This window comes from Brachionichthys hirsutus, chromosome 21, assembly GCF_040956055.1.
Source record: "Brachionichthys hirsutus isolate HB-005 chromosome 21, CSIRO-AGI_Bhir_v1, whole genome shotgun sequence".
NCBI lineage: Eukaryota > Metazoa > Chordata > Actinopteri > Lophiiformes > Brachionichthyidae > Brachionichthys > Brachionichthys hirsutus.
This window is the reverse complement of record NC_090917.1, coordinates 1,696,688-1,766,678: the sequence shown is the minus strand read 5'-3', so window position 1 is coordinate 1,766,678 and position 69,991 is coordinate 1,696,688. Positions and strand designations below refer to the sequence as shown.

Genomic DNA, 69,991 nt, shown 5'->3' with positions numbered 1-69,991 from the left:
TAATAGCGGGGCCACTATTGAATTGATAACTGTCTGCCATAATTTTCTGGATAACTTGTGCAGTGTGAGTGGTAATTACCTTTATTAGACTAGTTTGCAAAGGCAAGCATTGACTAAAGGTATGTCTATGTAACTTTTAAATTGAGAAGTAAGACGAGTTTATTGCTGAGTCTTTTCAAGACATTGTCAGAGAAAAGCTATTGTTGCTTTAGCATTGTCATTGCTAACGTGTTTGCTTTCTGATGTTTGTATTTAGCGTCACATAGTTGCTACTGTAATTCTCTCTCGCCTTAATTGTTCTTGGACTTGGGAAGGGCTTCTTCTTCTCTGCAACATGAACCGTTTTCATTTCTCTGAGGCAATCGACTTACCCGACGCTACCGAATGTCCCAAGCACCTCGTCGCCTTACTCTAGATCATTACTCCCAAGCCGTTTTAATCAAACATGAAAAAGCGATAGCACCTGTTTGATGTCAATATTTAATCGCGGGAAACGATACTCACGATGGGTCCAGTCTGTCAATCCCTCTGTAGTAGCCGATACCATCCGATGTGTTCCTCAGGTGGTGACACCTGCCATCGATCCTCTGAGCGGTCACTTTGTCGCTCATGTCTATTTCCAGTTCGTGCTGGGCAGCTCGGTTCGACCTGCCTCGCCCGGGTCGAATTAGAAACAAAGCATGTAAAGAACCATTAGAAAGAACCGTTTGGTAACCGGGTTTCCGGACTTACGCTAGCTGAGCGATGGCTCTGTCCAGATGTCGCCTCATCCTTTCCTGACTTGACTTGATGACTTCCACTTCCTTGTTGCAGTGTAAATAGAAAGCTTGGATAAACCCACGCATATCCCTTTACGAGCTGGTACGACACGCTTTACATTTACCTTCATGAGACCTTTCTCGACGTGGTCATGGACCAGATCGATGGACATCCGCTTCTCTCTGTGGTACAAACACTCTTGAGACACCTATTGACAAAGTGAGTACAAAGGTTTGGACAGTGGCACTGAGTAAAACGCTCACTGTGACAGACGAGGAACAAACGAGAGCATGAATGATAAAGCTGGACTGCGTGTGAAGATTTCCAGTTTGCATAGAGCAACACTGTCACACCTGCATTCTCCAGTTACCTGGACAAGTCTCTAAGAACACCTTTTGTCACATGACCTCGGCCCAGAAGTCTGGCTGCAGAGGTGACACTCTGGGTGACACAAAACGACCACTAGCATTTCAGCTAACAGATAATGTTGCCAGAATTAAACTGGAAATCCAAATCCAGTTTGTCCTTGTAGAAGTTGAAATATTCAGGTTCAGGTAACGACGACGCTCATATAAGTACAGTCATTCCGCCTCACCTGAAGGGGCCCCTCAGTCTCTGCAAAGGCTCTCTCTAGCCTCCTCTTGACCTCGGCGAGGGCCGATATCTCCGTCACCATGTTATCATCTCATGGCTCAGCTCGGACCTCCAGAAGACGATGTCATTGAGCCGCTCTCCAAGGTTTTTGCTGGTATTCTCCTGGGTTCGCCTGGTCAGCTGCTCCCTGTCCTGGATCAGCCTGATGGTGTCTTTCCTTAGTCTCTCCGCACTTTTCCGGGAAGAGTCGGATTCCTGTAGTTGTTTGGTTGGACTTGTACCAATCCTCAGGAGTGTAGCGGGTGGTCAACACGGTCCTGTTCGAGGGGTAGAACATGGTCTTGGCTCGTACCAGGTCTAAATTGTCTCTGTGCGCCATGGAGAGATTCGGGGGGTGCTGCTGCTTTTATAGAAGCTGTTGGGCCTCCACAGGTTGGCACTGGGGTTCATGGTCATGGGCTGGGTGTTGCGGTAGCTTGATGCCATGGTTGATATGGCAGGAAGGAAGTTGCTGGTCTTTGGCCGAGCATATGTGGCTGTCAGCGTGGATCCAATCAGCTCCATGTATGCCCCCCCCCCCTACCACCACCAAAGGGCTTCGTATTCAAACACAAGCAACAATTTTAAACACTTCACATTAGATAGAAAAGCCAAAATATAAAACAAATGCTTACCAACCTGACCAGAGCTCAACTCGCATTCCGCATTCCCGGAGCCTTTGGTGTCGTGCTACCTCTCAGGTGTGCTTACCTGGAAATGAGCTCAAGAACTCACTAAAGTTGCACTGGCATGCATAATAGATAGACAAGTTTGGAAGTCATTCATTCCGCCAGCCAATGGGCTGGAGGAGCTGGCTTGTCCAAGATGTCTGTTGACAAAGAAGCAGTTGCCGTAGGCAACCGAAACACTCGGCTGGGGACTTTCAGATCTGCTGTTGAGCAGGTGCTTTTACTTACCGCAAAAAAATATATGAGCAGGGCCTTTCGCCAGAGTCTTGGTGCAATTTTAATCTCTATAATTTATTTTTTCTTCTTGGTCTTCTTGGTTTATTTTTCTTCTTGGCCCATGGTCAAATAACAGCAACAAATTTAGAATCCGTTGCCAAAATCATGAATAACTCCGTAGTTAAAAGTCACATTTTTGACAGAAGGTGAGAAATCTGAGCTTCGTCTCCCGAGCAGAGGAGTTCTTGTTCGTTTCCAGGCATCAGATAGCTCACCTGTATGGATTACAATCACCTATTTAAAGATTCATGCCACAGGAAGAGTCCCGACAACCCCCCCCCCCCTCCCTGTAGCACAGAATAATAATCTGTGTTGTGTTACCTCCCTTTGGAAATGAGGATCATTTACTCCAATCTGGTCCAAGCTGGAAACACGATAGCCTTGTTTCCGCTGTATGCTCATATCGGTTCTTTTAAAGTATACATTTAAACTTTTTAACAGTTTTTAACAGTGTTCTGATCTCTTCTTGTCTTAGACACAAGAAGAGATCACTTACAGGTATTATTATCTGCAGCTTATCCCCACCATCATCTTCGTGGCTCCACTTAATCCATAGCATCAGCCTGCAGACGCATCCAAATGTTAACGTGCACTCCTCTGCGAAATCATAACTGCGTGCTCAGTATTGATTGCAATAGCGATTGGCTTGCGGGTTTCTCTCCAGAAACCTCCGCAAAAGGGCAGAGCCGGGCGGCGACTTCAAAGAGGCCGCTCTGCAAGCTCTTTTTTGCGGCTCCTGGTCGGGATACTTTTGTCATAAACAAGGAGGTTTGGATTTAGAATAGAATGTTATGTCGCTGCTCCACCCCTATGGCCTTAGCATCGCTTAACATGGCTCGGTTGGAGAAAGCCCACCCCGCATGCCTCTGCATGCCCTGATCTCAGCTGCTATAAATACACCCTGAAAAAGCATGAAAACGCAGCCCTCGAGTGAAAGTCGTCTCCTGGACAGAGCTGCCGGTGTCTGATGGAGAAGCGCTTCCAAGTAAACAAAGCATCATAAAGTCTTCGTCTTTCTAATTTCAGCTTCAGCTGGGATGAGACCCACAAAGGATGCATGCACAAAAGAAGTGTTGCACCTAAGCCCCCCCCCCCCCCCGTCTGCTATGTCACCTGACTGCACAGGGGGATTGAATTACATCGATCTGTAAGAGAGACCTGTTTCCACATTTATCCTCGTGTCCTTTTTTTCCGCCCCCAACACAAACACTGAACAATGCAACCTGCACGCATTTACGATCAGGAAGCGTCAGGTAGAGACTGCTGCGTACACACGCACACACACACACACACACACACATTCACACATCCTATGGCTGCTTATCAGGAAGGAATACGCAAGAGGGCGAGGCCAGAAGTGTTTTCTAAACATCCTCATCCATGAAAACGCGCCTCCGTCTTTCCCCCCCTCAAGTCCCTGGCGTTTCTACTCCTTCGCCCCCCCCCCCCCCCTCACCCATTCCACCCACGGGTCAAGCTTCCTGCTCCAACCCGCCATCAATGTCGCTCCGAGGCTTCCTCTCTGTTAAGTTTATACTCTCAGCGGGTAAACCAGACGCCCGGCTTTCTGTCTAGCTCTAAATGTCTGTTTGGAAGGCAGGAGGAACACGGGAGAGGAAATCAATCATTAAACCTGATTGGTGCAAATCATTGGAGCCTTCGTCGCTGATGCACGACGCTTCCTCTCTTCTGGTATCGGCACCTTCACCTTTCGAGTTACTCTGCTTATCTCTGAGGCTTTTTTACCCCCCCAGCAGTACCAGGTAGTGTGTTGACAGAACTTGACCGCGTGCTTTTGATAAAATCTGAAAACAGTTTCTTGCCTTTGTGCGTGTTCCTCTGGGGGGGGGGGGGGGGGGGGTTCCATGGTAACTCGCTGTGCTTGACCGTGTTCAACTTTAGTAGAAGGGCATCTGGAGGCATAGAGTGCTCTGCAGGCTCTAAAGCGAATGGATAATTGATTTGGATATTCAGACAGAGGAAGTAGAGAGGGAGACGAGCAGGCAGGCGGCAGATGATGCATGTTATCTGGTCTAAAGGGATTATCCGTGACCCGGCACTGGGGTTGGCATTTCCATCCACGCAATGACTCAGATTCTTACTGTTGCCCCCCCCCCCCCCCCCCCCCCCGCACACCATACAGCCTTTGTCTGAAATCTCCTGTTACCATGGCGAAAGATGCGTTTATAGTATTTCTTTCCAGTGTGGACGATTTAATTCTACCTCCAATCGCCCTGCAGGAAACAGCAATCAGATGGAGGTGTGTACAGCATGTGTGGTGGCCAGTCCTCATGGGGGGGGGGGGGGGGCAAAGTGGATTCTGGTCACCCCCCCCCCCCCCCCCACCACAATGTGATCAAGGCTCCCAGTCGTTAACTTCCAGAGTGGGACGAGGGGCCATGAATGCAGGGCTTTGTCCGGGCCGCGGTCATCACATTCCACTGGAGCCACTGTGTGGCGTGCAGCAGAGCGGAGGAGAGGCCGGGCCAGGGCAGGACACGGGAGGCCTGCAGAGGAAACAGTCCACGAGCGCTGCCTGTTTCTGCAGTCAGAAATCAGGGTCATATCAAGGACTGCTTCCGTGCCGTCGATGCACTTTCCATTTTTCTTAACGGCCCTTTTTTGCAAGCTCGAGCGATTCCAAAATTCCAAAAGGTGACGTACGTTGGAGCTGTCGGTCCTTGCAGAACAGCGCCCCTGCTGGTCAGACCAGGGTACTGCAACACCAGCTTGTAGCTCAGCTGCAACTAAACCTTTTCTCTCTCTCTCACACACACACACACACACCTCCACCCCAAATTAGGGAAAATGCAGCTTGTGCTTGTCATAGGCGAGACAGGATGTGAGTGGTAGAAACTTCAAATGGTTGCGCAGTGACTCACAATCATGCAAGTAACGGTCAGAGGAATATCTGGAGCCTTAGTCGCGAGGGAAGGACGATGCATTCCTCACGTTAACGCCACTTCGGAGTGACGGCGTGGAGATGAGGCATGTTCGACATGTGGCCGCCCGATGCGCAAAACTTGCACCGAGGATCACAGTCAATGAGACGAGAATGAAGGGCACGAGGACGCTAGCGTCTCCGCCTCAAAACCTATGATTTCCTTCAGTTTTCCCGCTTTCATTCTCAACGCTCTAGCGCCGCTTTTCCACATCCCTCCATCGTCGTTCCCTTTTAATCACTTTGCGAAATGTTCCGTTGGCTGAGACTCTCTCTGTAGCCTTTTTACATCGCTTGTCGTGGTCTGTGTCCTCGCACACAAAGAGGTGTCTGTCCGTGTTTATGGGGAGACTGTGCACAGCTGTACCTTGGCAGCATGGGAACAAGGCTTGGAAGTGGGTCCGGGGCTGCAGAGTCCAAACGGACACTGTTATACTGTAGCCTCCAAGAGGGGAGGGGGCCCTGCCATGTTGAAACTGGAGCAGAACCGCTCTGCTCTTCTTCTTTGACTTAAATGACTGCAGTTTAATTAAAATGATTTGGCGACTCTTTGTGATTGGAAACCACAATCGATCAATCAATCCTCATCCTTCCATTCAACATCTCGTTAGACAAGCGGCTGCTCCGAGCGTAATTTTGCTTTAATCTAGTAAACGTGTCCTTGCGTAGTAACACGAGTTACGCGGCGCTCGTGCGTTTGACACACACACACACACACGGCTGAGGTTACTGCGTTCCGCAGCTCTGCATTCCCGTCGCATGATGCCAAAAGGCCAGAGTGCGTCGAGAGAGGTATCGGATTGATCCGAAGGCATGTTCTCATGTCGGACACGCCCTGCCGCAACGCGACCCTTAAAGCCCCGCTGCCATTTAGCAGCTTCTAATTAGACAGAGAGGAAGAAATGAGTAAAGTCCTGTGGACTTCTTCTGTACGACGCCGTTCTTCCTCGCGTGTTGACTTCTCAAGGTGACCTCTGCAAAAAGCTCTAAGAAAAGCCCGTTTGTGGTTTTGTCAAATTCAGCACATTTTGGCGCCATTGTTCGCCATCTATGGCATGCTCCTGACCATCAGACGCATTTTTGTGCAGAATGTAATAACATTCTCTCTTATTTTGCACACACACACACACCACACACACACACACACACCCAGTCTGAATTCTTGACTTTTCGCTCATTCGGGCCGAACAAAAGTCAAAGGAGGATTCAGATTCGCCACTACAAGGCGGAAAAAGGCATTTGCAACCATGGCTTTTTTGTTCCGACGGCATTTTCCAACCCCTTCGCCCTCCTCCTCCCTCTGAAATGCCGAAGGCATCTGGCGGACAAGTCCTCACAATCTCTTAAATTGTTCTCTTTTTTTGTACAAAATGTTCACCGAAGTAGAAAGGGGCCTTTGTCAGCGCTTTGAGGAGACCGATCCTTCCCGGCATCTCAACTGTGTCGTTACGCGGACGCATCGGGATCGTCTTCATTTTGAGTGACAAAATGTTTGTCTTTTCCATCTTTCTGGTCGTCGGCTCGTCTCGTTGGTGTGACTTTCCTTAACTTGGAACTCGCGAGAGCAGAAATTGAGACGGGCATGCAAACAAACAGAGGTCACATGGTTCCCAATTTGGTCACGACACAGAGAGCTGAGTCTCAGTGGAATCCCATGTGTGGGGGGGGGGGGGGGGGGGGGGACGGACCTCTCCGGGCCTCCGTCAAATCCCCAACCTCGCATTTCACTTCGGCCCTGAGATTGTGATGACGTTTCAGTCAGGTGTATGTGCTACGTGAGGGGGGGGGGGGGCTGAGATGGTTGTTCGCATGGTTTTACGACGGCCTGCAGCAGCTGGGAATGTGCATTAACCTCAATGGGAGGAGGTCAAAAGCGAGATCAGACCTTCTGCGCTGCAGCAACGTCCACCAGGCCACAGCGGATAATGCTGATGCTCGTTCTTTCTGTTTTCTCGGTTTTACTTTCAGCCTAAATGTGCTCTTTGTGGGGGGGGGGCTTTGATGTGTGGACTGTCTAGAATGTACTTGGAACACCGTTTCAGCATCTTTTTTAGTGTGGAACGTTTTGGGGTGACCACCCAAGGCCTCTGACCACACTGTGCGTTACCTCCAACCACAGGGAAGTGGAGGAAGACCTACCGACCTCCCGTGCTACTGCCTCATTCCTCTCGCTCTTCCTCCTCCTCACCCATCACGTGCCCACATAGTGGGCCGCCGAGGACAGTGGGACACAGCTGCACTCGGACTGGATTTCACCCTCTTCGGTAAAGCGCTTCGCTCCCTCTCCTGGACAGCTGCAGTTGACGGGCCGATGGCGACGCCTGCGTCCATTCAGAGGCTGCGCAGACTCGACGCACCGGAGTCATAAGAGGCGATGGCCCTCGATAAGCACGCAGCCACGCCTCTGCCAATTCCACGGATTCACCCTGCTGTTTAAATAGACGCGGCGGTTCCCAACAGAAGCCGAGACGTTCAGCAACATGCTTAATCACCTGGTGGCAAACATCAGCAGGAGCCGTTCCAGGATGCGTTTTCATTTTCTTTCATCCAAATGAAAAAATTATATTAATTAGCATTGAATGATTTTGGCTCCCACATCTGAATTCTGTAGAATCTGCTCGTGTCACATGTTCTGGGCTCGTGCAAACGGTTTCCACGCTGGAATCCAAGCTGCTCTTGTTTGCAGTGGACACAATTGTCCCGACTGTTCCCGTGGGTCTGTGCACGTGAACGCAGTCACGGTGGCTGCACAGGAAATGGATCACATAGTCTTGTCCTTAGAAGGTCTGCAAGTTGGAGAACTGCCGCATGAATGTTTGCAAGCTCAAAGGAGGTGCAGCTGGCTGTGCTATTTATTTGGTGCTATTTATTTGAGCGCCAAGCCTTGCTACTGTGGAAAAGGACATATAGGCGAGGATTCCCCACTGGGAGGGGGGGGGGGGTGTAAACCCAGCCAGTCCTGGTGATGGAGCATGGGATTACTGCCCAGATGTGACAGGGATCTGTGGTTTGGGAGTTTCTGTCCGGAGAACTGTGGTAGAACTTGAAATGAATGGAAGCGATGGGAAGAGGAGAGGAAATGAAAGGAGGAAAAGTGAGTCACCGACAAAGTCGGAAGACATGATGGCGTCCGATGGGCTTTATTCTGCTTCATATTGTTCAGCGATGGAAGTTCAATCGGCTCCCGTCGCGATCGGCTTTTCTATTCCGGCCTCGTCATCGTCGTTTGAGTCGAGTTCAAAAGTTGAAAAGGGGGAGAGAGAAAAAGATGCAGAATAAAGAGGACAGTTTGTGTCTTAAACTCTCATTTCCTGGCTCCAAAGCTTTGCAAATTCCTTCGACTGTGCACGTAAAAATGAAGGGGGGGGGGGGCATCCCTGGGTCACATGCGGCTCCGATGCACGAACGGGAAAAAATATTCATTATCCCCGAACTGCAGTGGAAGATGCAGGCGAAGGATTCACCAAAGCAGGATTGGGTCACATTTGTGAGTGGCGTTTGCGATCAGGCGTCTCCACGATGAGCCTCGTCTCGACATCCGGACGTTTATCTGGATGTCTTCAAACAATAAGTTCAACCCAGCGTTTCAGACCGAAGCCGGCGGTCTTGTGTCCAAACCGACGCTTCAGGAATGCCTCAAAGACGGCCGAGATTAATTACGAGTCAGAGACGGACAAAGGTGGAGCGGCTCCATCGGGGCGGATGTCGGACCCGTCTGAGTCAGGGACAGACATCTGGTCAAAAGTAAACACCACTTTGGGGGGGGGAGGGGCGGCGCCGATGATGGAGCGGCGAAGCATCCTTCCAGTCCATTTCCTCTGTGTTTTGTTGTGAAATCCCTCTCGACCCCACCTTCAGATTTTTTCATCCAGAGGGAGAGAATGTGCGGCGACGCCCGATTTCTGGAAATACCTTCTGTCTCGTCTCCACCACTTCTTCCCAGGGCAGAGGTGGAGCACCCGCCCTCCCTCCCTCCCTCCCTCCCTCCCTCCCTCCTCCCGGCCTCCACGTGCGGGAGGAAGCTGACCTTCTCCACCCTGTGAGACGTTGAAAACCAGAGGGTGGGGGTGGGGGGGGGGAGAAGGGTGTCGACCCGGATCCCTGGAATGACAGCAGGAAATGCAAAGGAAATGCAAAGGAAAATGCACAGGAACTGTGTGTGTGTGTGTGTGTGTGTGCTTTTCAATAGTAACAGGCAGGATGTGCAATGCCAATCCCCCCCCCCCCCCCCCCCCCCCCTCTTGGTTTGTGAAGACAAATCTGTGAAGGATGAATCTGTGGATTACAAGGAATACTGGCTCAGACTAAACAGAGGAAGAAATGATTGCAGAGTTCTGAGAAAGATTTTGGCTCTTTTGTTCAAAGGTGCATTTAAGTGACGCTGCATTAAAGGACTCAAGTGTAAGAGCTTGTCCACAAAAACACATGAAACGCGAGAGCAGGCCCGGTGGACCCGATCCATGGATGAAAAGAATGCAGAGAACTCTACAGGCGTCCATTGATCCAGTCATAGCTGTAGAACCCAGGCTGAGAAACATGCTGGGCAGGAACCGCTGGCTCCATCTACTGGTCATAAATAGAACCAGGCTACAGTTAGCTGGTCATGCTACGCCCTGTTCCCCATGTTCTTCCGGATGGTCCCTTCTGTGGTTCCGGTCCAACATCCTCGGGAGGAATAATAATCTGATTTTTTTTTTTTTTTAATTTTACGCACAGATTTGACCATAAATGGAAAAATACATAAGAAAAATAGATTTTTGTGATACAATACAAAAACAACAAGATTGTGATGAATAATGATATTTTAATTTCACAGTTTCATTTGGACGCATTTTAAATTCCACAATCACTCAACAAAACAAAACGAAAAACAGTTTCCAAATTGAAATCAAAATTTTGAATGTTTTTATTACGTGTTTTGTAATTTTAAGACAAACATTGATATTAACTGAATTGCTTAAATAAGTATCCGATGATGAGAATAAAACCATTGCTTTTGGCGACCCAGCGGGGGGGTGGAGTCATTGAGACTCATCCAGCCAATCCCTCGCCCACAGTTTTACAACAATCTTTGATCTCAATGCAGCTATTAATAAATTACAGATCAAAAGACTCGTATCTGTAATTCCTCAATATGAGTGAAATGCCTCCACGGTTCCAGCGGGGCGGTGCTGATCACATGACCTCCCGGATTCTGTCAGCCCCTAAAGATTGGAGTTCCTGCTGGGTGGTGGGCTGCGTTCCTGACGAGGACGCCCCGGTCTCGCCGTCCTCGCCGCCCCGCCTGCAGCGAAGCGCGCGGGGCAACGAGCTGCAGAGCGCTTTCCTGAACATGGAGCTGGAGAAAACGTAAATGATGGGATCCAGGGCCGAGTTCAGGAAGTTCAGCCCCAAAGAGACGATGGTGAGCTGCGTGAAGGTGTAGAAGGCGGCACAGTCCCACGGCCGGTAGGTGCGGATGATCCACACGCCGACCGTCGCCACCGTGGTGGGTAAGAAGCACACCATGAACACGCCCACGATGGCGGCGCACACTCGCATGGCCTTCCGGACCTTTCCCGCCTTCCCCATCTGTCGCTCCTTCAGGAATCTGGAGATCCTGATGGTGCAGAACAGAAGCATGGCCGAAGGGACCACGAACTCCAGCACGGTCAGGATCCGGTGCATGCCGACGAGGATGACGATGGCCCTCAGCGCCTCTTTGTAAGAGGTGAAGAAGAAGCACTGGGTGGCGTTGCCGCTGCCCTTGATGTGGTTGTAGGCCAGCATGGGAACCCGGGGGATGATGACCAGCATCCAGACGAACGCCGACACGAGGGCGGCCTGCCGCTTCGTCATGCGGTTGAACGGGTGGTGGGGGTGAACGACCTGGGGGGGGGGGGGGGGGGTCGCATCATTTGGACAAAGTCGAAAATAAATCCCCGGGAAGGACGCACGCTCGTTTCCTTACCTTGAAGTAGCGGTAGATCGCCACCACGGTCATCAGCGCGATGCTGGCCGAGCGGTTGGAGAACATCAGGAAGAGGTTGATTCGGCACAGTCCGTCTCCAAACACCCAGTGACCCCTGAGCAAGGCATCGATCCTCAGGGGCAGGCTCAGCAGAGCCAGGAAGTCCGCAATAACCAGGTTAAAAAGAAAGAGGTTGTTCGGGTTCCACGTCTTCAGCTTGAAGCAGAAGATCCACAGGGCCACCAGATTTCCCAGGAGTCCCAGTATGACGTCAAGCGTGAGGACCGGGGGGAGGATGACGCCCTCCAGTTGGATGCCGACTGGTGGGCACCCACCGCCGCTTCCACCACCAGGAACGGGAGTCATCAAGTCGGAAACCGGGGTGGTGAAGTTTCCAGTTTGCGCTGACTGCATTTTTTTTCTTTTTTTTTTTAAATGAAAATTGAATTGAATTTGATTATTTTTTCAGTTTGCTGAGAAATGTCGAAATCCTTTTTTATTTTTTTATTTTGGTGGAAGGATAAGAGGACGTTTGGGACAAACTGACAAGGTGTATCTAAAAGTTCCTCTTCTTGTCTTCACGTGGAGAAAAAAAAACATCTGCCAAAATGAACAAACACAAATTCAGATGGAAACTTTACGGATTTAGACATTTAAAGCAAACGTTCGGCTCAATACTCACTGAAGTCAGTCCCAGCCGTCCGAACGACTGACGGTCTGCGTGCGTCTCTTATGAGACGGAACCGCCGTCAACTCGGTAAAAGCAGAAGTGAAATCAGAAATCCTGAATGAAGACATCTCTCAGGACAAAGTGTCCCTCGTTTAGCAATAGTTCCGCAAATTCTACTACGGGACACAAGCTCGAATATCAAATTGCCGTCGCCTGATCCAACACGCCCTGGATTGTGTCTGTGAGGACAAGGGTCAAAGGTCGTACCGCTGCCAGTCTAAGCAGTCTATAAACTACGAAGTGTCACATTTCCTCTTGTGTTGGAACGCATCACTGCAGGTCAAAGGAAGGCGTTTAGAAATGTTCCGATGATTGAGAAAGTTTGGAAACCACAAGATGAGGGTTGTTGTTGTCGTTTTTGATGACTCAGCAGTTGTTTTATTTCTCTCTCTCTCTTTCTCTCTCTCTCTCTCATAGAGTTAAAGCCACGGGTTCAAGTTTTATTTTGGAAGGTTTATGTCCTTTGTGTTGCTGTTTTTTGCTTTCTTTTGAAAGTTTATTTACCTGCCTTTTTTTCGACTTTCTGTCTTTGCTGTTGTTATTTATATTTATATTTATCCATATTGTGTGTTTGGGGTTTTGGACTTTATTCTTTCATGTCTTTAAAATGATTAATATTTTTTTATGAGCTGCAGTCGCTTTAAAAATGCATCATGAGTAAAATCTAAATTATGTGCTCATTCAAGGTCTCACTCAGCTGGAGAAAGAAGGAAATGGACATCTTGAAGGTCGTACAGCGCCCTCTGTTGGACAAGTAGGGGATTGACAGCGTGCCTCAAACTATCCTGGGAACCTGCAACATGTTTTCATAGAAGAAATCCAACGGTGACTACAGAAGCTCAACTGATGAGGTAAATGTTTAATACTTATATTAACTCATGATCATACATCGAAATGAAATTCAATAATACAATTAATTAATAGTTTAAAACAAAACTCTAGACATGGAACTAAAAGGCGAATATTTAATAAAGACAAAAACACGTAGACTCCAGAAATAAAAAATGACATATTAGAACAATCACAATTCACTCCCTATTTATTTTGGGGATGGATGAAGTGACTGACCTCCTTCGTGAAAAGGTTACCAGATCTTTCTAAGGGTTAAGAGTTGGAGTTTATTTCCTAATAAAACCTCATCATCCAGTGATGCACAGAATAACTGTAGCATTTTAAGACCCATTGATTGATTCATTTGGACCAGACGGCACGCTTTGCATCATGAAGTGAGGCGAGATCACAGCAGTGCTTAATTCATCAGTAGGACGTTACAGCTCGCTGGCAAACGTCCCAGCTGTGATCCAGCTGTTCGTCCTCCTCCAGACCGAAACAAAGAGGAGACGCGAGCGAAAGCGTCATTTAGAAATCCTCTTAGCCGTCCGCGCAAAATGTGTTTTGCATGCTTATTTGCTGTTTTGTGTAAATGACAAGTCGTTAGGGTGGGATGTTAGTGTCACTGGTGCTCAGGAAACATTTGAAGGCTTTATTACCGGTAACTCTTTATTAACTCTTCTGTTTTTTAGTCTACTCCTTTAAATGTGTTGTGTTTTCTAAACATCTCTGCCCTCCTCATTTCTGTTTAGTGGCTGACTAAGATCATAGATTAATGGTACACTAAAATGTTTCTGAGAGCATTTTAAGTAATGGAATCTTGGTTTTTTATTTGATCACTGCTGCTGAATTCCACAGCCTGATCAAGTTTGTTGAGCCTCATTTCATTAAAAATATATTTCTTAAACTGATTTAAACACCAATATGATCAATAAGAGTAAACACAAGTACCACTAGATGGCGCTAGTCGCTCATTTTTTACCAGGTTCTTCTCCCCTCATTTAATAGTAGTTGTCTGAAATGTAGTTTAAAAACAGCAACAACAAAATATTTAGTAAGAAAATAAGAATTAGGGTTTTTTTTTTGTGAAAAACAAGATTGACCTTTTATTGTTAACTTTTTAAAGCGTTTGTTTTACTGTCAGGCTGGAGGATTCCATACAATCAGCTGATCAGACCCATCTGATGATGTGGACTCTGATAAATAAAGGTTTTGTCTTTCATCCAGAGGCGACGCCGGTAGAATTGTCCGCTCCGTGTGGCTGGAACTCGTCCAGCGGGCCCATCTGGGATTCTTCGGCTCTGCTCCGACGGTCAGATTTCAGGGAGCATGGCCGACTTTGGAAAACCGAACGTGAACTCAGTGATGTAAGGATGATAAAGATGAGGCGGCAGACTTATTGGATGTTAAATGCAAAGCAGCTGAGGCACGGTTACAGATGACCAGCTTTCGGTTTTATTGAAAAATATAGCTGTTATTCCAAGGAGAGAAGAGTGAGGAAGGTAAATATATTATTACAGCGTGAAACCAGAATAAGGAATCGGAACAGACATACAGCCACTGGATAAAAAAAAAGAAACCATTCTACAGCTGAGCCAGATGTTTGTCTGCAATCCTTATCTTTTTTATTTTCCACTCACCAAACCCACTTCTGTCAGGGAGGGGGGGGGGCATGGAAGACTTGCTTTAGCAGACCTGAGGTGAGGCGTATTTGCAAATTCCTTAATGTGGTTTGTTCTGGCTTACTTCAAAGTTTCCCCACAGAGAAACCTGAGACGTGGCAGAAAGTTAAGACAATTACCAAAAATAAAACCCCAGAAAGTATCTTGGAGTAATTTCATATACTTTCCCATCTAATTCCTCTAGATTTGAAATTGGAAAAATGAATTTCCAGGTTGGAAAATTAATTTAAATGCAAAAACAATCAGGTCAGAATGTTATTGTGCTTCACCCGCACTCAATAAAGACTCTTCACTGCAGTCATTGTTGGCACAAATATGTATATATATAAATATATATACACATTACTTGATCAGAATAATAGCAGATATATTTCGGCCTTTTTAAAATGTGCATTCCTCGATGATGATGATAAAGGATTGCAACCACATATTTCACAATGGCTCAAAAAAATACAAGACAAATTTGGCCCATTTTGCATCAAAATATGAACGACTGACTTAAATCATCCTGCTCATCTCCGCAATTCGTGAATACAGAACAAAATTCAACTTCCCGCTATGACGAGGCGATAAAACGGACAGAGTCACGTCCCCGGGATCACGTTCTACTTTCAGCACTTCTCCCAGTCTGGACACGGGTCCAAAGCCTTTACGTAACCCGAGGCGGAATGGCACCGCATCCCCGATCCTACATCCACCCCCACCCCCACCCCCCCCTGCTTCAGCTGGAAATTCAAAGCTCCCCATTTGTCAAACGCTGCAATTATTTTTCGAAGACAAAAAAAAAAAAAAAAAGTCAGACATGAATCACGAATAGTTGCAATAACCCGGGGAAGCCAGAGATCGCACAGCCCACCGGTGTGTCCCTGAACCTGGATCAGTTCCAGCTGGCTGCAAGGAGGGCAATAATTCAGTTTTCAACGAGCAGACGATCAGCTGGTTTCAACATCTGTTCATCCAACGCCAACACCTCGGGTCGAATAAAACTCTGTCTTTACTTCCTTTGCTTTTTCTGGCAAGCCTGAACAAATGTCTAGCGAGGCGGCTTCCGGATCCACTCACGAGTCCCTTTCCTATCGCAGCGACTTGTTCTTAAGCGTCCGTCTTTCTGACCTCGGGGGGGGGGGGGGCGAGCCGTAAACGCACAATTATCCAGATCTCTTCTGCTGCTTGACAAAGAACAAGACGCAGACCAGAACAAGGCTTCTTCTTTTTTACACAATTGGAATTTGTACCAGCAGAAATCCGAGTAGTTTAATAGAGTCGTACTGTGAGCAATAACAGGAAGGGGATGGAGACAGTTTCATGTCTACTAGAGTACAATAATTAAGTGCCGAGCAGCAAGCCCCTACGGAGACGCCGGCTCGCTCTGAAGAAGACAGGAGACGTTAAGACTTGGTGCAAATTAATAATAATCTGTCCCTTTTACGCTCGAATGAATAAATACCACAGCTGTCGGTAAGTTTCAAAAGGCTGAGACCAAAAAAATAATCTGTGGACATAAACATACAAACGGGACAGCCACTTTATCTATTTAGTGTCTAAATTATTCCCAGTAGCAAATGAAGCTACCAATCGGGCCCCGTGCTACGTAGCCGTCCCGAGTTCTGTCCCAGAATCTGTAGTGGACGTCTACTTAAAAGTCTGTGGTCTTGCATTCCTACTTTGTCAATGCGCATTTTGACAAAGACGAGGTTTGGAATGCGGCCGCCCGCCGGTCTCATTTCTGATCTGGAGAGTATAAAAATAATGATTTTTTTTTTTTGTGTTGCAGAAAAAGGTGCAACATGTTGACCAGAAGAATAGTTCAACGGTTCCAGTTTGGGAGCCGGTCTGCTTCCACTCACGTCTCCTCACTACAGCACAGTGAATAAGGCTTAATTGGTTTGATTTAGGATGTTGAACTAAGTGTGCAGAGAAGAAGCGACGAGAAGCTTACAGCTGGCCCCCGCCGCCTCCAACTTCCTCTCCTCTTTCGGAGCTTGGCCTCCGAATGCCTAGTCCTGTGCTCAGCAGCGTCCTTCAAGACCATTCGGTGACCATCAAGTCGGCCTACACGCGAATCTCGTCGTCGTCATCATCCATGAAGGTGAAGTCATCCTCCCCACGTGGCGAGCTGTACTTTGCGCTGTCCGTGTCGCCGTCGTGGGGGTTGTAGTGTGGTTTCTCTTCGACGGCTGAACTGGTGCTGGACACGGAGCAGCTATCCAGGTTGTGGCGGTTGTTCCTGACGTGCAGGTCTGGGGTGTAGGGGTCCACCACGGCCTTCTGTTGGTACATGATGCGAGCTCTCGCAGGAACCTGCCCCTCCACATCGTCGTCGATGTGGGGAATATGAGAGGGCGACTCGTTGCCCCTGCCTTCTTCATAGCCGAGGTCGTCGTCCTCCAAGCCTTTTTTCTCCATCACGCTCAGGATGTCCCCGAGCATTGATGGCCCCAAGTCGATGTTGAAGGACATAATAGACTCCGCGTGCTTCATTCCGCCTCCCTTAGGCACTGACGCCGGTAAATCTGTAAGTTCGCCGAAATTCCGTTCGGTGAACTCTGGATCCAAAGTCGCCATTGCTGCTGCTCCGTTGGCCGGCTTGTTTCCAATCTCAGGCAGCATTTTCATAGGACTTGACGAAACGCTCTTTGTCAAATGGTGCGGTTTGTTTGTATCCTCCTCATTGAGGTAAGGCAAGGATATAGCATTTTTCACATAAGTGGACGAACTGGAAGGTGCCGTCATGTACTCGTACTTGTCCCCGTGGTTTACCGACTGTGTGCGCTTGCTGCTTCTGAAGGTGCGGGACAGCAGGCTTTTTTTGGCGTGAGGAAAGTTATGCTTGGTTTCCGCCTCCCTCGGAGCCTCCCCTGATCGCGAGCTCAGGAATGAAGTGTCCCCAAATGCGTCGCCTCCCCTGCCGATGTGCATCGTGTGTCGGAAATCCCCCAAAGGAGCGCTTATCATCTCTGTGGTCAGGTCGGCCCGAGACCGCCGCTTTGACTGGTTTGAGTTGTTCACCAGTTGCTTAAGAATGGGCATGATGGTAATATGTGAAGTACCGGCCACTGGAACAAAACAAGACTAGGTACTGTAGGAGTCCAGAAGTCCAGAATTCATTCGATTCAATTGTGCAAATATTGTCCAACAAAAGTTAGTTCCAGGTGTTGAATGTGTGCAGCCATTCTAGTCCTCCAAGCTCTGGGTTCATCTTATTGTTGGATCAGCCTGTGAAGAAGAAGAGAGATCATTAAAGGCAAAAGTCTCTGAAGGTTGTTACGTAATGCGTACAAAGTTCCTGGTACAAGGTTTGCTGCACCTTCACCTTACTTCAAATCAAAGATATAACCTGTGAACCGCTGAAGGAAGGTGTCCCTGTGATAGGCTGCTCCCTCATTCAGTGGCGGCGGAAGGGACTTGGCTTGGTAGACTGGAGAGTGGCCGGTTCAAGTCCAAGCGCAGACCACAATATGGAGTGTGAAATGCAACCGCTTTTAAGTAAACTTTCCATTTAGGCCTCTCTGATTGTTACATAACCAGTAAGACGCGGGATAGAGCTGGGACCCAACGCGTTCAAGTTGGCAGGAATAAAAGTACAAAGAACAAAAACAGAGAGGAATGGAAACACTTTCCTCCAGCACATAGAGTTAGAGGATGATTTGGAACGTCCAGATCTACCAAGTTCTGCTGTGACCTTCGTGTTGCCCAGAGATAAAGTATTTCTACCGATGGCATTGGTGGTTTTCTTTCGGATTGAGAATGTCTTTTTGGCCTTGGCGGTGATAATATTTTTGTTATGTCGCTGAAGACTTATCAGCTTTGGCTAAGGGACAGACAAAAGGCTTTTTATGTGAGGAAAAGAAGACTTTCTTTGCTGCTCAGGGTAAGAGTATTTGATTCAGTAAGACAGTAACATGGCAGTACTTGGGCAAAAGTATTAGTAACCCGTGACCCAAGCCTTGAACTCCGACCTTTGAACAAAGCAATAGTGGAAAAGATGTTGGAACGCCCACTCATGAGCATCAACAAGGGCTTCAATTGTTTTAACCAGACGGCAAGCCGAACTTCTTGGTGCGTTCAGATTGGAGCTGGAGCCCATGCTCTCGGCCAATGTGCGTAACCCCGCCGTGAATGAATGGGGGGGGGTCGCTCAACATACGCCGAAGCAACGTCACGCATGAAAACATTTGCATCGAGACAAGAACCCATTCAGTTGAGAAGGCAACTGTAGCACCAGAGTGAACTGAGAGGGGGTTTGACGGAGAATAAAAAGCTGGCGCTGTTCCTTTGTCTGACTCGACTCTCTCTTTCTAAACAGAGATCATCTCCAAAGGCGTTATTGTCTGTCATCAACAGTTTCTTTCAAGACTGCTGCAGTGGGTCCTGCTGGTACTCGAGAGGGAACATTCATGGAGTCACAAGTTTATGAAAAGCTTATTTTCTATGGTGAAGGACTTCTCAGTCAAAGTTCACAACCTCGACTGGAATGGGATATTATAATAGAAGCTGTTGAAAACACATACCCTGAAGTAAATTAGAGAGTTATGGTAAACTGTCGCTCTAGTCCAAGTGGACTAAAAGTCATTAAAACAATTCTGTAGTGTCCACGAGTAGCGTCACATGCAACCAGTCGTACATTCACTTTCACAGACATCCCAACAAGCGATCCTGAATTCCACCAAGCTGCCGAAAGATCTCCGAGATGAATAAAGTCAACAGGAAAGGTGATTTGATCCAAAATACGAGTTCTACCATGATCTCTGGGTGACTGAGAATCCTCACAGACCTGCTGCCTAGCTTTTTTGCATTTCTCTATGGCAACACCGCAGCACATGCCACAACGTCAACTTCCTGTCTCTAAACTAACCAGAGAAAACAACAGATTTTATCCCCTATATGGGGGGGGCAGCTCATTCAGAGGGATTAGCCCTCCATTAAAGCCACATGGAGGGCAATAGGAAAATTGCCTGCCACGGTGATTTAGCTGAAGGGTAAAGCTTTTGATGTGCCGCATCAATTGACCAAAGCATAAAGTACATCAAATATCAAAAGGTGCAAACTGCACACCTTCATTCATTACAGGAAATGGCCCATTTTATGTGTTTTGGTGCCTCTTGGGTGTTTGATGAGGACCAGTCCCCCCCCCGACACGATCATCTACACCCCATTACAGTGACCATGACGAAAGATGAAGTACAACCTGCAGGCAGTCCTGTCATATTTAGCGCTGGCCTTTTATTACCACCCCAGCGATAAATCATGAATAATAACAGCGTCGTGTGCGTCCCACCGCTTCAAAAACACATTCCAGAGACACTCAGGGAAACGAAGCGTGATATCTTTATATTTCACAGATCACGCCTGGATTTATTCTCGATGAAAGAAGATGCCAAACAATATATTTACATATTTGTGCTCATTAAATCCATCGTAGCCACCCAAAAAAAAAAAGCCTTGGCGCTAAAAAAAATAGCCAACCTAAAACACACAGTTGAGTGTTTCTATGCTCCGCGCGCCTGAAGGTAATCAGAACGATGTGCTTCGCGTTACGGCCGCTTCAGTGAAGCCTTTACGTAACCGACCTCGGAGTGTCACGTGACTAAAACCGAGGCGAGCGGCGACGGGGGACATGAATGATTTAAGACGCCCTCGTGTCATCGGCGGATTCTGATGACATCACGCTCATCCGCCTTCAGTCTCGCTCTTGTAATCCTGTGGATACATGGCAGGCAGCTTTCTCTCTCTCTCTCTCTCTCTCTCTCTCTCCAATAAACAAGACTTTGGGATCTGGTTTTATATATTTTCTTTTTTTTCCATTTTAAAGGGAAGACGTTTATTTATGGAGGTAGAGGCATCCAGTTTCAACAAGCCGAGCAAAGTGGAATTATGCAACCCAACATTTATGTAACTTCACACTCAATAAAGGAAAATGCTTCTATACCACAGAAGTGTTAAAGAGTAACACATGGCTCTCACTGCCTTTTTGCTCCAACCTCAAACTTTATATTGTTATGTATTTGTATCGAGTCGTACTTCAACACAGCAGCAGTGAGAACTCCGCCGCCTCGCTGAATAATGCAGGATCTCCACCATTGTCAAACCCAAATTTGTCATCAACACTCATATGGAAATGAGTCCAGAAGCCGGGCAAAAAGCAACGCCTGTGACATTGCAAACTAATTCATCAACGCCATCGCGTGAGAATTAAGCGCTGAAACTTGCACAAAGAAGGTCAAGCAGAACTTAATTTATTCCTTATTTTGAAAAGAGCTTTAGCTTCAGGCCCAAACATGCGATTCTCACGAAGAGGAGGAGGCTAATTGCGGCTAAAATATCATGAACCTGTTTGTTTTTCAGCACCGAAGCTTAAAAAAATAATAATATCATTACATCATAAAAATCCAGAAAGGCATTAATAACAACTCTTGAAATGGGAAGAACACAGAGCCAGAACGGACCATTTTGGAGCTTCACGCGGCTCATTAGCGAAGCCTCCGTCTCACTTTACTGAGCTTTTCCACTTGCCTTAAAGTTTCCCTCCCGTCACATCTACCGAAAATAACTTTACTATTAACTCCAGACGCAAACGCACATAAATACGCATGCAAACGTCCGTGCCTAACCCCCCCTCCCCCCCCTCCCAAGAGAAGAAACTGAAGGCGTTCTAAAAAATTTCCGATACTCTTTTGTTCGTCAGCTGCAGAGGAACCAGTTCCCCCCGTTCAGCTTCATTTCATATCGACTGACGCAGCCCGGGCCGAAGCCCTGCGTGACAATGGGAAGAAATAGCTCGAGCTGATGCAGACAAAAGGAATACGGGCCGAACCCGCTGCCTGTCATGATGTCATGGCGAATCCATTTCACACAGGTGGTGGACATATCAGAGTTACAGCGAGGCCCTGGGATCATCCAAAAAAGAAAGGAGCGTATCGTTTATCTGCAGAAGGCGGGACGACGTGGTGAGCGTGCATTTAAAAAAAAAGAAAAGAAAAAGAAAGAAGGCTTTGGGTGGGTTAGAAGTGCAAACATGTCTGCTGGGGAAAATAAACCGAGCAGGACCGCCACCCAAACTCTACGGGGCTCTTTGTGCGCACGGATGTGTGTTTAAACTCAGCCTCCGGGGGGCCTCGATGTGGCGCATGCAGAAACAAAAAAAGTCTTACTAAATAAAAGCGGCGTGCCCGAGCAGGCCGGTGACCTGCAAACGCTGTCGGAGCAGAACCTCCTTCCGTCTGAATAATAAAAACAAAATCCATCTCCTGCGGCTTCCATTACAACACAGTAACACAATCCGCACGTCGCTAGGTTGAGAGATTCTCTTTTTAATCTACGAGAAGCAGAGGGCAGGCTTTGAACTGAAGTGTGTCCTGCGTGAAGACACAGTGGCGGGACTGTGCTGTACAGTGTGTGTGTGTGTGTGTGAGCAAACGTCGAATGAATCACTGAAAGCCACGCCATCCACGCCTCGGACCGGAGGGCGGGATCTGAGCCAAGTGGTCGGATTAAGCGTCTAAATCAGATGCTGGACGACAAATTAAATCAGAAGTTCTGCTGAGCACATATGAAATTATGAAAAGTTATTGCTCCCGCGAGGATTCCTCTAAAGTAAAGTCCTTCAGGAAAACACACACACACACACACACACACACACCGCCAAGTCAAGAGTGTTTTCAATACGTGATCAATCAACATATAGCACAACCGTAGCTCGCTGTAAAACGCTGCAGTCACGCGTGGGTAATGTTTATCGGACCGATGGCGGCCGGCTTCATGTCAGATGCTAACAGGAATGTAAAACAACGACAGAGACGCTAACCGGCGTGCAACATTTAATCATCGAGTCTGTTCCGGTTCTTGATGGTTTTCCAATCCTGGAAATTAAACTTCACACCAGCCACTCGGTATTGTAGTCGCTGATCTATATAACAAATCCGCGTGGCAAAAAGTCAAAAATCAAAGTGTTTGTACAATCCATTTACCGTCGCCTCCAAGACGACCCGGGGCAGACGGGCGCGTCGGCCCGATGATGGACACGTTCAAAGCAGAAACTGGAACTTGGAGGTTTCCCAACAGAACCGCCCTCACCTCAGGCACAAGAATAATCCAGACTGGTTTTACGACACTCGGCAGGAGTGAGTTAAATACAGGTCTGCGCACACGCCTGGTTATTTGTGGCGGCGATGATATCGCTGCTACTTTTGTGTTAGTTCTTGTTAACTGCTGGATAAAAAAAATAAAAACATCAACTCGATAAAGGGAAAATCGGAGTCGACGCCGGTGCTTTTATTTTGCAGGCGGGGTGAATGCTGTACTTGTCTCTCTGCAGGCAGTTCAAACAGAGGCCTTAAATCTGTCCAGCATCACGGCCCGGGAAACATTTACACGTCCGTCACTCCTGCAGCTTCCTAAACATCGGGAGGCCCTCTAACTCCTCACGGAGCAAAACGTTGTAACAACGGTGATATTTTCCCAAAATACCACAGCTGTCAGTTTGAATCGACTCGCATTCGATAGATTTAGCGACAAATAGCCTTTCAGCTCTGGGTGTGAAATTCCATCTTTGTGTTTTTTTCGGTGTCCTTCAGAAACCACATTTAAACTCCAGCTATGCAGGATTGCTAAGTACTGAAACGCCACTATGAGTTTCATACTCCCGTTTCCCAGAGGCCTCGGGATCGTAACAAAAGAGCAAACGTCAGGATATTGTTTCTGTCGGCCTCCCACGGAGCGCGGGACGAAGGTGGGCGGATTACCGAGGCTGCAAACTATTCGCTCAGGCATTTCCTCGGGCCCGGGACGCGGCGCGAACACGCAGCGAACACGCAGCCAACTGTACGCCGACACACACATGCTTCCAGTTAACTCTCCTCTCGTGCAAATGAGAGTGAAAAGTTGGTCCTCTTCACACGGAACCTTCTCGTAACACGGAACCCAGAGACGCAAGCTAATGGAATACAGACTCCGTGCTAATTCACTAGGAAATTAGCAACCCTCTTCAATAACCAGCGCTTTAATTTAGTGTTTTTATGAGATGTACAGTTAACCCCCCCCGCCCCCCCCTGCCTTAGCCCCCCCACTGCTGCATCCCTGTAATGACCTCAGCGCAGCCGGATCTGGGCGAGGATCCAGACCCCGGAATACTCCAGAGCAAACTGAAACAAGTTTTGTTGCAAAAACAAGGACAGTCAGGGATGACTCCCCCCCCCCCCCCACACACACACACACACACACTCTGCAGCGCTCACAATAGGTCCCGATGGAGACGTATCTATGGAGCGGTTGGACAATAAAGGCGATAGAAAGGCCGGATAAAGCAGCGCTGCTGGCGTGGAGAGAACGAAAAACGGGATCACATTGCAGCTCCCTGGATTATTTCTATTTGATGTCATTCCACGCCTCTAAAATGACTTCATATATCGCTGCAATAAGGGGTCAAAGGTCATTAGCCACACAAAGGCAACACCAACGCCAAGTTCAGGAGTCAACACGTCCTACTTTCATCCCGACTGCTGCTGATGAGCAAGCCGTGATTAAACTAAAGTTAAACTAAGATCTCGCTCAAGGTGGATCTTAGAATCAACGTTACAGAACCGTCAGCGGAGATCTGAAGATCCTTCCTTGAGATGGTTTAGCGTCAACATTCAAAAAAGTTAATAAAAAAAAAAGTGCAGGGAAGTGATCGAAGACTACATTTCAGCATCCCTTGATTTTAATAAAACTTACACACACACAAAAACAAAACAAAACTTCATTACCCCCCCCCCCCCCCCCTCTCACTGGGACGATGGAGGACACGGATGACGTCACCGGCCTCGTTCACGAAGCGCATGATGAGACAGCAAGTGCTGATCGCCTTCGCGGAAACCTAAATTCAAATAAGTCGCGACGTTTGCTTTCACTTCAACCCGAACCTCTCCTCCGAACCTCCTGATCAGAACCGCTCTCAGAACACGCTGGATAATTATTCACTCGCGGAAACTTGGCAGGAAAAGCACAATACGTCACACTCAACGCCGACTCACTCAGACGAGTGTTTACCTTGTTCTGCGTCGACGGGGAACTTCCGGGGTTTTATTCCACTTCAAATGTCCTCAGAGACACAGAAATAATAAAGAATGTCCTTCTCAGCAGGAGACGCGACGGACCAGTCCCCCAGTCCCCGACTTTGGAGCTCCAGCGGCTGTGCGGCGGACAAAGCAGTCCCCCCCCCCCCCCCCCTTCCGGGCCTCCTCCCCGTCCTCCGCGCTCCGCCCAGTTTGCCGGAGAGCACCGCCTCCTGATGATTTAAAGGGCCAGCGCCTCTTTCAAATCGACGCAAAACAAGTCGGTGCTGCGTAGAAGTAGCACAAATAATGAAACGGCTACAGAAAGACAGTTTGGAAAGTTGCGGTAAAATATCAACACTTCGATAACGTTAAAGCAGTCATGTGATAGCCTGGGGTTGTTGTTGGGTTTTTTTGTCTGCAAGGTATCTCAAAATAAATAAATAAAAACATTCATTGTTGCAGCAGATCCTGGTTTGGATGTTGATAATGGATTCTGTGGATCCGTTTTGTTCCATTCACACTTTGTTTTGTGGGCATATATGGCCCAACAGAAGCTGCTCTTTCTCTTCGGCAGCGATTCATGAAGAAAGTTCAGGGATCACTCTCGTTCAGCAAAAAAAATCCTCTTAAAATCCTCAAACCGTCCTCAGCAGGCTCACAAATGAGGCAATTAAATTCAGAGCTTCAAACGCCTTTGAACTACACCTTAAATCTGAATCCTTTAATATTCCACCTGTGGATTACCTTCCTTTTTAAACAGCGACCATCCGCTAACTCTCTCCTGTCATTAAATATCCCGATGGAGAGAGGAAGCGAGGCATAAGGAAATTGATATTTCAGTGAGTGAAATACACCAGGTTATTCTTTTTAGTCTAAGAGAAAGTTCCCATGCCATCAGCAGAAGAGATTAGCACCCTGGATGCACCTGCTCCTATTCCCTGCTGTGTTCCACCCCATCTAATCTTCCCTGGATCAAGTTCAATGTGATCCAATTAGGGCCTAGCACCATCAGACAGCTGAGCATGTGATTCTGCCGTGCAAGAAATTGTCTGTTAGCTCAATTTTCTTATTCCAACATATTGCTTGAACTTTAAATGCACATAAATATCACTCCTAGTACGGTTTAAATGGGACGACTGAGCCCGTTTAATCACCCGAGGAACAGATTAGATGATAACTTTGGTTTACTCATGTGGAAATGGGGAAAAACGCAAAAGTCAAGCAGGGACATTTATAACAGGATTTTAAACACTCGACACTGATCCAATTTGTTGCTGCTGAGTGGCAACAAGGTTAGAAGGAATTTCATCAATTAATGATGCATCAATAGTTCCTGTCTAAGAAAGTATTTACACATAGAGTATCCTAGTTTAATTTGCAAATCTTTGCTCACCTTTGACCCTTAAACCCCCCCCCCACACCCCTGTTCGCAATTGAGCACCAGAACCGCAACATTCAAAAATAATTTATTTCTGAAATGTGCTGTGATCATATGTTCATTCAGGTCCTGCATGATAAGCTTTTGTTGCGTACAATGAAATCACCCTACAAAGAAAAAAAAAAACAGTTAAAAGAATTGACTTTTTCTTTTCTTTTCTTGAGCAATGGAAATTAGGAACACGCCACTGACTCTTCACTATAGCAGTACGAGCGACACCTCGCAGGCGGCTGGATGCCGCCGGCCCTCTGCGGAAATACTCCAGGAAAGTTTACAGTTGCTGCAGGATGATCTCTTTTATGACCAGACGTGTCGTCTCACGCACACGCATCCATGCACGGACGCACACGCGCATGAGCGTTCGGGATGGCACGGTCACGCATGAAGGGTACAGGGTTGATTCCACGAAGAGGGGAAAAAAGTGAGGCAATTAAATGACATCATCACTTTGTGCACTGTTCCGCCATAGCATTCAGTGATGGTGTGGGGGGGGGGGGGGGGGGGGGGGGGGGGCTTACACCAGTAGGGCGAACACAATGGAAAAAAAAGACGGTTTAGCAGAACCAACATCTGAGCCCACGTGTGAAGGTCCCGGATTAGTTCTTCAGTGGATTTTGAAGCGTTTCAGTAGACATATATGCAGAACGGGACGGAGCTGTGTATACACGAACCAGCAAAGGGTGCAAAAAATATAGAAAAACAATGTTTGTCTATGTAAATGTGTTCAAATCCCACAGGATTGAGGGGCGGCTTTCGGCCTTCTATTATGATGCCAAAGTCAAGGTCGCTGTGTGTGTTCAGTAACAACCGGTGACGGATATCATAAATAAGTGCTTCGCGATCAAGGCATCTTTTTATCCACTGCAACAGACTCACAAAAAGACAATTCCACACTCATGATATACACTCATTTCATATATCTGCAGGAATCTGAAATATTGGACTTTGTGTGCTATCGGCCACAGAGCTGTTTCCATGGAAACATACGATTGTTTTTGCCAGTGTCAGCTTTAAAACTCTCCCGGCCGTCACGTTAAAAATTGTTCGATTTGGCATGAATTCCACGTCTATCTTTTGTCTCTTCCTTTTCGCAACCAGTCCCAACACTCTTCCGCACGGTGACGTCAGTCTCAATCAACGCCGACTCTGCAATAATTGATTTTGTCTTCTAGGTACATCTACTACATCTATGTATATATATATATATATATATAGATATATAATCATGTGTTTGAGTGACTTTGCCAAGATTCCTGTGATCTGTACAGACGCAAAGATATTTAAAAGAAATGTAAAAAGAAGAGAGGAGTCATGCAAAATAAAAGTAAAAGTGATGTTGAGGGGAACATCTGATCAACTGGTGAGGAAAAATAAAGTCACATTAAAAAAAAGTGCTCAAAAAGACTCGTAGTTTTGTTTCACATGTCTCCAAATTAATTACGGACAACGTGGAAAGAAAAGTCATTTAAAGAAAGGTGTGAATTACACAATGAGCTGACAGAGCGCCGTTATGTTCGCCTTCACCGCAATTAGGGTCGATATCCCCAAGAAAATTTGATGTCCACTTTCAACATGTTTCACACAAAGGAGGAGAAACCAGCAATCGGGGCCCTCGAGCCAGGGGCTAGGCTGCTGGGGGGCCTGTAGAGGGCGCTGTGCTGGTTGGGAGGGTTGGAGCTCTGCTGAGAGGGTGTGGGAGTCCGGCTACCTTTCGGCCTAAACAGGCTGCCCTGGCCCTGCAGGGGCTGGCCCTGGGCTTGCTGGGGCTGGGGGCTGGGTGAAGTGAGCTGGGGTGGAAGCGGAGGGAGAGGAGGCAGCGGCGGTGGGGCGCAGTGCTCCGGGTCACCTGACTCGGACTCGGTGTAGCTGTACGCCTGTGCCCGGGATATGCCTTTCTGTTGGCGCCGCCAGGAGTTGTAGTAAGTGGGGTCGCTGATGTAATGGTTGACAAAAGAGTGGGTCTTCTGCCGATTCGGGTCGACCTCGTACTCGCTGTCGCTGCCCTGTAAGAGAAAAGCGAGATCGAGAAGAGCCATTGGTTCAAGGAGCGGGCGTGAGATGCATGTGCAGCGTTTCCACGCGGGAGCGGCTAGGAGACATCGAGCCTACAGAAATGCAAATGTACACGAGGTTATTGGACTTTTCCGAGCCAAGCCCTCAACTCTCAATCGTTCCTGTCAAAACAACACACACACATGCAAACGTGCACACGCTAGCATTTACAAGAGAGCGCAGGAACACATGGAAAACCAAAACATGGGCAGAATGTGAAGCGTGCATTGTAAACTGACCATCAACGCAATCTGGTCAATATATGATCAATTTATCATCACGACCTGTTCAAAGAGGATTAGATCGAACTGTATGTGCAGGATCTGTGTGGCAACACCACACCCACAAGACGGGGAGGGGGGGGGGTTGGTTTTGTATTGGACGGCACGCCACAAAACCTACGATGGGAATCTGAGGGAGACGATTGGATGGGGACGATCGGGAGCAACCAGTCACCTATCAGGCTACAAACATTCAAAACAGGCAGCCACAGGAGCCTCACCAAATGCAGAGGAAGTGTATGTAGGCCACCTGTCCCATATGAAAACACCAGCGCCTCCTACGGGTGAACAAAACAATGTGTTTTACAGTGCATCGCTACAGCAAGATGATTCAGATGGACCAGTCATGATGATGATGACACACACACACACACACACACATATAAATATATATATGTGCCAAATACATTTCTTTGCAGATGATGTGAAAGTAAAAAATAATAATAAGGAAGACAGGTCGCGCATTCTCGAACTATACCGGCGGCATCTTTAAAATGATTTCCTGCACGCTCTCATCGCTCAGTCGAAAAACCGTTCACGGGTCTCGTAAGAAAGCGATGCGAACGCGGAATGCTCAATATTCCTAATCGGTAACTAAACTGCCACAAAAACAAGATGCCAATCGGCTGGATTCTTGGCAGCGGTGGGCTGAACCTCAGACGCCTTCGCCAGAATCATCACTGGATCAATTCCCGGGGAGTCTGGAGGTGAAAAAGTAAGGCAACAATGGCCGATTCTTCTCAGAGCGGCGCGCCACAGAGACGGTGATGATGATTGCACCCCTTCACCCCTCATTATCCTGCTGCTCTCATCTCCTTCTCATAGAAACATGGCCGCTTGTGCGGTTCAGCCGAGTTATTTGTTAATGAGGAACCTTCGGTGGACAGTTTGTGATTGGACTCCTAATGCCAGCTCATTACGAGGTAATTGCAGGACCGCAGTGAGAGAATCTCACTCAACGCACGCCATGTGGAATCGCACGTGTGGGATTTTAGTCTGATGATTTACATAAGGGCATGAGACAATAAAGAACTCCAAGCAAGCAGATCCCCCCCCCCCCCCCCCCAAAGCTGAGGCATGCCTAGAGTACAAAGTGGGTCAGTCCTTTGTGCTATACTTATGTATTACTGCTTACTCTACATAACACCACACCCCAGAGGGGGGGTGACTAGACTTTGACTAAAATTTGTCTGTTGTCATTAGAGACAACCCAGTCATAGAGCGAGGAACCAGAGTGGGAGACAAAGGCAGAAAGGGGACACAAGAGGACATAGCGTATCTGATAAAGTGGACGTATGAAGCACGGTGCATGGTGGGCTTGTTGCGTTGCCGAGTCATTGTTAGATTTCTCCAGATACCCCCCCCCCTTGAGGAGCACAATAGTCAATTTATAACTGCTGGTGGAGGCTCCGGGATTAAAGGAAACAGGCAGAACCCAATGTCATCCTGATAGCTCAGCGTTATCTGCTCAATAAAACTTCAAAAGGCATTCCCGAAGTTCTCCGCAGCACCAACGGGCTCTAATACGCCGCCGCCCCCCCCCCGAAACGTGCCATGTGACAGGTGGACTTCATCGTCTCGGGCTGGATGCGTGGGGGGTACCACATTCAGGAAGTAAGACCTGATAAAAGCCGTTTCAGGCTGAGGAATTCACACGAGGGATGCAGCTAGTTGACGGAGCTCCCAAGAGTAAATAATTCCTCGATGAAAGAAATGACTGAAGTTGGCCTGAAAGCAAGGGGCGGGGGATTCAGGACCACTTCCCATCCTAGGCTTTCATCTGACGAGGATCAAAACCAGATTCCCAGACACTCAAGGTGATTCACTCGAAAGTACAGAGAGCCTGGGAGGGACGGCACAGAAGCCCGAAAGAAATGTACGGACAGACCGAGGGGAGGGAACTGGGGAAGGATGAGGGGAGATGGCGTGCAAGCCTGACCAACGAAATGATACAAGTCAAGATGGCAAGAAGGTGATAATTTATTGATTAGACTCGGTTACTGGACAAAAAAGCCGTTTGCCTGACTGAGCATGTAACAAACACCTGACAGTCATCTCTCAGGGCTGGCAGTGTTTGCTTATCACCACAGAAGAAGAGACAGGGCCAAAAGCCCCAACGCAGCTCTCCTCAAGCCGGCACGCTGAACGTTTCCCAATCCATACCAGCACAAAAAATATATATATTTGACAGGGAGGATTTGTTCTCAACAACTCAGATAACAAATGCAGCGGCGTGGATCCAAGGTGGATTGTTTGCATCGACATTCTGCACAGGCCGCCGCCTGATCCGCTGCCAGTGGGCGGCCATTAATCTCTACTTTCACCTTGTGCACTATTAGAACTGCAGCCTTCTTCACGCTGAATGCAAAAGCAAGGGGCGCAACTTGAGCAGCCCGGACCGACAGATGCACAAGTACAAGTACAAACATAAACTACATAAGGTACTTTATGTAGATGTTTTGCATGCAGAATGTAAAGCTAAGCTAAGAGCCGCTGCTGCACCTGTGAGTCTGAGACCTCCGAGGGCTTTTCGGTCAGGCTGCTGCTCTCCGCAGGGATCAGGTCGTTGTACTTTGTGCTGACGTCCTCGTCCGAATAGTTAAGACTGCCTGGGCTGGGTCGGGGAGGAGATCTGAGCAAAAGGAACACAAATGAATCCGGAATCATTTAAGAACAGCAAGTTCTGCTTTCCCTCACATTACGTTGGTGTTTGACGAAGACCAGTTCAAATTGAAAGGGCACATTGTGTCGATTTTGCCGCTGTGATCTGGGGACAAAGTTTTTTTTTTTTTTTTAAAGCTTCATTTAAAGAATTTTCGAACAAAATTAAAGCAAGAGCTGGTAAACAACAAATTATGCAATGACTCCAGGCTTTAATTCTTCCTTTTCGACGAATAGCAGAGACACAGTAGTAAGAGCTTCCTTTCAAGTTCAGCCGCTTCACTGTCTGCAGGCTCGCAGTGCGATGAGAGTCATGGGACGCTCATCAGATGATTGCCTACAGTCTGATTCGCTGTGGGCTGCGGAATGTTAAAGCACAGAGCCCCCCCGACTAAATCGTGAACTCAAGCCTCTTTATGCTGAAGGGGGGGGGGGGGGTCACCAAATAAACGGCAGCCTCGGGCTTTGCTCTGGCAAATACTACAGGAATGGCGGCGTGGATTGAAATGTCATGCGGCGTGCCGCCACGATCAATTATGTCAGTCAGATGCGAGTTTAAAGAGCGAGAGGGATGGGCATGAGCTCGGGGTGCGGGGGGGGGTGCGAAGTGGGATCCGGGTCAAGGGGAGGCGCTGAGAGAAACTGAAGCTGAAAGAGAGGGAGGAAGGAATGAGGGAAAAGAAGGCCAGCGAAAGACACACTACCGGGAAAATCATTTCCTAAAATGGTATGATCGAGTCAGAGGATCTTTGTGTGAATGAAAGAGGAAAAAAAAGCCCCTGGTGTCAAAGCTTCTTCATACTTTCCACTGTCCCCGATCCTGCTAAACAAACACCCGTCTGTTTCTGCTGATTGGTGCTGGTTTGGACGGGACATACCGGGACACACCGACTCCCGTTGAGTTTCCAGGACAGAGCGTCGGCTGTCAGCCGCCGCTTTTCCCTGTTTTACGTATCAAAAACCAGATTTGAATGTTTTCAAATACTGCCCTTTTGTTCAAATCTGAGAGATGCGTCCTCTAAAATGACCTTGAGAGTGACATTGGGCTGCCTGACACGGCTCTGGATGAGATTAGGAACGGGTTTGATCCGTGATCCCAGCATCGAGTGGACGACCATCCTCTCTTTGTAATTCTGAGTCCGGAGATCCAGACCGTGGCATTAATCTATAATCTCGAGCTCAGGCGTGGAGATTATTCTCGAACTCTCGGCCTTTGAGCCGGAGACGTAATAACACCTGCTCTGATCCGTCCCCGAGGCAACTCCACGTGCATGGAAAATACTAATTTATCACAAATCAATAAACCTTCCACCATATGGACACGAGGACTCTTGCACACACACAGTCACACTCAGGAATGCTAATCTCTTTGGGAGCGCCCCCGTCTTCTCCAAATCACACCAGTGAGGGAATTGAGGGAGTGATTTATGTTTATTTTTGTGAAGCACCTTTCTGTGGATCGCCCAGATATTTTCCCAGAAGTCATTTATCTATTTATTTATGTCTCATTTTGACATCAGGCGGACTCGGAGCACCGTCGGCGCGGCTCACCGACCTGGTGTAGATGCCGTTCTTCCTGCAGAAGGAGTTTTTCACAGACAGCCTCCGGTTGTTGAGCTCCAGAGCCGGGAAGCGGCCCTCGTCCAGGCTGACCATGTCTCCGTGGGTCAGAGCGTTACAGTTGGAGCCGTTACCTGGAGAGAGAGAGGGGGAGAGGCCAGTCGGCCAATCAGATCAACACCAGGGAGGAGCAACTGGAACAAAAAAAAAAAAAAATGTGAACTGCATTTCTTCAGTGAAAGACCATTCTCTCTGTCTCGAAGCGGAGCAATGCAATAACTTCATAGATTTCATGATGGGCTGAGTGATGCTGGAGAAAGACAGCGGAGATAAAAAAATAAAAAATAAAAAAAATCTACAAACACACACTCATCCTGGGGGGGGGGGAATACGGCAATGACAGCTCCTTTTTTGGGAGTGAGAAGGAGGCCCTTTGTTTTTCCTGTCAGTCAGAGAGATGGGCAGCGACCTGCAGGGACCTCCTTCCTGCACGGCAGCTAAACAGCGATGAATAAAAGGAAATACCCGCTGATGTCAGCTCCGCACGGAATTAACAAGCATGCCCCCCCCCCCCCCCACTCCGCTTCACGGCCACACGCCGCAGCCGCTCCTTTTATAGCGTTTAAATACTGTGCGCTCACCTGATTCGGACTTCTTGGCATACTTCTTGCTCTGTCCTCTGATGATGAGGATGAAAACCAGCAGGAGGATGAAGATGAGCCCCACTAAAGCCACCACAACCAGGAACCACCACTCTTCATAGAAAGGTGCCACTTTTTGTGCTGGATATAAAACACACAAAGAAAAATGAATTCACGGTTATTGGGTTTCTGTGATATCTGAGAAGCATTCAGAAAAATTCCAATGGAGAAGTCTCTGAAAGCTCACCTGATATGGAAGGAGACGGTAAACTTGGCGAGCCATAGCCGTAGTCGTTCACTCCGATCACCCTGAAGTCGTAGCTGACCCCTTGCCTCAGGATGTCCATGCTGAACGTGTGTGATGTCACTTCCTTCGGGATGTCCTTGATTAAGATGTCCCACAATCCTTCATCTGCAAAGTAGGCGGAGCGTGTGGGTCGAAGGAAAAAACGTTGTTAACGGATAGTTTGATATCAATTTGAATAAGGGAAGAGGGTCAAGGATTAAAACAAGGATTAAAAGGATTAAAACGGTTCCGGCGAGGCACACACACACCTGACGGTCTCGCTTCGATCACATAGCGCGTGATGGGGGCACGGCCTGGGTCCCCGCTGGTCCAGTGGATGGTCAGGGCGGAGCCGTACCGCGTGATGAAGGGTTCTCCAGGAGGTCCAGGGGCGCCTGAAGAAAAGCAATTCAGCATTAAATGGAAAGCATGATTTTAAAATACACACACACACACACGCACGCACACATGCACGTTACCTTCTCCTGGCCCAGTTGTGATGTTAGCCTCCACCTCAGGCCCGTAGATGAAGGTCTTGGCCCGGATCCGGAAGTTGTAGGTGATGCCGTCGGCCAGATCTCTCAGCTTCAGCCACAGGGGGCCACCCCCCCTCACGTCCACCGTCACTGTCTTACTGACGCCTGGGGGGGGTGGGGAGTGAAGACAGTCGACACAGGCCACTGAGGACTCTGGACAGACAGACCACATTCAGAGCAGAGTCTTACAAGGGCCAGGCCATGTGGGATCGCAACACAGGAGTACACGGAAATACACGCAGTACTTTAGAGGCGGGATATTTATTTTGCATCTTGGCGCCATAGCAACAGATCATTTGCAAACATATCGTCTCAGCTGCAGCCGCTTTTCCGCCATGCAGTTAACCCCGCCTACCTAAGCGAGAGGCGGGGCTTTGCTTACCGTCTACCGGCGTGCAGGGCTCATAGACCAGACGGAAGCCCTCAATGATGCCGTTGGGGAAGGCCGGCTCCCCCCAGGACACATTGACGGAGGTGGTGGTCAGCTCACTGAAGTGGATGAACCTGGGAGCACTCGGAGCTGAAAGGAAGGGAAGGCGAGAATATAGCATTCGCACGTCTAAGGGATCTTTGGAGGTTTGACACGCTTGTAAAATGCCGATGTTAAATTCGATGTTAAGAGATCGACGACTCTGGAATAAACCGCAGTAACAAGCAAGAAATGTGCTTAGGAATAATTATCTGGATGACGGATTTACAAAACCTTTGATAGAAATCACCTTCAGATCGTCCCCAGCGGTGGATGAGGAGAATCTTAACATAAACATTGATTTTAACACTTTTTACTTGATACCAGGACATTAAAAAAATTACCAAAATGGGCACAGAAAGGAAAGAAATGAAGAAACAAAGAAGAGGGCAGGAGGATTTCCTGTTTGAGAAGTTGTGTAAACATATTTAAAGTACTTTTCCCGACTAAGCAGGGGAATCAGCAAATGAGTTTTAGAGCGAGTTCGCTGATTGGGAACTGGCGCTCACAAAGCGGCGACGCTAACGCCGTTTGGCACGCTGACAGCAATGATTAGCATCACCATCACAACAAATTATCTCTTCACGGTCGACTCATCCACTTCAAAAAAAAAAAAAAAAAGCCCTCATGGTTCTCTGAGCTAACATCTGCACTTCTGCCAGCACATAAATATGACTAAATGCATCGTTCTCTCGCCTTATTTATCTTTATCCTTCTTTATCGCTCTGCCTTCCGACTGTGTGTCCGTTGCATATAGAGAGATTTGTTCCTATGGCATAAATTGTGCATTGGGAGCGTGTTTGGACGCACCTGCTTGCTGAGTGCGTCCCCTCATGGGTGGGCTGCGGGGCCCGTCCCCGGCGGCATTGAAGGGGGCCACACTGATCATGTAGGTGGTGTAACCAGTCAGGTTCTTCAGCTTCACCCCTCCTTCTGGCATGAAGAGAGTCCGCAGTCGCTCCGTCTCGTTCTTCCGCTGGAATTGCCAAAAGTAAACCTGTGCGGGGCGGGGGGGGAGGCGTGAATCGATGTCAAGGTTTGCCTGCAGACGATGCTCAGGGAATAAAGCTCCTATAAAACTCAGTCCTTTTTCAGACCCCTTTAAGCGGGGGAGGCACTTTCGTTTCATTCCCTGTAAAATGTATTTTTTTTTTAGAGCAGCAAGCTAAACATTTCATTGAAATCCCCTCAGGAAAGCAGCACTAATAAAACTGTAAGGATGCGCCTTTAATGGTGATTAACATCAAACGGATGCATTTTACATCGGCACAAACAGGAGACGCCATTGCTTCCGCAGGGCTCATGAGGCTCATTGCTCGCGGTGCTTGCAGGGGAATTTCGGAATCTGACCTTGTAGCCCTGGATGTCTCCGTTCTGAGCGTCTACAGGAGGAGGGGCCCAGGTCACGTCCAGCTGGGTGGCTGTCGCGGATTGGATCGCCACGTTTTGGGGCGCGGCTGTTGGCACTGTTGGGAACAGATCGCAAGGAAGGACCATAATCGATCAGTTTCCTTCACTTTAGCAATAATGCAGCTTAAAGCAGAAAGCGCTGGGATAAAAAGCGGAAACAGATTGCAACCTGAACGAGCAAACTTCTGGAGGAGCGAGCTTTTACATTCCGGCTTCTCGGGAGACACGTGTTGATTGGAGAAAAAAAAAAAAACAGGAAGCGCGCACTCACCTGCTTCTCCCACAAACACCTCGTGTGGCGGGCTGGTCGGCCCCTCGCCCACGGTGTTGTATACACTCATGCGAATCTCATAGCGCTTGTGTTTGCTCAGCTCTGCAGGGGAAGTAAAGAAACACATTTAATTTGCACTATAACAAGGTTATGCTTTCTTTTAGGTCAGCGCTTGCTACGACTGTGTCGGACTATTCGAGCTTGGTGCAATTTGGAATTTGGAACTGAACTGAAAGTGAACAGAACTTACTGTCTAACTCGTACTGGGTCAGAGTCGAGTCGCTCAGATTCCGGAGGCTGTAAGGAGCTGCGGAGGAGAGGTGGAAATAAAAACGCGAACTGTACAACGGATGTAACAGGAGAGGAAGGTGGAGGAAGAGACAAAAGTATAATAACTGCGCTACCATCATCCAAATCAACGCAATCGGCGGTGATCAGATCTCTGGGTGAGGAACGTAATCACAAAATGAGAGTGCAATTACAGGCCTCGTCGCACGAAGCAGCAGAAACAGAAAACCTAATAACAGCTTTGATCACTAAATCAAAGGCTTGGCTGGGAAGTGTCGGGAGATCTTGGAAGCAGAACGGGGCTGCCTGGATTTTTTTTTTCTTTTTTTTTAAATGTTCTGCAAACAGTGAAAGGGGCGAGAGTGAAAATGAAAGTTTATCGTGCAGCGACCCCCTCACCGTTCAGCTCGGCCCAGGTGGACGCGCTGCCGATGGCGTGAAGGGAGTAACCGCGGAGACGATCGTACAGCAGCTCGCGGTAACGGATCCGGAAGCCGAGCAGGATCCCATTGATCTTGTCCTCAGGTGGGGGCTGGAAGACATATTCTGTTAGCTGAAGGAATCGTGACAGAGAAAACTCACAGAACTGGGTTTTTACTGGCTCGAACAAGAAACCTGATGAGGTCAACCCCCCCCCCCACCCCCTGCAGGAAAATGATATGCTTTAGCTGTGCAAATATTAACGGCGGCTATATATTCAGCTTTCGTCGTGTTCGACAAAAACTGTCAAAGTGATTTTTAAACTCTTGGTTTCAAGTGGAAGCATTATTTTTTTTATTATTGCACAACCAGGAGCACGAAAAGGATTAAAGGCAAGGGAGTTAAACTTGTGGCGTAGCAGAGCTCTGCAGACTCCCAGAAATAGCAGAGAATACTGGATGCGACCCAGAAACTGTTTTAATGAGGTCGTGCAAATTACCGATTTCACCTCAACAGGCATTTTTGCAGATGTGCTCCCTGACTGTAAAATTCTACTTCACTACGCAGGGCTTAGTCTCTAATTTACCATCGCCGAAGAGATTTACTGTAAGTGAAAAAAATTCCCCTCAAATTGAGATCACCCAGAGGTGAGTCATGTAAGAAATCCCCCCCCCCCCCTCCCCATGGATGAACATGAGACGGCAAGCCGGAGGGGACAAGACAGACCGCCTCTCTATCCTTATAAATCCGACAAGCGTTTGCCATAAAAGTAAAATTGTGACTTGGAGCCTCCTGTTTTCCTCTTTATTACCCGTTAATTCAGGTGCGAGTGTGGCTGCACACACACACACACACACACACACACAGAAGAGGGTGTGTGTACAAGTATAAGTATGGGTTTCATGGTGTCTAGCCAGAGGCCATTTTTCAGACCATCGTGTCACGGTTCTAAACACTCAAACGTCATCAGCGCTAACGCCTCATCGTTCACCTGCCAGCGGATCAGCACCGACGTCGTCGTGTGCGGCGTGACGGAGAGAATTATGGGCGGTTCGTCCGGCGCTGAGGGCGGAAAAGCGACAGGACAGGAAGTTCATCATGTTGACTTTTACAAATTGTCACACATTTTACACGAGACGCTATGCTAAACTACGCTAGCCGTCTGATATTTACCTTTGGAAGCCACGAGAGCGGCATTAATATTCAAACCCGAGCAGGAAAGCAAACATCACATTTCCACAAATGCCCAATTTTGCTCCTTTGCGCTTAATCTAATTAACTCGACTGTTGACTCTCACCATCCTGCAAGGTGGTGATCGCTTGGCTCTCCTCGCTGTACCCGCTGTCCCCGATATCATTGGTGGCCTTTACTCGGAACTGGTAGGACGTGAAGGGCTTCAGCCTGAGGGACGAAGCACAGGAACTTTTGTGATTGACTCACAGCGCTCGTTCCTAAAACTCTGAATCCGGAGATGTCAAAAGAGGAAAAGAGTCGGGCGACATGTCTTACAAACTAACTGCAACGCTCACATTCGAGGCAGAGGAAGAAGAGGTGGAAGACGGAAGAGGAATTAGACGAAGAAGAATGTTTGTCCTCAATTTAGATGGTTATTTTTGCTCTAAAACAAAACGTTATACCCTTGAAACATCCTGTTTATTCGCCAACGATACTTCAGCCAAGCGAATATTTACGGATAAGCACAAGAGAACATCCAATTTAGCATAATATGAAAGATAAAAAGTCTCGGATCCAGAAGGTATACTCTACCTAGATACTAAATAGGAGGTGGCGTCGTGGTTGACGGAGGCAGAGTGCACCGTCCAGTTGCTCGCCGGAAGCTCTCTGAGCTGCACCGTGTAGTAACGCACAGGAGACAGGCCGTCACTGCCCGGTTCCCACGTCAGCAGGACACGGCGGGCTTGGACATCCTTCTGAGGAACCACGGGACGGCTGGTGGGCTGGGGATGAGCTGGGGAAAAGTGAACGCGCACGGGGAGGGAGAGAATTATCAATAGAGGTAAAGGATGGAGTGGGATGACGCTGCTGAAATGCACCCACGGGGTTACCTCTCTTCTCCGTGGTGACCACCAGCGCCTCGGCAGCCTCGCCCCAGCCCTTCCTCGTCTGCGCCGTGATGCGGAACATGTAGACGGACTCTGGCTTGAGCCCAGTCACCGTGTACTGCCGCGCACTGGGGTTCAGGACGTCCACCGTTGCCGTGTTGCTATTGGTGGAGTTGAGGTGATACGTGATCTGGTAGGCTTAACAGAAGGTAGGCGGGAGGGGGGGGGGGGGAACATCTTCACCTGTATTGTTTTGGTATTGCTAATCATCATTTTGTTAATCATCTCTGGTAATGTTTTGAAGTCCAAAGTAAATATCTCGTTTCAGAAATCTCCCCAAAACTAACCGAGTATGATGCCGTTGGGCTGCGAGGGGGACTGCCAAATGAGACGGACCGAGGTGGTCCGCACTTCCGGGAAAAGGATGCCCACCGGAGGTCCTGGGACGTCGTCCAAAGTCCTCTCCAGAATCGGCGGAGAACTGGGCCGTCCATCTCCCACACGGGTGAAAGCCAATACTTGGATCTCGTAGAGGACATATTTCCCCAGAGCGGTCAGCTGCACGCTGTGGGTGGCGTTCCCCTCGACGGTCCAGAAGTGGACCGGGCTGTCAAAGTCCTTCTCTTTGTACACTACCTGATCCAGAAGACAAAGCAGAAGTCAGCAGACGTGGCTGCTTTGCATGCTCAATAGCTCTAATTAGAGCAGTTTGACAAACACAACAGCTCAAACCGCTTCGAGACAGAAAAGCCACAAACAGACCTTGTAGCCAAGAATGAGTCCATTCCTGTCTGGCTCGGGGACTTCAAACCAGCGGACCAGAATGCTGCTCGAGGTGGTGGCGAAGGCAGACACGTTGTTGGGTCCGCAAGAAGGGACTGGGGAGCAAAGAGAGCAGGGAAGCGAGATAAAAATGCACCTGATCTGCCCACCATAGTCTTTTTTTTTTGTATTGACATTCAGCAACGATGGCAGTTGAACTGATCTGCTGTGGTTAAATCGTGTTTGCACATATACTTGGATATTCCTTGTATCCCCTCCAGGCCTACTAGAAAGGAAAGACTCAAGGAAAGGCCTTTTCTCCTGCACGGCACTCGTCCCTAGACATAAAGCATTGATTCCTCGTACTGAAAATCTTCATTTGAATGAACTTCATGTGTTTTTCATTTCCTCAGACTCTGCCCTTCACTGCTTCCAAGTCTGACTAAGGCTTGGCAAACTACGTGATGGCTAAAAGGAGTGGTGGGAAATAGGGGGGGGGGGGGGTTGTGCTAAAATAGGGTGGGCTGCTTTATAAATGCCTTCTACCAGGTGGCCTACCCACACCAGAAAAATCCTTTATCTATCGCCTTTATCTATCCATCTACTGCAGATAGTTGAACCAGACTCACCAGACTCCCTCGTCCTGCCTCTGACCGGCTGGCTCCAGGGCCCCGTCCCAATGCCATTGAAGGCCTGGACCCGGACCTCGTACTCCGTCCACTCCTCCAGATCCTCGATGGTGAACTCTCTCTCGAGCCGATCGCCGATGATGTGGATCAGCGCTCGGCCCTGTGAGCCCGCACGGGAGTACTGGACCCTGTAGCCCACCTGCTCGGCATTTCCATTGTATTCCCATTCAGGCAAAGGCTTGAAACGCCAGGAGAGAAAACTGCGTCAAAGCACGCTTTCGATTGCCGAGGCTCCACTGTTGCTGGTTCCGTCTTACCATCCATCGCAACCAGAGGCTGGTTTCACTGGCGGTGCGCAGGGTGACATTGGCGGGGGCCATGTCAGGAGGAGCCGGCAGGGTCTGGATCTTCCTGGAGGGCTGGCTGGGAGGACTGACGCCCACTATATTCACCTGGCGCATGCGGAACCTGGTGTTTGGAGTTCAACTTTAAAAAGGATGGTTTCGTTTAAACCGAAAGGACAGCTCAGAGTCCGAATTACCACACTGCGCGGATTCCTCTCGTGCGAGGCTTAGTGCACCTTGATCTGCGATCAGAACGGGACGAGTGGAGGTCGTGTTTGCTTCACAGCTTGGATATGTAAATTAATCCACATTTTATTCCAGTTTGAACTCTCGCTTCGCTGCAAATGTAAACTGTTGGTGTCGGAAGTTGCCGTAATGAAAACTAGAACTGCAGCAGGCCCTCGGGGACTGGGCTCAGCGAGCAGCTCATCTTGCCGATTGCATGCGATCATGGAAAACAAGGCGTCTGGCACCAGCATTCAGATCATGCTCATAGTGTCAAGATGATTTCAGAATCACACCGTCCATAACAAGCTTCAAACAACGGAGTAGAGCATCAGATAAGGCTCCTGGGATGTGCTTTATAATCTGCACATGCTTATTATACGTGTTCAATTTTATCTGACTTGAGATCAGAATTAAAATCAGCAGCAGTTTAATACATAATGAGACCACTTGGACTAAAATAATGTCCTTTGCATATTCTGAGCTCGATGTGTATGTAGTTGCTGTACGTAATATAAAAAAAATGGCATTAATTTTATTTCCAAGATGGGATAGTTAATTAAAATGAGCAATCTAAGCTAAATCTGGGCTCATTTACAGGCGTTTTTTTTCAATTTAATCAAGAAGACTATTTACATATAAATGGATGCTGTGAGGCGTCATACCTGTAGAAGGTGTACGGGTTGAGACCTGGCACCTCCAAGGACCGGGCCTCTGGTTTGTTGGACACCTGGTGGACCAATTTCCAATCCTCATTTTCCCCGACCACACTCACCTGGGACCGAGACAAGAGTCAGCATGACGGACACAGCGGGCACTGCAACACTGTGCGTGCACTGTTCACGAGATCTGCATCGAATGGTGCCAAAATTATATTATATGTGTGGAGCGATTTGTGGTGCAGCAATTCATGACCAAAGAAAATGGACATTTTCCTTCTGGATAGGATCTGTGCTCACCTGAGCCTCCACTCGCCAACGGGAAATAGACGTTTTGCCGTCGTAGCCAGGTTTGAACTGCAGGATGACGGAACGTGGGCCGATGTTGGAGATGGCTACGTTGGTGGGAGGACCAGGAAGCTCTGCGAAGAAGCAGAGAGGAAAGGATGGCACAAAGAGAGAGGGAAGGACTGATGGAGCAACTACTAGACTAGAGGTATGTCAAGGGGCCGTAAAGGAAAGTCTATATGAAATAGCACCCTCTTGTGTTCGCACAGATACTGCATGTACTAATTTTCTCTTCATCCTCAGTGCAGAAACGACCGCAAAAGTGGCGTAAAGCTCGAGAGGAATGCACAATTGTATTTTTGAAATGTTGTCATATCAAAGGTTTCGTATCATATCGTTATCTCCAAAATATTAGATTTAGGAATTAAATTTAGGATTCAATCTGATACCCCACTGTTTACACATGTGCCGAGGAAACAATAAGAGGGGATTATTCCCAGGGAATCTCGGAGGGGGGGGGGGGGGGGGGTGCATTCTGTGTGCGCATGAATACGATTGCTTGTTTGCATGTGCACACACAGGACGCTTTATGTTTCTGTTTGTCGTGGCAGGTGAGGATGAGAACGTGCTTACCCATAAACCAGGTGACATGAATCCTAAAAACTCTCCTGGCAATTCTAATCATTTCCCCTCAAGACCGTTTAAATGAGCGGCTGATCATGCATGCGTCACAGCAAAAATCACAATATCCAATTCCGTCACATGACCGATAATTCACAGATTTCAAACAGCCCCTCGTGATGATATCAGGATGATCAAAAGTGACATGTGGCGTTTTTGAAATGCGCCATCTGACCCGGATATCTGGATTCTGTAAATCGGATCCCCCCCCCCCACTCATCGTCTGTTGTGATTTCCGGGATGCTGACCTGGTGGGACGCCAGAGGAAATGGTGGAGGAGGACAGCTGGCCCTGGCCTTTCGAGGTCATCCCCGCCACTTCGATGGTGTATGTGGTGAGCGCAGTGAGCCCAGTGACCCTGTACTCCAAGGTCACGTTCGGCAGGTAGTGGGTCACGCGAGTGTTTGTCCTGTTGTATTCCTCCCACGAAATTCTGTAGCCTGAAGCAAAGAGGAGTCGACAGACTGAGAATCCTCCCAGGGAAGATTTGACAGCAGGGGGGGGGGGGGGGGGGGCTCTCGGCTTGCATGCTACAGAGCAAGCTAACAGAAATATGAAATTAACTCCATCAAAAATTGAATCAGCCTGTGATCACATCTCCCTGTGCGCATGTAGACTCCAAACAGGCCGCATCCGCCCAAAGCGCACACGCATGCTTACTCGCAAAAAGTTAATGCAATTAGCTCCTTGGCCAGCAGCTCTTTGTATTTGGCAGCATTTCTTGCCCAAATCAATAATTTAATACGGCATATCAGCATGTGTCTGACTATGGAAAAAAATAAATAATAAACACTGCTTTACAATATGCTGCTAAATCTCAGCTTTGGTAAACACTGGAAATTTAATGTCACCGGTGGGCAAAAGTGGCTCACTGGACAGTAAATTAGGACATTTTGCATGCACAGTCCCAGATAAAAGCTTTACTTTTTTATTTCCCAGAACATGTGAGCGCATCGTGACCGCGACCCTCGTGATATTTCCTCATGCACGAAGAAATCTGACGCATTTGTGTGCAAAAATCCCAGTTTGAAATCGTATCGAACATGCAGCAGAGAGAGGCTTGAGAACTTTACTCGGAGCTCTTTTTGATTGCTTCCCTTTCTTTGCAACCGACCTGTGAGGATTCCGTTCTTCTCGCCTGGCTGACTCCAGCTGACTTTGAGTGAGGTGTCCAGGATCTCGGTGAAACTCAGGTGACCCACGGCGCCGGGGGCTGGAAGGGGGGGGGGGGGGTAAAGAAGGATGAAGAGCAAGGCCAACAGGAACGTGAGAAAAGTACTCACTGGATATAGCCACAATCTGGCGCTTGTATTTGCAGAGATTGTGACGTTTAAATATAAAGCCACTCACTGTCCTCGTGAGTCCTCAACACTTTGGGGGGGCTGCGTGGGCCGTCTCCAGGCGTGGTGAAGCACAGCACAGAGGTGTAATACTCGGTAAACTTCTTCAGGCCACTCACGTAACCCACGTGGACGCTGTCCTGGAAGTTGGGTCGCACCGTCACCATGGAGATGTCTTCATCTCTTCCGGGTTCCCAGGCGAGCAGCTGAGAATGGGAAGAAGGCAGGCGCAGAGCGTTTTGGTTTTTAAAAGGCCCTCTGGAGTTATGGCTGGAAACGCTCCACTGGGGGACTGGGAGCGGGCGAGAGGTACGATAGCGTGACAACGATCGGAAAGCCTTTAACGTATACAGTAGTCCCTCGTTGCCCTGCGATGGCCTGGCGGCTTGTCCAGGGTGTCCCCTGCCTCTCGCCCATTGACTGCTGGGATTGGCTCCAGCTTGGCCCGCGACCCGATAACGGAATAAGCGGTTAGAAAATGGATAGTAGTCCCTCGTTTTCCGTGGGGGTTACGTTCCAAAAACAGGTTAACAAATATGATAGCTTTTAGAAATAACGAATTAAATTTTAATGATCAACCTACGAGGTTGAACACATGAGAAATGATTAATAGCAACTCGCGCGGATTTCACAGTTCCTCCGACCACGCCCCTTCGTCCTGCGCGTTTCAAGGCGCGTTCAAGTGCAAAAAAAAATCTGAAATTGCATTAAAAAACTCCGCGAAGCAGCGAAGTCGCAGTTGATTTTATAAGAGTCTAAGAGTTAGCAGGATGACAGAGGGGCTAGATGCGTGACTTTTGCCACTAAATCTCGCCCTCCTTTTTCATCCACTGCCCTTTCATGCTCTTTATTCCCTTCGTCTCACTGGTTTCTCCCCCCCCCCCCCCCCCCCCCCCCAGAGGGAAATCGATGTCAATTTCAGACTTGGTTACTCAGCGTCTGCTCACCCATTTGAATGATGCCTGTGGACCGCTATTTAACAGACAGTCAAGAAGACAAGGAAGGACATAAATGAGTCCCAACAGCGAGAATAGAAAAATTGAAGCATTCTATGGATGGGGCTTCGTGTCTCCCGGTGGGTTTGGGCACATTTATTTCAATCGGGCATGCAAAGAGAGACAAGGAGATGAAGTATTCCGAAGAACCAGAGAGAACATAATGGAGACATTCCATCATCACGTGCACACAGCTTCACGATCGCTCATGAAAATTGGTTTGCGAAGACAGGGAGCGTCCCCACAACCGGTCAAATGGGTGTGGCAGCAGCTACTGACCTTGTAGCCCTGGTTGATCCCATTGATGAACTGCGGGTTTGGCGCCGTCCAGGTGAAACGGACAGCCGTCGAGTTGACCGCTTCGGCCTGCACGTTGCCGGGAGCGATGGTGGGCACTGAGACAGGTGGACAGACAGCAAAGTTTTCATTCTGCTGTGAGTCGCCATCCGTTTTGATGCCCTGCATCGATTGCAGCTGAACAGGTCGGGGAAGATTCTGCACATCAGTCTGATCCAGACGGCACCGAGACCTAATGGGCACAGCTCTCTGTGGGTTTGTTTGTGGCTCGTGGATTTCAGAGGATGTCACATCTTTGTGTGGAGATTTAAAGCCCAAGCAGCGAGACATCAGTCCAAACCTCAGCTTTTTTTGTTGCTGCTGCATAACGACGACTCTGCACGTTGGAATTAATGTTTATCATCATGCATTAGAAAAAAAAAAAAGACAATAACAATAGTTTAGCATCTCACCTCCCTGCAGAGTCCACTCAGTGACTTTATGGCTGAAAGCGCCCAAGCCCGCCCCGTTGTAGGCGGCCACCTCGATCTCGTAGTTGGTCCAGATGATGAGGTCCTCCAGGAGAAGGTTGGTGACGTCTGGACTGGATATGTTCTTGATCTGGTAGTCCACTGGCAGCCCGGTCAGACGATACCTAAGAGACAAACATGAACTTTTTAGAGGCTCACTGGAAAAAAAAGGACTTGCAGTTCCCCTGACATCCTGATGGGGGGAGACAAAGCACCAGCAGATGAGGAGCCAACAACCACCGACAGCACTGTCTGCAGAACACCTGCTGTTTCATTTGGATGTAAAGAATTAAAGAAAAACCCAAACTAATTACATGTTTACAGGATTTACAGCCAGGCTGGCATTTTGCTGACGACGAAAGTCCTCGAAGTCTTTTCGAAGTCAAAGTCGTCATTAAATTTGAGTTTTCCTTTCAGACAGAATCATTTCTCGTAAGTGAGACGTACTGTGTGCGACTCCCCCCCCCCCCTCCCCCCCCTCCCCCCGCCGTGGCCAGGAGCTCGCCATGGCAAGATAATGGACTGGAAATCAAGATGAATGAAATGCATTTTAAAGGACCTACAACATTCGGGTGAGAAGGAAGGCAACGTGTGCAGAAGAAGCTCAGCATTCGATTTTCAACACAGCTTTATATCTTTATGATGAAAGTGCAAAGTCGAAATGAACAATAGAGCCTCGACGCATATCCCTTCGAGCCTTCGTTAGGTGTGAGCGACGGGGCTTTTACCGGACAGTGTAGCCCCTCAGGATGCCGTTCTGGTGGCTCTCCGGCGGGGGCTGCCACTGGATCATGATGGACTGGTTGGTCCGGCCGCTAGCAATGACGTTCTGAGGAGGAGCGCTGGGGGGCTCCTCTGGGAGGGAGACGCTGAAAGGCACATGTGTGAAGTTAGAAGGCATTTTATTTCTTAACATTGTCGTAAAACGGTCTGAAAAAGCCCCTAACGCCTACCGGTCGGTCTCCTTGCTGAATTGCCCCTTCCCCACGTCATTAACGGCGCAAAGGCGGAACTGATAGGAGCGAGCCGGGATCAAGCCGTTGACCGTCACCACTGTGGATTCCGGCTCAATGTTAGCCAGCAGGATCGCCCAGGGAGCATCTAGGACAACGGGAAGCGGGTTCAACGCTCAGTGCACATCCGTAATTGCGATGCTAACACATTCACCTCGGCGTCGTAAAAGCACATCCTGCAGATCCAACTTGAAAAACAAGGACACGCAATCCTAATTGGTCTCATTGATTGTATTTATGAGCGGAAATTCATCGGGAAAAGACATTGATATCGTAGAACCCTGGCTGCTGCACGAAAATACAAAAATATCAAACCGTCTTTAGAGTCGCTCCCTCTCCCATAAACCCAACTCCTCATACATAATTCATGGAGGTTAACATTGTGTAAACTGACACAAAGGGTACGAACCACAGAGGGTAGGCAGGAATGGAATGGATGCTGAGAGAGACCTACTGTTTTCGGAGACCTCCAGGATGTAACGGATGAGGGGACTGTTGCCATCAAAAGGTTTGGCCCAGGCCAAGTCGATGGCTCTCCTTTCAGATGCACTCAAGATGGCCGTAGGGTTCTCCGGGGCGTGGGGCAGTTGCCTGCAGGGGGGGGGGGGGGGGACAAATTTGGGAGATGAAAAGAATCTCTCCTGTCACATCGAGTCGTCGGAGGGGCGCAGAGAGTTTCAGGGTAAAAGCTGAATGTTTTATAATGGAGCGATCAGCCGGACAGGTGATGAAATGTGGCAGGGCGAGAGAGCAAAGATGGTTGGGGGGGGGGGGGGGCAGGGGGGGTGCAGAGTGCATTGAAAGACATCTCAAGAATGATAGGGAGAAAACACACGGACAAAGACCTGAATAAATGAGTCTGGCGCTGGGGATCATTAATTTCAGCCATGAATTCAGCCAAGCAAAGACAGATTGGTGGAAATTGCTCATTGCAATGAATGGGTAAATTATAGAGGGGGGGGGGGGGCTGACCATTAGTGGTTCTGTCACAGGAAGTTAGACGTTGTGAATGTTAGGTAAAAGGAAAACGGAGGAGAGGAAGAATGAAGAAGTGTCCCTGTGAGTCGTCTCACCGCCGGGGACAAGAGGACACTGAGAGAGTGTCAGGTGAGAATGAGGACAGGACAGGTGAGGAGGAAAAGAGGCCATGTGAGTGGGAATGAGTCGGAGGTGTCAATAAGAGCAGGCAAGGTGATGATGAGAGGAGGAGAGTGTGTGTTGCACCTTTCCTTCTTGTGCCTTGAGAGAGAGAGAGAGAGAGAGAAACCGAGGCAGGTCAGACAGGCAAAGGGCGCCTACCTGACACGAAGGTGTGCGCTGCGGGAATCGTTGCCGCCGACGGAGACGACCCTGCAGGTGTACGTGCCGATGTCTCCCGACCAGGTCTGGGAGATGTGGAAGGTGCCGTCAGGGTCCATTCGCATGCGGGGGACGGACTGGATGTTGACCACGGATCCCTCCTTTTCCCAGACGTGCCTGTTAACGCAGCGCAGGGGGGGCAGGTTAACCGGGACCAAACGAACCGAACTCGCAAAAACCACAAACCTGTTCCACCTGCTGGAACGCCAACCGCGGCATCGGTGACTCTTTTTCCGTCTTTCATTCGCCCACAATCCGAGGAGAATACGTGATCAGTGGCGCCTTTCATCTCTTCCACAACCCCGACTTCAAACTTGCCATCGCAGCTGCCCTTGCATGCAAATCTGACGCTCATCAAACCCACAGCAGACAGAATAGCCTCTTGATCGCCACCAATGTCGCCTGCAAGCCTGCGAGTCGTGTCGCGCCGCGTCGGATTGAACTGCGCTCATTGGAGGTGCGTCTCGGAAAGTCATGCATACATTTATCTTTCAAGCAAACCGAGAAATGATTTTTTTTTTCTCGCCGCATACGTTTTTGCACATTTGACTCCTGGATCTTGAACTCCTTGGTCAGCTGGATTTTTTTTTGCCTCTGCCCAGGCGGCGTTTATCTGCCAGTTTCTCTGTGTTAGCAACAGAACTCAAAAGGTTACAGACTGATCTTGATATTTCAGGAAACGTTGGGAATGTTACCAGGAACAGATGATTACATTTTGCCGATGATCCGGAAGAGATCCTGGATTCTGGGTCACTTTGAAATGACTGAGGTGCTCGGTGGAGGGTCACGTTCTCCGAGTGCGTGTCAAGTTCCATATATTTTCATCCTCTGCACCACAGAACTCCTTTTGTTGTTCCCGGAATGATCAAAACGCACACGAGACACTCCGGTTAACGCATAGCCAGGAATAATCCCAGGCAAATGTGCAATTTGCATTTGCCTGGGTAGCATTTGCTAAAAATAAAAAGTAGAAGTGCCCTGAATCTTTAGGACGTTACCAAAGCCTTTTCTTTTTTTTTTTCCTTTAGATGAAAACATCGACCGATTATGGAGAGACAGAATAATCAACAACAACTCCAGACGCTCAGCGCTGCCTCACCTGACGGTTACGCTGGGGTCATGCGTGACTCCACAGGTCATGACAGCTTTAGTTCCCTTGATGACGCTCTGGTCCTGCGGGGGGGTGTTAATGCGGGTGCGAGCTGTGGAGACAAAAAAAAAAGAACGGGAAACAGTCAAAGTACGGAAAGTCAGAAAACAGCACCTCTACGACGACGACGATGACGCAAAGAGATGTGAGCGGCTTAAATATTCGCGCTCACCCCAAACCACAAGCTCGGCGGACGCCTCGTCGATGCCCCTGGAGTTGCTCGCCATGCAGGTGTAGGTTCCAGCATCGGAGATGTGCGAGGGGGAGATAAGAAGGCTGCCCGATTCCAGCAGGGTGAACCGGGGCAGCTGGACGGAACCGCTGGCCAGCACACGCTCGCCTGGAGGGGAGGAAACAGACGAGGATGGAGACTCAGAAACAGCAGGTGCACGGTGGAGGTGGATTCATCATGTCTGGGGGGGGTGGGGTGGGGGGGGGGACCTTTCTGCCAGGTGATAGCCGGGCGTGGGGCTCCAGAGGTCTCGCAGTGCAGGATGACCGACATGCCATCGATCACGGTGCTGTCGGAGGGGCCGGCTGTGATATTGGGGGCGATGCCTGAGGGCGCACGCACACGCACACACACACACACACACACACACACGATAAACAGAGGGAGATCAGTGCATGAAAAAGAAGACAAGAAGGTTAGAGGTGACGATTCTGTGTCTTTCGTTTTGTCCCACTGACACAAAAACAACTTTCCATCGGTTCCCTGCCACTGCTTTTGTGAATAAAAAAATAACAGTAACATTTTAGGCTTTAGTAAAACACTGATTGCAGCACTCACTGGTAACGGCCAGGTAGGTGTTGGTCTGGACCTCTCCTGCTGGATTCCTGGCGAAGCACTGAAACATCCCGGTGTCGTCCGGCAGGAGGCCGTTGACCTGCAGGCTGCCTCCGACCAGCACCCGGTACCTGGGGGTCTTCACTGGGTCGATGGGCAGAGCGTCCTTGTACCACACGATGTCAGGCTGGGGCACTCCTGCAGAGGGAAACAGCTCAATTCAGCTTTCTGCAAGAAATCATTCAGCAGCGAATGGAATATTTGACATTGTCGTACGTTGCTGTTGTTGTTGTTTTTTTTTTTAACTTAAATCCTTGCATGCATCCCAACGCAGACACGCTGCTCACCTCGCGCCTGGCAGGGAATGTCTACCACCTTCTCCATCTCGGCTGTGATGTGTTTCTCCGGTTCCTTAATGAACTGGGGCGGTTCTTAGGGACAAAGTGAAAAGAAAGAAAAGCTAATAATAATAATAAAAAAAATGGCAGCACAGACCTCCGCCAAGCTGCTCAGTCTCCCTATATTGTGAGTTAAACCAAATATAATGGTCCTACATTTATTTTAAGATATATTTTTTAGATTCCTTAACCATGAAAACGAACCTTTAGCAATTGGATTCAGGTTAATATCCGCCCTCCGGATACCATCCGGATGAAATTGGTGTTAAATTCCAATAAACATCGAACAATAATCAACCGAGATATTGAGGAACAAATTTAACAAACATTTCAAAGTGATCCATAATCCAGGATCTGGATCATCACCAAAATATAATATATAGTATGTGCATTTAAAAAATAAAGAAAATGTTTGCTGCCCTGTGGAACATCGTGTGACTTTAAAGCAGCAGCTGGGATTGTGCAGCGGAAGCAGAGCCTATCGTTCAGCCTCACGGCGAGCGTGAAGGGAAAAGTTCACTCCACGTTCACATCACAACCTTCGAACATCAAAGCGACTGAAGCGATGCCGTATTAAACAGTTCCTCGAGGCCGGCCATGAAAATCAATAAGCTTCTCGGCCCCTCGCTCGACTTCACGGTTGCACCTTTGTCGGCTCCACACGGTGCGGCTGGCGGGCCTTTATATCAATTTCACACCCACTCTCTTCTTTGAACTTGCAAATGTGAAAATGCTGCGTTTATTCCCACGCGTTTTCCCCGATGCGTCCGCTGCAGCAGCACCTTTTAAAAAAATAATAGAGTTTCATGCCGATACAGGAGCGCATCGCGGCTAACCGCGTCGTTGCCATTATCTTTATACGAAAAGAGCAGGTGAACGCTGAGGAAATCCGGAAATTCTCTGGGATACGCATCGGATATTTGCTATTAAGTCTCATTTGGGAATGGAACTTTACAGCTTTCCTCATGTTTCTGCTTTTTTAATCTTTTTAATCTTTTCAAACTTCATTTTCCGCTTAATCCCGCACGGATTTGACCGATTTCTTTACATTTCCATCCTCACCTTGCACGTGCACGTAGGCTCCGGCGCTGACTGACGGCACGCTGCTGCTGCGGAGGATTGCCTCGCACTCGTAGAAACCGCCGTCGCTCACCACGGGACTGAGGATGGTCAGTCTGCGGTTGAAGTCGCTCAAGCCGCTGGTCACCAGCACGCCGTTCTTTCGCCATGAGATGCTCAGCTTGATAAGTGGCCTGAGGGAGTGGGAAACAGTTGGAACATTCCCGAATGCTTGCCCATCTGTCCTCTCCCGCTCTGGCCTTAAGGGGCGGGACTAAACTGACCCAGCACGCCAAGGATGCTCACCTGGCGTTGGCGACGCACTCCACCGTGACCTCCGAGGTTCCCGTGACGACGCTGGTGTTCCTGGGTGGGATGATGATGGTGGGTGCGATGGGATCAGCCGGACCTCCAACGTCTGGTTACACACGGTAGAAACGCACAAACGTGGGGATGAAATAGAACCCATATCCTTCCTGTGTGACGCGATCGAGGCTTCGGAAGGTCCTCGTCAGACTTTCAATCTTGGATTCCAAATAATTTGTGATGTCACAAATGTTTATATGAATATTTGTGTTATTTTTCTTTATATATTTATTGAGAATACGCACCTTTTAAATGTTTAGAGTAATAGCTAGGAGTATTTATAATTCATTAAATTATAGATATTCTCTGGATTTAGTCTTTTGCTGCCACTACTGGAATTTTCATGGTTTCCCCAGGAGCAGAAAGGCTCATGGGAAATGCAGTGTCAGAGACCTTGCTGCAAGGAACAGCTACCATAGAGGATGGTGACTGATAGATGTACTTTATATATATATGTAATAAAAATAAAGTTAACAAACTCAAACAGACTCAGCTCTTGAGCATTGCGCGTCCCAGGAGCGCGTCCATCGCTGTGTTTCTGTGTGGGTGTGTTTACTCTTTTTTTTTTTGGTCTGCATATGAGGAATGTTTTCATGCTAATGGTCAGCACAGCGCCCTGAGACCTGGCAAGCCGAGACCTTTGGCCTGCTCCGCATCCGACCCAAACCAGAGGGCGCCGGTATGCTTCGGCGCCGGCGCTACGAACTCTGGAACCGCTCTCCGTGTGTGCCGGAGGCTATTTCTGCTGCTGCTGTGTCGTCCCAACTGTAACTCCGTTCCCTCCCCCTTCCCGTTCACGTCCATACTCTACGAAAGATGCTGCTGGAGTATTTTGTATTTTATATCATCTAATCTATTTTTATTTGATTATTTCACGTATTGGCGCATTATACGTCTTTACATTTTGAATACAACCCTTGTACCATCCAGTGATTTGCCTACTCACTCTCGACTGACAGCGTGATTGGCTGGCTGGTTTTGTTCTCGCCGTTCTTGTCGTTTACAGCCTGGACGTAATAGCGGCCGGCGTCCGGCGCCACTGTGGACAGGATGACCAGTGTGTTGTCCAGAGTGATGGCACTGAGAGGAGAGGAAGACAAGTCGAGCTTTAGTCAGGATATGTAAATGAAAAAGGATTATAATCTCACCAAGGTGACCCCCGGACCGCCTGATTGGAGTCAACCGGCTTCGCCTGGTTTTTGCGTCTTCACTTGATCCAGTGGCTGAGAAGGGCATAAAGCATGTGAACATTTTAATTACGCTGCTCAAGCAAGCATCAGGGGTATTGATTTACAATGCGTAAACTGTGATTTCATTCTATAGAGACTAGCATTCAATGTCTCGTTGTCTTCTGGCACCAGATGTTACCGCCTGCTGACTCTTTCACAATCAATACTTTTTATTATCTAAGCCTGTTGAACAATCTGGAGGCAAATAGAATTCCGAGTGGGCGCCTTGCCCAGACATCCTTTCTCCCGGCGTTATCCCTCCATCCAGCGTTCCGTGCACGTCCGCGTCTCTGCTTTAGCCCCTCGCGTTCCACCCGATGCTGAATGCCGTCAGCTGAAGCAGCAATTTTCGCTATCTGCCCTTACAATCAATACCGAATCAATGGTGAAACTCAACTCCAAATATGCATCGCTGCACAATGCAAATAACAGGAAAGGTTTGTTGCTCTTAAGCAAGTGAGAGCTGATGAGCGACTGTGAGAGAAATATCAAGTATGCTTAGAATACAGGTGTGAACACATTAAAAAAACGAAGAAAAAAAACCCGCTAGGGCAGGAAAAGCCCAGCAGCACAGAGACACGCTGTGAGCGTTTACAGTGTGGCGGCTTGCTGAAAGCTATTGCCACACTGATTGATTTTCAAAGATCTCATTGCAACCCCTTGCCACCGGGTTCATTTAGGACTCCCTCCAGTGCATGCTGAGAATGAAAGCTGGCGTCCTAAAGGGGGCCTGGCAGGCCTCGATGGCTGCAGCTTACGATCTGCATGAAATATTTAACGCTAGCTCGCAAGAGCGGCGACATCCTGGACGCGTAGCCATGAATTATGGATCCCTTCAGGGATGGGGCCGAAACAGGAATATCCAAAGGCCTGCATCAAGTTTCAAGTTGGAGCATCCTTTTTTTAAAAAAAGAAAGTCTTTAAGATTATTATCAGGGGGGGAATTTTAAATTACCTTGAAGATAAAGTCAGATTGCCTTCCTCTTTGTTTGGGGGTGGGGGGGGGGGGTCAAACAAAACTTTGTTCCCAGCCTGCTCAGCGGATCTGATGCACACGATGCAGGAACAAATGGACCTTACATGTTTAACAGGGGAGTTGGAAGGCAGAGATCTTGGTCAAAAGAGGTCATGACTTGTGTGGTTTCGACCTCCCACGGGAAGCAGTGCCTCGTTTTAGACGTTTTTCTTTGCTTGGTTCTCTCTCTGAATGCACGATTGTCATCCTCATTCAACCCCCGTCTGCCAGAGACGCACGAGCAGCTGTCTGACACTCACTGGTAATGATGGCTGACCGTGATTCGTGCACGGTGCAGGGATTTATCGAGCCGCAGAGCTGAGAAACTTGGAAGAATCAAGATATGCGTTGGCATGCCTCCGTCTCTATCTGGGTTTATGTTTATTCCCAAATCTTCAAATGTGTTTTCTTTTTTATTCTAGACCCAATTTCCCTTTCCCATTGTTATTCTCCAGACAGAGCGGCAATCCCACGCGATAGGTTGGCAGTCCCGAGAAAAATCTTGGCCAAGCACGCAGGTTTATGCGCAACTCCGGCTCCTGCTTGCAGCGGGAAGCGCTATTACTCTTACGCGCAATTACTTTCTTGTGGATCAATTTATTTATGCGCAACGTCGAGGGTGGCTTTTTCAAGGACTGCCAGCCTTATAATGATTCTGTAGCACTTTAATCAATAACGATGATGGGGATTAATGTTTGATTAAAATAGAGCGATGGCACTTTAAGTGCTTTATTTGCCACTTTCTGCTTCCCTATGGTAATTTTCATTATTACTAACAAATTACATTAAAAGGGAATTAAATAAACAACGATCGCCGGCTGCTCTCCTTAATTAGCAACGTACTTGTCCCTGGACCTGGATTCCGTTTTTTCTATATCCAGGAGGCAAACTCACCTTCCAAGGAGCAGCCCCATTCCAGGTAAATGTGTTTCCGGCAGGAGTCTCTGATTATACACCACATTAGGTCTCCAACATAACACAACAAATCACGGGAATGGAAAAGACCCTGCCAAATGCATTCATGCTCAATAGGGGGAAAATAATGGCTACTGCTGCTAAATAACTTATTTTTCTCTTTGCACCCGGCTCTGCAAGGCAACAAAACCGAGGCACTAGGGTTGATCCGATCCAACTGGTAGAAAAGAGGCTAAAACGGGGTTCGTGGGGGTTTCCTTTACTCATCGGGGGCCCGTTAATGTCAGAGGTTAGAAATCATTCGTGGAGTCTGAACTCCTCATTCCTAATTCCCAGGATGAGTCCAGTGGGGGGGGCAAAAAGAAAACCCATTCTGGTTCACTTGCACTGCCATGGGAAATCCAGTCGCTACCAGCGGGACAGCACGTAGGAAGGAAATATTGAGAAGCTATTTTTGGTGGCGAGACATGGACAGACAGACAAACGGCAGTAAAAAATGCGAGAGCGTCCGCCGTGCATTCACGTTGAGAATAATTCCCCGCGACACACGGCATTCACCAAACCAGTGTGTGAATGCAACATCAAGTGCAGCAAACGTGCATTGCTTTAACTATAAGTTGGACTACTTGGAGAGGTGATCACAGGAGTTATTCCAGGTACTTTTTCTGCTCTATTGCTGAGGTGTGATGTTTTGCAGAGCACAGATAGAAGATGCCAGACAAAGATGCCATGCCCCCCCCCCTCCCCCCTCCCCCCTCCCCTGATGATTCCTGCTTTTCCATGGAACATGACCACCTTTGCACAGACAGTTCTTGCAGATGGAACGCGGAGTCCAGTAACGACTATAACCATTATAGCACAGAGGCCAGTGTGACAATGCTCAGGGAGTCCACAAGTCTGGAAGACACAAAGTCCCCGGAAAGGTCCTTTATCAGAATTCAGCTCCGTCCGGAACGTCTCTCGTCGTGAGGTCTCTCCGTCTCAGAATGCCTCTACTGAGTGAAGACTAGTGGCGCAAATCAAATTCAATTAAACGATGTTACATTTTTTTTTAAAAAGGGCAGCCTGTTATCAACAGTGCTCAGCCGCACACTGTGACCTTGGCAGTGTGTGTCCATTCACCATTGTCATGGGCGAGAGGGTAGGAACTGAGGACGGAGAGGAGAGAGGGACACAGTGGCTGATAATGGAGACAAAAGAGAGAGAGACATCAAGAGAAGAAATAAATGTGACAGTAAGTGTGAGGCTGAATGAAAGAAATGTGAAACTAATGAGAGTTGAACGAGTGTGTCGATCATTCGTCAAAATGTCAGAACAATAACCTCTTGAAATACCCACTTGTGGGAGACTTATCACTCTCACTCAGCGCCACGCCACAGATGTCTGACCTTTTCCTTAACGGCTTCTCAAAAGTAATCCATATTTCCACAACAGGTCAGAACAAAAAAAAAAGAAATCGAAGTCCCGAGGCCGCCTTCAGCCTTCAGCCTTCAGCATCCAGCCTTCAGCCGTCGGCTCCCCCCAGTCAGGCCGGGCACTTGTCTCATTGCTATTCCAGGTCGGGATGTGATTACTGATGATGAGGAGCAGATAAAGAAGATTCACTCCAACCAAGGGCAAGGCCACTTCCCACCGCAGAGGGATGCAGATGTGATAAGATGGGGGATAAGTGGCTTTTTAACACATTGCCCATGTGTGTGTAGACCCCCCCCCCCCCCCCCCCACAGAGCATTCCACAGGACCTTGATCCTGTAACCTTAAAGTTATACAGGATCAAACAGGCAACAAAAAGGCTGCATAGGAAGTAAAACAAAAAGGCACCTACATGCGACTGCTGGGCGGAATCTTCCGTCCGTCTCGGAACCAGGTGACTTGCGGCTGGGGGAAGCTCCGAATGCGTGGCGCTGGGATAACGGCGCCCTCGCCCTGAGAGACGGACTGGGAGCGTTCGCCCTCCTCGAAACTGCCCATAACTACGGAAAACCAAACAGGAAACCAAGATGAGTTCTTTTTGTTTTTGTTTTTAACTTCAACCGAAGGACGACACTTGGGTCGTCTTCATCTCCATCCCATTTCCTTTTGTCTCATAACATATAACTGTGTCTATGGAGGTTAGGAAGTGAGGGTGTGTGTGTTTGGGGGGGGGGGGGGGGGGGTTGGATTCCTCCACAGTGGGCTCATAATAGCTCCTAAACGAGATGAGGGCAGTAAGCAGCTGAAACTGTTTTACAAAAACATCTCAGATAAAATAAGTGACAGATGTTGTTGACAAAAGAGGATGAAGGGAATATTGAAACGACAGCAACAATATCACTTTAATAATGAATCCTGCGCGGAGCGGCTGTCCGGGTTGCTAATACGCTGAGATGCAGGTAGGTTGTTCACCCTGCTAGCAGCTGCCCCTAATATTTAATCCCCCCCCCCCATATGCAAAAAAAAAACTAAACAGAGTGTTTCCCTGAATGAAAGCATGACATGCGCGTGAAATGACACTTACAGGCCACCTGCACTTCCGTGCGCCTCTGCAGGAGGGCGCCGACCCGGTTCCTCACAATGCAGCGGTAGAAGCCGGCGTGGGAGCGATCCAGCGACGGGATGAGGTACCTTTAATAAAGACATACAGAATCCAGAGTCATATCTAACAGCAGAAGAACTAATGAGGACGCTGATTGAGCTGGAGCAACGGGATTCTGTAAACTCCTCCTCCTGCAAATGATATACAATTAAAAAATAAAATAAAATCTGCAATGAACGCTAATTTACAATTTCAGGTTGATTTGGCTTCTCCCGTTTATTCGCTCTTCAGACATTGACTTTATTATTATACTTAATTACTTTTCATTGGTGCGATTGATTTGCAACAGCATGAACGCCCCGGCGGAGGGACTCTCCAAAAAAGGATTACTGGTATACGATCCACTTAATTGAAACTGCAAAGACGAAGCTCTTGGAGAGACATCAGGACCGGATTTACCTTCATGAAAAGTGCAGAGTGAATCCCTTCGGGTACTTTATATACTGGCGTAATATCTGGCAACTCATGCAGTAACAGATTCATCGTATGTGAGAGATGTGAGCTTGGAGTGGCCCACCTGTTAATGGCATCTAATGCAAGTTCAACGTGTCGAAGTTGCGTATTAGACTACAGCGAGTTGTGTATTTCTAATTCAAACTCGCTGTTGCACAACGCGTTCTTGTCAAAATACATACAGTACTTCATGTGGGAGGTGGAGCAGCTGTCAAAAGGAGCATCAGCGCCATCGCTGCTGTCACATTCCCACACGGGAGAATGCGACCCTCATTGAAGGAGGGTGCCAGTTTCTATAGAAACCACATGGATGCTCTTGAACAGGTTTTCGTGCGATGTAACCTTTTTTTGTTTTTGTTTTTGTTTTGGGAAGAGTGCAAGAAAAAAGGAGAAAGAAAAAAGTTTTGGAAGTCTCTCAACAAGCAGGCAAATTTTAACACCCATAAAATAAAGCCACATCTGAGGCCGGGGGCGGCAAATAACAGTCCAGAGCCATTATAGAAAATTGTTTCTCCAGAATAAGCACTCATATTAGATATTTTGCATAAACAAACATTACTCCTCTTGGCTGGGTCTGCAATTGACTGAATATACATACATTAACATATTCTAAAAGAGGCTGAAAAAAAAATTGGTTGTTTACAGTCCTTCAAAGGCTGAAGAGGAAATACGTAGAATTAAATTAAATACCAGGCAGGTGCCCTGAGGTACACCCAGGACGTGCTGGGGGAGGATTATGGCGAGCTTGGAAACACGTTGTCAGACCCAGCAGCATGACGTGCCTCAGCCTCACAGCTAAACTGAATGGATGCTAACATAAAATCCAAACATCTCAACAGACTTTGTCTGCAGAATATCAGAAAGTCTTTTGAAGTACGTCTGACTTTGATCAAGCAGACATTTCTAAGCCTTGATGGTTCGTCGGTGCAAATATTTCATTTCTTACATTTATCCATGCAATAAAAAAATATATAATGGGGTTGCTGGAAGTTGTTGGTGGAGACAGTTGGAATCAATGTGGAAAGTTTGACCTCGCCAAGGCCAAAGGAGGAGTCACCCCAGAGCCGGAGCCGGAGCCTTCAGGGTGACTTTAGACGGCATCCACTCTCCGTCCCTTCTGTAATGAATACAATTAACCTTTGCATACCTGTGAGGACAGGCAGCAGGTTGTGGGGGTGAGGGTGTGTGTGTGTGTGTGGGGGGGATCAGCAGTGTCGGACAGAGATTGATTGATGTTCTTGTGGTCAGCACACTGTCAGATCCCCTTTAATTAGCCCCACTCAGGAGAAATGATTAGATGGGGAAGTGGCAGGAAGACAAATACAGGGACACGGGGGACAAAGGCGGACTGGTGGGACGAGGAGAATGGAAGAATGGAGAGGTGAAGGATGGTCATGGAGGGAAGATACAGGTGATGACTAGGAAAACTCAAAGATCCATGAAAAGAGGCCTGCGGTGCTTTTTGATCTGGTTCCGATCCGAAAGCTTTAACACGACATTTAATCATTTAATTATTGCTGCAAATCATTCAAAGCCGATCCTTCAAAATGCACCACGCCTCACGACCGTTGCTTCACGGCTCATAATAAAATCATTTCTCGCCGCTCACTGTTAATTATGTTGTTGTTTTAACCATCATCACTATATTTGGGGTCGAGTTTAATGCTAATAATTATTTTACTAATGAGCTCTCCTCATGTAGGATACCGACGGCCTGTGCGTGAAGCATCACAGAAACAAAAGCCACGCCGTCGGTTCGTGATTCATTTTCGACAGGCTCGATTATTTCGGGGGGATCGTGATGGATCGATGGATCTCGTTGCTCTAACAGGAGGATGACGTGCTCGTGAAGCAAAATGCTTTCTTACGACAATAAACGGATGGATAAATGACTATTTCCCTGGTCCGCTGTGAGGTAAAGGTGACATCACCAGCAGCAGGCGATCAATACTCCACTCTATGCTGTCGTTTTGAAACAGATCCCGATCTTAAGTCTACAGGATGCGAGAGTTCATTCCATTCTTGCCCCCTCTTCCACAGGAAAATGGGAATTCTGGCCGGAGCGCTGGATATCAATAGCAGGTAATTGATCCGCAGGCCCAGAGGGACCGACTCCACAGGATGGACGAGATGGACATCCGTCCGATGGAGAAGATTTACAACCGCCAAAGCTTGTTATGATTATTTTGTTCCGTATAAAAAGCATGATTCACCTTCCTGATGCACTTTATTTTTTTATTACAGATTTTACCCATAAACTATCAGCAACAATCAATAAAATAAAATAAAAACCTATAAGCTATACTTATTTATATCCTTAGCATGTTTGACTTTAATTTGGCTTTTAAATTGGCGGCTTTTAATTCCAGTCATTTCTGTTCTGAATTTATTACACATTTAACTTATTCATCGTCCTCCACTAAATTCTTTAAATGATGAACAGCGGCGTGAAGGAACGCAGGATGATTCACCGGTTAATAGTCAAAAAATGAATTAATCTGGATATTCTCTTCTATTGTGATTAAACTCAGTTATGTAGCGTAACGCCACACACACCTTGCAGTATTGATCTGTTGCCAGAGGACACAAGGTCAAGTCGCACCGTGTCAATATTTAAAGCCGCGCCTCAGGTCCGAGAACCTCGACTATAACCTCATTAATATGGGGGAGGGGGGGGGGGGGGGGGGTCTGCGCCACTCAAATACATGAGGGATGGAATTACAAAGAAAAACACAAATACACGCCTATGCACAAAGACACAAGTATTGCGCATCTTTTATTCATAATGTTGTTGCGGCGCTGCACAAGCGACCGGGCGGATCAATCGGACCTGCCGACCCACGGCGTGAACTAGAACTGTTTAGCTGCGATTCCTTTCTGCGTTGAGATTCCCGGACTTTATCCCGAACAGATATCCACTCGCTGGATCGGGTGAAGTTTACGCTGCGTCATGAACCCCGACCCCGGCGGCCGCAGAGCAGCAACGACGCAACAAACAAACAAAAAAAACACACCTTAAAGTTGAGCAAGATCGATGTGCTTTTCAATTACAGCAGAGATAAATGCGCAATTATGGACTTTTGTTGCAGCTGCTTTGGATTCAGCACATCGTCCCCTTGCCTCTGTATAGTGGGGCAGTTCTTTGTCGTTTTCGTTTTTGGCATCAACATTATTCCTGAGCACTATAGGGGTGCAAAACCACCACACAGCTAATCTGAAGTCAGTCTCACACAGATTACACACACACACACACATGCACAATCCCCTGCAGATTGGAGCCGGGCCGCTTCTCTATCAGCCATTCTGCCGCTCAGTCAAACACGCCCCCCCCCCCCGAGGCGCCAGCAAACAACGCCGTCACATATTATGTCCTCCACGAACCCAATGCTCCAATTCCGATCTTATCGCTCCCCAGAGATTGACAAGAACGAAGGTGGAGCTTATTCACCTTATTGTTTTCAGGTGCACACAGTTTCACCAGGAGCTGCAAAGCGTGTGTGTGTCAACAACCCTCCTTCCAATCCAGTCATTTACACTGTTATCTGCACACGCACGCACACACACACACACACACAGCTGCGTGAGATAAGAGCAACGTTAGCATTGCACCTGGGATCCAGTCCATTTTCTATTTCACCTTTTTTTTGGTTCCTATTTTTGTCCTACAAAATGTTGTATTATAACAATTAAGCAGGACCAGGTCTAACATTGGGTGGCACGGTGGCGTAGTGATTAGCGCTGTCGAATCACAGCGAGCAGGTGCTGAGTTTGGATCCTCTCTGCGTGGACTTTGTATTCTCACGTGGGTTTTCTACGGGTTCTCCGGTGTACGAATATATGCGTGAATGGTTGCATGTCTCTGTGTGGCCCCCCGCGATGCGCTGGCGACGCAATCAGGGTGTACCCCGCCTCTCGCCAAGCAAGCTGAGATAGACCCCAGCGACTCCCGTGATCCGCAAAGCGGAAGAAAAATGACCATTTAGAAAGTAAAATGGTCAAAGTTTCAGCTGACATCAGGAACCTTTTATGATCTGAGACATTCAGAGTAACATCCTCTGTCCACACGCTGTTCTCACCTGTACTCCAGTGAGAAGCGGGTCAGTTCTGTGCTGTTGTGGATCCATTTGAACTCCAGGGGCCAGCTGCCCTCCGCCATGCAGGTCAGAACCAGCCTGTTGCGCTCCAGGTGGAGCTGGCTGCGGACCGGCTCCGTCTTAAAGTAGGGAGGAACGTCATCTGTAACGAAGAAAGAGTTAAGAGTTAAGGTTTTTACATTTGATTTGTCGAAAGCAGCCGAAAGCCTTGTAAATGAAAGACATCCATAGGAATCAGGAACGCTCACACACACCGCCAAGAACCCGCCCGAGGCACAACCGTGAAACGGAAGCTAACGAAAGGCGGGAAAGCCGTGTGAAGTTTACCGACGACAGCCTTTCATTCTTCGACTCGGTTTCGCTTTGTCTTTCACTCTTTCTGCATTTGTCGAGCACGAAGGAAGCGATCGAGGACGCGGAACAAGCCGCCAGGCGCCCACCGACTTCTCGCACATGAACCGTCAAAGGTTGCCTTACGGTTGGACCGACTCTTGATGAATGATGCAAAAACCACGATGGTCGCCGTAAATATAGAACACATTAATTTGCATGGTTGGATAATCTAATTTTCAAACTGACTGATAATCACGCGTTGGAATTAAACTGTCAAAATGATCTACGATCATTGACGATTGTGTGCTGATACCTTCTGCTCAAAAAACATTTCTGCTTAAAATTTCATTCTCATTGATAATTATCATCAAGTATCCATTAGATAAAAATGTCAAATGAGCTTTTTACTTGTTTGGAAAAAAATATATATCTTTAAAGATTTTCAGCCAGGATTTAATCAGAGCTGCAGCACTTAAAAAAAACGTTATGAACTTTAAATGAATGCTGATGCTGGAATTTGTAGAATTATTGTGCTAAATAACTTTAATTCTGCCGTTGACAGTTGCCATGGCAATCATTAGACTGTGGGTGAACATATAGGTCGCTCCATAACCTTCACGAATATATAGTGTCCCTCAAGGGTCAGTCCCAGGAATCTGTTTTGTTCCATTATATATATGGATATGTGGTATTTCCACTGTGTAAAACTGAACTAAATCAAAGAACATGTCATAAATACAAATTCATTTAATTAAGACAATCAAAAGAAATTACAAGCATGTTGAGACATGAGCTGTTTGCATTCCAAGAGCCAATACATATCTCTAAATATTTATTCCAGCCAGTCCAGTACTTTGCTGAACCTGGACTGGCTTGCAACAAACACATACAGTATTTATAACAAAGGGAGGAAGCCAGGTGGAATCAATAATGCACTACAAAGTATTGATCTGTCAGACTCTCCTCACAACACTATCTAGCATTTTGAAGTTGGAAATTGTGCCCCCCCTGCCAACCTGACTGATCCCTCGACCTCGACAAGCATGAAGAGAGCCGAAGCGTGAAAATCAGAGCCGAAAAAGACATAACTAATAAAGAAGTCACGCTGCAAAGTCGGGTCTTTGTCAGAAGAACCAAAGAACCACAAGAAAATTACGCTAAGTGATAAAAAAAAAAAAGTGTGACAAAAGTGATTTAGAAAAAAGTGTGACAAAAATGATTAATGAGAAAGTGTCAGAGCAGAATAAGGATTTAACAGATGCAAAACAGAGATAAATTGTAAAATAGACTCTGAGGGCCGTTTAAATTGGAAGTGCTCGGGCCCTTCCCAAAGCCGTGGGGGTTAGTTCTATGCCCAAGCTGGGCTACAAAAGCGAGGGAGTAGATGGGCGAGACTAATTGTACCCTGGCGATGTGTGCTTTCCTTTTATCTCAGATGGGGAGATTAAAGAGAATGAGGGGAGGCAAAGGGAGACGGGCGGGGGGGGGGGGTCTGCTCCAGGGGAAAGGCGAGTGGAGAAAGCGTATCACTCAAACACAGCCATTTGCCCACCGGAGGGTGCGAGGCCAAAGAAAACATTGATTTCTGATCAGTATCTCCAAGCAGTCCCTCTCATTAGGAAGTCCGTGGAAGCTCATCGCTGATATCTGGCTGATATCCTCACCTGTCTTTCTAATCCAAAATGCAAATTCACACTCACAATAACCTCGCAACTTAGTTCATAAGCATTTGCAATGCATATGAACATAAAAGATCCCACTTGCACTGAGAAAACGTGCAATTCCTGTGAAATACATAGCAATTACCGTGTGATAGGGGCTCCTTATTTGCATACAGTTCATGCCAGAAGATTCTCCCTGGGGCCGCGGTCCGGGTCGACTCAAAGCTGGGGTATCAAAGTGTGTGTGTGTGTGTGTGTGTGTGTGTCTGTGTGCACGTCAGATGGACTCTCACAACCCTGAAGAACACAGTCAATTAAATCAGGTCTCTCATTAATGAGAACTGTGCCAGGTACAAATGCCTGCCCCGGGGTGAGAATTCATAATTGAGAGGAACTCAGAGGATTCATTTCTAAAATAACAAGAGTATAAAAGTTTGGGATATTTCTACCATTTAGCCCTCACAAAACGTCCATAAATAAATAAAAAATAATTTGAAATCAACATGCATCCATCAGTCCTTGGGTTTTATTTTCACACAAAATAAACCCTGCGAATAAGCGGTGGTCAACGTGAGTCGCATCCTCGCTCAACCCTCGGGGGGGGGGGGGGCCTGACGCAGACGTTCCCAGACGCATCATGCTGCAGCTTGGGGGGCCACGCACAGAGACTTGATAAATATTGATCACGACTGTGTGTCCTGCGTCCTCACTATTTGACGGCAGGTGTCTCAAATGTGTGCTTTTGACGCTGATGAGGATGGAAGTTTGTTAGCGGTCTGCTAATGGCCCCACTGGGTGTGAAAATCTGTTCCACTGTCTGGCTTCATTTAGCATAGTGGACTGGCCCTCTTAGTGTGTGTGTGTGTGTGTGTGTAACAGCCAATGGACGACATCCAAAATGTTTCACCACACAACAGTGTGTGTTCTGTGTGTGTGTGTGTGTGTGTGTGTGAGTGTGGTCTCATCCTTTAGAGACACCCAAACCCAAGGCCAGTTGCTGATTTACACAGTTTTCACACACAGGGCACCAATTATAAATGAATTATACAGAGCCAATCAGCTGATTACTATTCTGTCTACACGTTTCTATAGAAATGCAAGTGCAGAATGAAAAAATAACAGAAACACCACACGTCTTCCCAGAGCTCACAGCTTTTGGCGCGTCTCCAACGTATTACTCATGGCCCTTTTGTTGCCTTCGCAGCTCAGTGATGCCTCCTTCTTCTCGCCCACAGAACTGCATTTCCCATGAGACACACTGCTGGGCATTAATCTCTGCTCAGCGCTTTGGGTTGAACCTTTGCACCGTCTCAGAGACCAATTCAAAGTGGGGGGGGGGAGAAAATGATCTGGCAAAGGTCACAGCTGTATTAGTGTCTCCTTATTTATCATCTTTATACACATACACCCCCACTTTTCTTTAAATCTCGATAATACCCGCATTCTGGAGCCCTTCTGGATGGAATTCGGTGGTAAAATAGAGACCCCCACCGTACATGATTCTGTCCAATTCCATAAACATTGATCAATAATCAACAGAGATATTGAGGAACACACTTTGAAGCTCCATTTACTGCAACGTTAACGGAAATTTTAAATTGATCCATAATAATCCAGGATCTGTTCTGGATTATCACCAAAATATAATAATCTGTTCCTGGCAAGATTCCCAATATTTCCGGAAAATGCCATCAAGATCCGTCTGTAGCTTTTTGAGGTATGCTGCTAACAGACAGACAGACAGACAGACATCCTTGGTGGCAGTAATTGAACATCCACGCGAATTTGATAGGAAGTAATTTCTGTGCTCTCAGATATGTGAAATCTGAGATAACACACCTTCCAAAGGTGTGAGAGCATCTAGGACAGGATTATATGCACATATCTGTCATCTTCTGAAAGACAAACATGTCAGGTCACAGTCAATCAGAGAAGCGCCAACGTTACGAGCATCTGCAGTATCTCCTGGAACAGCCTTCGTCTAGCTTGGCTGGCAGTCGTAAATCTACGTACTAACCTTTAGCCGAGACAGGCTAAGCTCGCAGCTCGCACGCTTACCTTTATCACTTAGCCCACAGCAATCCATTCCTCACCTGCGGTAACGACCTGCGGAGCTACGCTTTGATGCTAATGTCAGGAAACAGAGTTGCAACAAGGCAACACGCAAGTTTGACTTTCATATATGCTGTATATATTACAGTATATATATATACATATATATACAACCGAGGAGGTTGTGTTTTTGTTAGGAGGATTACAGAAATACTACTGGATGGATCTTGATGAAAAAAATAATAATCTGAAGATGGATCTTGGTCGAATTTAGATCCCCTTATATTCTGGGAATTATCCAGATACGCGTCTGGATACAAAACAAATAACAAAAATACGGATTTTCTCATTTACTAATGATGGAGGCTTTAAAAAACATAAAAATCATATCTCCTAAAATGTGCTTTTAATTCACTCACCAAAAATCACGGTCATAAAGGGGTCCGGTATGAACTATTATGCAAAATGCCTTCTGGATCTGATCCAGAATGACGTCAGGAAACAAAAAAATATTACATTTTAACATTAAAACCCATTTATGGATTAAAAAATCAGTTACAAATACACATCAACTCTGATTCACTTTGAATATTCATGGTTGGTGTATAAAGAGACCAAAAACAATTTAGAACCTCTTGATGATGATCAAGAGGTTCTAGATTGGGGAATGAGATGCTCGGCAGAGGTTTGCGCTCTCCGACTGTTTTTCTAGTTACTCTAGACATTTGTGAGTAAATGAGCAAACAGACACGCAAGTGTAAACAAAAACAACAAGGCAGGAGTGGCTCGGCTGACCCACAACTTTGGGACGGGATGCGTCCGCAGTCCACGCCGGTCTGCTGAAATATTAACGCAGCAGAACAATGTTCTTCAGCGCTCAATAATGTATGTACAGCAGGGGAACCATGGAATGGGAAAAGAAGAGCCTACTTTTGCTGTGCGCACACACACACACGCACACGCACACACACACACACACACACACACAACCTGAACCCCAGAACTGCCCGTATGTGAGCCGTTAGCTATCGACCCGCGTCTACAGTGCAATGCAAGAACAGATGCCGCGTCAGCCACAAAATCACACATTTCTCGCTCCTCTTCATCACCACTCGTTATATTTCACTCAGTCAAATCACCTGGAACAAAATCTATTATTATCATCCCAGTGCTGCGAATGTTCGGTGCAAATATATGCCTCTATGCAAATATCATGGATGTTCGGAGAGATGCCAAAATAAATTCCCACAAGCGGGCTACTTAATCATAGCCTGCAAAGGCGGCGGGGGGGGGGGGCAGCGCCGGAAGAACAAGGGGTGGGAAGAGCGGCATCTGCCATGTTGCAAATGCGAAGGGTGCGTTTGATTCATTCTGCCTGAAATGGGTCTTTGATTTTTAATGTTCACGCTTGAAGGATGGGATTCCAAAGCAGAGCGCGGGGCGAACGGTTGCAGTTCGGTGGTACGAGTTTCAGTTTTGAGGCTGAAATGCTAAATCTGCTGGTCAAAACTGGTCAAGTGAGACAAAACAGAATCATCAATATTAAATTAACACCCCCCCCATCGCCGTGGACGATGGGAGGAAACAGTTTCACTTCATGACCTCGTTCGAAGGCTTCTAATGTGCCAGAATTTGGATTTCAGCCCTTTTAAAAGCCGTTTGCTGAATAAAACGTTCATCAAAAGTTGGTTCTTTCATTCTCGTCTCTTCTCTGCCCAGATCGTCATCAAGCGTCTCTTGCTCTTTCATTAAAAAGCATTTCTCACAGCGAGAATGCAAAAGTCACGCTGCATTATTTCCACGACGCCGCAGTCTGACAGAATAACCAACGCTCTGTTGCGTATTTGTTTGTACACAAAGAAGAGTAAAGACATTTACGCGCGTGTGTGTGTGTCCAATGTCTGGTCTGGTCACACGCATTCACACTCACACTCGTGCGATCTGGACAATCTTCCCCTCATCCATCTCATCCCACCCGTCTCATCCTCTGACTCGCCCGTCGTTCGTCAGCCCCGGCTCCGCCCCCTCGGGATGAATGTGATCATTGCTCTTTCTGCTTTGTACTCAACTAATGAAGGGCATGTCTTCATAAAGCCAAGAGGATGGATGGGGCTGGCTTCACCGCCCAGCAAGCCAATTAGCTCCTTCCAACCTTCTGCTATCCATTTGTTCTCTTGACCCCCTGCTGTGTTCTCTCATAGTAATCATATCTTGGCCTTTGCTTTCCTCTCGTCTCCGACTGCCCCCCCCCCAGTTCCTATTTATAAGCCGTCGGAGACCCAAAAAGGTCTGGAATGTAATAAAGTGCACGGATTAGGTCACAGGGGGAAACTGGGGGGGTTTATTTACATCAGAACTCTTGCATGTATGATATGTTATATGATTGAAAGGTTCTTCCGGCTCTCAAATTTCTGATTGATTCCGGCCAAAATGTTTTTTTAATTTACTTCAGTGATTGTTTAAGGGTTAGGGTAATAATAATAGTAATAATATCCATTTACATTTCTGTAAAGTAAAGTTAATCGTTTTTTGCCCTCTTAACAGGAAAATGCATGGATTCTCGAGTTACGGCCAACATGTTTTGTGAGGTCACGCCGACCACGGGTTCATCCTTGCAGAATACGAGAAGGAACGATGCCAACAAAAATGGAGGCATTCCAAAAAAAGGAAAGGAAGAGCGGAGATTCCAACTATATTCAACAGATATACGGCTGAAGAGCCTCTCAGGCGACAGGCAGCTTCCTCACATGCAAGTTTATTGGCTGCCAAGCGATTGACGACTTTTGCCTTCCACCCTCGTAGCCACGTCCGCCATCGTTTGACGAGCATGCGTCTAAAAGCGGACACTCGAAACACACCGCGAGCCACTTTGACTGCTCGTAGCGATCGATTCTCCTCGACCGCTTTAAAACAAAAAAAAAAAAAAAAGATTCCGTAATTGAATTTATGTGAGATGCACTCCAGACTAAAATGCCCATTTCCCCATCGCTTGGTATTGAAAGCAAGCCGACAAGCAGCGGGCCCAGCAAAACGGTAATATGCTTATCTCCATCTAATTATCTTAAGTGACCACATCCGTGCACATTTTGCGCCATTTAAAATCACATTGTTGACTCTCTGGCTTAGCCGTGGAAAATAGGAGTAGGTTTCATCCGCACGTCTGATCCGTATGCCGTCGTCCTGTTTGAGTGTAAACGGCCAAAGATTGAAGGAAATGAAAACGTACGCAGGAAAACGGGACGCGCTGCCCGTGGTCATTGTCATTGTCGTAGGCGTCATTCTCAGTCTACAATTACATCTGATTGATCTTTGTGTTAATTTCTTTCTCAGTTCCTTTAGCTACTTAATTTGCCATTAATCTAGTCACGCTGCGCCTTTGCTTATGAGCTCTATGGCTAGAGGTGGGTGTCGCCTCGCCGTCTGGCAACGCCCTGTCTTTGGTTTCACCAAGAGACAATGTGCACTCATCAGGTGGCATTGGCGCACGTATTAAAAGGTGTTGTGTGTGTGTGTGTGTGTGGCCTGCTGTCTATGAATGTCATGAGAAAGCCATTTGGGGGGGGGGGGGGGCAGAGCACGGCCTAATTGGGCTGCCTCGCTCGCTTGTCGCATCTGAAGGTCAGAGCCATCCTTCAGCGCCAGCGCCGCTCTGACAGGTGTAAAACACCTGTGATTGACATCCTTTCAATTTCCTTTTTCCTTTTTTTACACCCTCCTACATGCAAGCACGCACGTGCATGCGGTATATTGAACATGCATGCACGTTCGTTATATGCACAGCAGAGATCTGCATGCAAAACGCCACTGCGATATGTCAAACGGAGTCCGTTCATTGTCCCAATCTGGACACAATATCCCCCCCCCCCCCCCTGCATTCACAGCTAAGGTGCGGGCAGCTTGA

General features: G+C 47.8%; 4 protein-coding genes across 4 annotated transcripts; all 4 read right to left on the bottom strand.

The window, feature by feature from the left end:
- Positions 1-500: 500 nt before the first annotated feature.
- tekt3 (tektin 3) lies at positions 501-1,917 on the bottom strand. Its single transcript, XM_068754827.1, is given in 7 exon segments — positions 501-648; positions 733-803; positions 884-967; positions 1,355-1,443; positions 1,446-1,621; positions 1,623-1,746; positions 1,749-1,917. Coding segments are annotated over 7 exon segments (861 nt in total).
- Positions 1,918-10,114: 8,197 nt separating this feature from the next.
- On the bottom strand, positions 10,115-11,738 carry hcar1-3 (hydroxycarboxylic acid receptor 1-3). The gene is made up of 2 exons (XM_068754685.1): positions 11,249-11,738; positions 10,115-11,166 (listed from the first exon to the last, which is right to left on the bottom strand). Exons 1-2 carry the CDS (start codon positions 11,660-11,662, stop codon positions 10,474-10,476), a joined length of 1,107 nt encoding a protein of 368 aa, XP_068610786.1. The 5' UTR covers positions 11,663-11,738; the 3' UTR covers positions 10,115-10,473.
- A 2,503-nt stretch (positions 11,739-14,241) lies between these two features.
- On the bottom strand, positions 14,242-24,642 carry cdc42ep4b (CDC42 effector protein (Rho GTPase binding) 4b). The gene is made up of 2 exons (XM_068754427.1): positions 24,518-24,642; positions 14,242-17,707 (listed from the first exon to the last, which is right to left on the bottom strand). The coding sequence occupies exon 2, from the start codon at positions 17,519-17,521 to the stop codon at positions 16,544-16,546; it is 978 nt and encodes a 325-aa protein (XP_068610528.1). The 5' UTR covers positions 17,522-17,707; positions 24,518-24,642; the 3' UTR covers positions 14,242-16,543.
- Positions 24,643-27,540: 2,898 nt separating this feature from the next.
- On the bottom strand, positions 27,541-62,106 carry sdk2b (sidekick cell adhesion molecule 2b). The gene is made up of 43 exons (XM_068754281.1): positions 62,027-62,106; positions 57,420-57,526; positions 56,748-56,895; positions 52,710-52,843; positions 51,704-51,815; positions 51,401-51,591; positions 50,288-50,371; positions 49,944-50,138; positions 49,595-49,711; positions 49,326-49,493; positions 49,103-49,205; positions 47,944-48,120; positions 47,099-47,235; positions 46,585-46,732; positions 46,360-46,500; positions 45,575-45,756; positions 45,105-45,220; positions 43,841-44,036; positions 43,605-43,703; positions 42,739-42,930; positions 41,822-41,943; positions 41,528-41,637; positions 40,611-40,761; positions 40,294-40,531; positions 39,665-39,780; positions 39,250-39,538; positions 38,906-39,100; positions 38,607-38,808; positions 38,137-38,240; positions 37,830-37,900; positions 36,818-36,950; positions 36,381-36,437; positions 36,131-36,232; positions 35,800-35,915; positions 35,260-35,446; positions 34,363-34,500; positions 33,924-34,085; positions 33,714-33,839; positions 33,406-33,570; positions 33,159-33,299; positions 32,513-32,651; positions 30,799-30,928; positions 27,541-27,966 (listed from the first exon to the last, which is right to left on the bottom strand). Exons 1-43 carry the CDS (start codon positions 62,104-62,106, stop codon positions 27,541-27,543), a joined length of 6,447 nt encoding a protein of 2,148 aa, XP_068610382.1.
- Between the last annotated feature and the right edge of the window lie 7,885 nt (positions 62,107-69,991).

Excerpts from the sequence above, each read along its gene's own strand:
- hcar1-3 (XM_068754685.1), bottom strand. The coding sequence starts at position 11,662 with ATGCAGTCAGCGCAAACTGGAAACTTCACCACCCCGGTTTCCGACTTG. Across the intron at positions 11,167-11,248 it reads CGATCTACCGCTACTTCAAG|GTCGTTCACCCCCACCACCC; the intron begins GTAAGGAAACGA and ends CCCCCCCCCCAG.
- cdc42ep4b (XM_068754427.1), bottom strand. The coding sequence starts at position 17,521 with ATGCCCATTCTTAAGCAACTGGTGAACAACTCAAACCAGTCAAAGCGG.
- sdk2b (XM_068754281.1), bottom strand. The coding sequence starts at position 62,106 with ATGGCGGAGGGCAGCTGGCCCCTGGAGTTCAAATGGATCCACAACAGC. Across the intron at positions 47,236-47,943 it reads AGCGCACACCTTCGTGTCAG|GCAACTGCCCCACGCCCCGG; the intron begins GTAGGCGCCCTT and ends CCCCCCCTGCAG. Across the intron at positions 44,037-45,104 it reads GGATCAACCAGGGCTACAAG|CTGCTCGCCTGGGAACCCGG; the intron begins GTCAGTAGCTGC and ends TCCCATTCTCAG.